This window comes from Didymosphaeria variabile (genome assembly GCF_027946475.1).
Source record: "Didymosphaeria variabile strain IMI 356815 chromosome Unknown scaffold_10, whole genome shotgun sequence".
Lineage (NCBI taxonomy): Eukaryota > Fungi > Ascomycota > Dothideomycetes > Pleosporales > Didymosphaeriaceae > Didymosphaeria > Didymosphaeria variabile.
In genome coordinates, this window is record NW_026611629.1 from 27152 (window position 1) to 98688 (window position 71537).

The 71537-nt window shown below is 47.1% G+C and overlaps 9 protein-coding genes across 9 annotated transcripts; 3 read left to right on the top strand and 6 right to left on the bottom strand.

Annotated features, from left to right (window-relative positions):
• Positions 1–6565: 6565 nt before the first annotated feature.
• N0V89_012091 (uncharacterized protein) lies at positions 6566–10027 on the top strand (the record flags this gene model as incomplete). The annotated part of the gene is made up of 1 exon (XM_056220816.1): positions 6566–10027. One exon carries the CDS (start codon positions 6566–6568, stop codon positions 10025–10027), a length of 3462 nt encoding a protein of 1153 aa, XP_056064803.1.
• Positions 10028–10431: 404 nt separating this feature from the next.
• On the bottom strand, positions 10432–11296 carry GCH1_2 (GTP cyclohydrolase 1; the record flags this gene model as incomplete). The annotated part of the gene is made up of 3 exons (XM_056220817.1): positions 10432–10734; positions 10786–11090; positions 11137–11296. 3 exons carry the CDS (start codon positions 11294–11296, stop codon positions 10432–10434), a joined length of 768 nt encoding a protein of 255 aa, XP_056064804.1.
• Positions 11297–14797: 3501 nt separating this feature from the next.
• N0V89_012093 (uncharacterized protein) lies at positions 14798–16828 on the top strand (the record flags this gene model as incomplete). Its single annotated transcript, XM_056220818.1, has 4 exons — positions 14798–14996; positions 15183–15572; positions 15629–16535; positions 16585–16828. 4 exons carry the CDS (start codon positions 14798–14800, stop codon positions 16826–16828), a joined length of 1740 nt encoding a protein of 579 aa, XP_056064805.1.
• A 3918-nt stretch (positions 16829–20746) lies between these two features.
• N0V89_012094 (uncharacterized protein) lies at positions 20747–21394 on the bottom strand (the record flags this gene model as incomplete). Its single annotated transcript, XM_056220819.1, has 1 exon — positions 20747–21394. One exon carries the CDS (start codon positions 21392–21394, stop codon positions 20747–20749), a length of 648 nt encoding a protein of 215 aa, XP_056064806.1.
• Positions 21395–22364: 970 nt separating this feature from the next.
• Positions 22365–23404, bottom strand: N0V89_012095 (uncharacterized protein; the record flags this gene model as incomplete). The annotated part of the gene is made up of 3 exons (XM_056220820.1): positions 22365–22763; positions 22926–23095; positions 23146–23404. 3 exons carry the CDS (start codon positions 23402–23404, stop codon positions 22365–22367), a joined length of 828 nt encoding a protein of 275 aa, XP_056064807.1.
• Positions 23405–27623: 4219 nt separating this feature from the next.
• Positions 27624–29681, bottom strand: N0V89_012096 (uncharacterized protein; the record flags this gene model as incomplete). Its single annotated transcript, XM_056220821.1, has 2 exons — positions 27624–29393; positions 29676–29681. The coding sequence occupies 2 exons, from the start codon at positions 29679–29681 to the stop codon at positions 27624–27626; spliced, it is 1776 nt and encodes a 591-aa protein (XP_056064808.1).
• Positions 29682–30210: 529 nt separating this feature from the next.
• N0V89_012097 (uncharacterized protein) lies at positions 30211–30655 on the bottom strand (the record flags this gene model as incomplete). Its single annotated transcript, XM_056220822.1, has 3 exons — positions 30211–30321; positions 30394–30480; positions 30542–30655. 3 exons carry the CDS (start codon positions 30653–30655, stop codon positions 30211–30213), a joined length of 312 nt encoding a protein of 103 aa, XP_056064809.1.
• A 1150-nt stretch (positions 30656–31805) lies between these two features.
• On the bottom strand, positions 31806–32185 carry N0V89_012098 (uncharacterized protein; the record flags this gene model as incomplete). The annotated part of the gene is made up of 2 exons (XM_056220823.1): positions 31806–31981; positions 32095–32185. The coding sequence occupies 2 exons, from the start codon at positions 32183–32185 to the stop codon at positions 31806–31808; spliced, it is 267 nt and encodes an 88-aa protein (XP_056064810.1).
• A 1186-nt stretch (positions 32186–33371) lies between these two features.
• On the top strand, positions 33372–34872 carry N0V89_012099 (uncharacterized protein; the record flags this gene model as incomplete). The annotated part of the gene is made up of 2 exons (XM_056220824.1): positions 33372–34011; positions 34058–34872. 2 exons carry the CDS (start codon positions 33372–33374, stop codon positions 34870–34872), a joined length of 1455 nt encoding a protein of 484 aa, XP_056064811.1.
• Positions 34873–71537: the final 36665 nt, after the last annotated feature.

A 71537-nucleotide genomic window follows, 5' to 3' on the forward strand; every position in this document is an offset into this window, starting at 1 on the left:
AAATATATCTAAATATTTATAGAGTACGTTATTAATAAGTGCCTAAAAGGTTACTAGTGTATTAGTAAGTTTAAAAGGTATTACTAGGTACTTAAAGAGTCTATAGCATAATTAAAATACTATCTTCTATTCTTTACCTTTCTTTATTCTAATTAGGTGGTATCTATCTCTTAAGTCTATTATTATAAAGACTTTTACTCTTAAGAGTCTATCTCTAAGTTCTAAGATATTAGGTAATAGGTATCTATTCTTAATTATTATATTATTAATTACTTAGTAGTTAATATATAGTCTATTTAATCTATTCTTCTTCTTAATAAACATAAAGGGACTTACTACTAGTAACTTTAATAGTCTAATATATCCTTTTACTAAGTTTATCTTAATAAATTTATATTTCTTCTAGAGTTCTTCTCCTATCTTACTATATAGTAGTCTAAAGGGTGGCGTCTTCCCTTCTTCTAGGTTAATTATATAATTCTAGAGTTAATATTCTAGTAGGTTTACTTTTCCTTCCTTCTCTATAAATATATATATCTATGCTTTATACTCTCTTAGTACTTCTAAGGGTATACTTTCTTTCTTCTTCTTATACTTTATAACCTAGTAGTTCCTACTAGCGTCTACTAAGGGTAATTTCTATTTTTTAACTTTCTATTATAAGTCTATATTATTAATAACACTCTTATCTACTATTAATCTCTATTATTACGTAGGCTTAGCTTATAATACACATTTACAGCGTTCTAAGGATAGCATTCTTAAACCCTAATTAATATATAGGTTATGCTTCCTTAACTAGGGTAATCCTAATATAATATTATATCTAGATCTATCTAGTACATTAAGTGTAATTATCTCCCTATATCTATAGATCTAAAGTATAGTAGTAACTTTATAAGTAATATATAGCGTGTTTAGTATTTAACTTCTATTTATAACATAGATAGGATAAGCTTTATCTTTAAGTATTAGCTAGAGTCCTACTTATAGTGCTACTTCTTAGGATATAAAGTTTTCTAATACACCTAAATCTAATAGTACCTTAATCTATATTTTATTAAGCTAAACTAGTAGCTTAATTAATACCTTACTATTAATAGTATTTAACTCTCTAATAGTATCTCCTTACCTATCTATAGGTCTTTAAGAGTTTCTTAGGCCTTAGGGGCTAGGGTCTAGTCTAAAAAAGAACTATTTTTAGGAGCTAGGTAGTCTATATTTCCCTTTTATTATTTCTTTTACTCCTACCCTTCTCTTCTTCTACTATAGTTATTCTTCTACTATAGTTTCTTTTTAGAAGCTTTACCTTTCTATACTATACTTATTTCTATATAAATATTAATAACTATCCTTAGTTAGTTAGGGTTCTTACTAAATTCATAGATACGCTTATTATCCTAGTATCTACTATAATTAATATTTAGGTAAGTTTACCATCCATCTTAGGTGCATATTCCATTATAGAGTGTACTAGTTACTATATTTTATATATTATTTATGCTTAGAAAGTATAACCTTTCTTACTTATTCTATAAATATTTATCACATTTATTAATTAGGTAATTATACTATTCCTAGCAGTATTATTACTTATTTAGTAGTTATTTACCTTTATATAGCTCCTTAGCTCTATAGTAGGTTAGGCACTAGTTATATCTATATTTAATCTATTAGATATTCGAGTGCCACGGGTTTTAGTAGTCTAGGTAGTACTTTTATAAATAATCTAGGTTTTTATTATAGAAGTTTTTACTAGGGTCTTATTATATATATCTATAATCTACCCATTATCTATCCTCCTTTATAATAATTTCTAGTTGGCGTTTATTATAAGCTTCTAGTGGTATAGAGAATAATAGTAAGATTATTATAGGTAATAATAATATATCTCTATTTTATAGTTAGATTAGTAGTTTATCTAAGTATTCCTATATATTTACTCTATTAGTAAAGATTACTTCTTTACCTTTAAACTATAGGTAAGGCGTTAGTATCTACTTAACTTTCTTATCTACTATTTTAGATTATTCTTCTTCTATATTCTTATAGAGTTATAAATCGGTTAATAGCTCTAATCCTAATTTATTATTAAGTGTAAGGTTATTAATAGCGTCTATAATAGTCTATTCTTCGTCCTTAGTTTCCTTTATTAGGATAGTAAGTATATTTAACTACCTAATAACCTTATTCTTAGATCTATAGTTCCTAGTAATATAGCCTAGTTTACTATATATAAAACATATATAAGTCTTAGTCCCCTAGTGTTAGGTTCTATCTAAGATACGCATATTAGGCTTATAAAAGCCTAGTCCTTTTCCTTTTCCTTTACCTAAGTAGTTAAACTAGACATCTTCTATTAGCTATTATCTATAGGAGTCTTATAATGCGCATTAAGGTTCTTTTAGTATTACTCTATAGACTATAGGTACTAGTTATTTAAAACTAATATTCCTTAGGTTATATTAAAATTCCTATTATAGTGTAAACTATTCTCTATTAATCCTAATTAATTTATTATATAATTTATTAAGGGTTCTAATAATTCCCCTACTACGTAGAAGTTCTTCTTGTAGAGGTTTCTTAAGACCTTATTTATATATTATTATTAGTAACTTATTATCCTAGTTAAGTTATATAGTGTTCTTATAGAATTCCGCTATATACTTAGCTACTAATTATTATTATATTATAGTTTAAATATTTTATACTATAATAGATACCTTATTAGCGATTCTAAATATCTACTTAAAATATTTCTTAAAGTTAGTATAGTCTTTAATAATATTAACCACGTCTATATAGTTATCTATATATTTCTTATCTTTATTATTATAGTCTATTTCTAGATACTTAGTTATATAGGGTTAAATCCATTCTCTAGTATTACCTTATATATAAGTAGCTATAAAGATAACCTTTTATTTATCTTTAGATTATTTATTAAGTTTAAAGAAATAGAGGTCTAACTAAAGAAGCTAGATATTAGTATACTTTCTATTACTATAATATAAATTAGGTTTATATGCTTTACTCTTAGAGTTACCTATTAGAGTAATAGTATTATTATTTAAAGCTATAGAAGAAGTAGGAGTCCTTATAGTTATATTAAGGGTATTTAAGATATTAAATCTAGAAAGAGTAGCTAGTCCTAAATAGGTTAAGGTTAGTTCTTAGGCAAGACTTACTAAGAGAAGGAGGAAGGGGTTCTTATTAATATAGAAGTATCTTATAAAGTGTAATAAGTTAATAAGGGAGGCCTAAGTAAATCTAAATAATAGATTAAAACTTAGGTTAAATATAAGTATAAAGATTTATCCTTATATTCCTATATAGAAATCTTACTTAGTTGCTTAGGAGCCCTAAATAACTAAGTAGGTTACGTAATAGCTCTTAGCTACTTAGTTATTTAGGAACCCTAAGTAGCTAAGTAAGTTACGTAACTACTATCTAAGCAACTTAGCGTATCTTTATCTTATTATAACCCTAGTTATTACACCTTTTACCTTTATAAGCGCCTAAACTTCCCACCGTTATCTAGTTTGTAACAGTATTAATAGATACTAACTAGTAAATAGTTAGAACTACTATAAGGTTAAATAGCTAGGACGTAATAAAAAGGGAAACCTATAGAATAATACCTAGGAACTAGAAAGTAATCTTAACTACCCTAAAAAGTTAGAAGAATTTTAGTTAAACTAATCTCTTAAAGAAAGCCTAGAGATATTAGACTAAGAGTTAGACTACCTTATAGTAAATTATAAAGAATACTACTATTAGAGAAGGTATAAGTAGTATCTTAAGAAACTACTTTACCCTTCTTAGAACTATTCTATAAACTAGTAGCTTTTAGTTCTACTTTTTCTTAATCTAATTTAGCCTCTAGAAATACTAACTAATAATCCTCCTACTTATTAAGAAGCTCCTTCTATTTCTATAACTATAATATTCTTAAGTAAGTATTAGCTAAGTGTTAGGTAGTAGTAGTAGTAGTATCTAGAGTATTTTTCTAGGCCTTTTTAGCCTTAATAAGTTTAGCTTAAATTTTAGCTTAGGAATAACTAGTGTTACGCACTATAAGTAATTAATATAGATAGAATAATAGTAGTAGATAATATACTCTTAGCTACTAAAATATTATTAATATTATAAGAACCCTAAATATTTAAATAGATATAAGCTTTATAAGTAGGACGCCTAGGCATATTACATAGAGAAAGCTTATATAAAATATTTAACTAGTTATAGTAAGAGTAAGGTATAGTAAGAAATCTATAATAACTAATTTTATTAGTAAGTATAAGTTATTTATTAGTTTTATAGAAAGGCATAGAGGGTAATAATAATCTAACTTATAATAGGGCTTACCCTACTAATATAGTACTACCCCTATAATAGATTAATCTTTAGGCTAAAGACTTAAAAGGGGAAGATAGTGTTATAGCTACTATACTATAATAGAATTATAGAAATTACGTTAATAATAGTAGTAACTAATTAGATTATATAGGGGAGGAATATAATTATAGGTTAGATACTAAGTATAATATAAATATATAAGAAGTTACGTAATTAGATCTATAGATCTATAAATACTAAGAATATAGAACTATAGAACTAGGATTTATAGATCTATAAGAATCTATAGATAGAGCCTATAGAGCCATTATTAGATAGTAGTATATAGAGATAATAGATTACTACTAGATAAGCCTTTATTATTAATCTATAATATAGTTCTCTATATCTAGTTTTTTTTATAGAAGATTACTATTAAGTCTTTAGTAATACCTACTTATAGTAGTAATTAATTAATATTTATACTATATATAATCTATACTACCTACACACTACTTATCTCTCACTAGAACCCTAATAGGGCCATGGCTAGTAATAGAGTCCTAGAGGCCCTATTATATTAAGCCCCTCTTTTAAGCTTTATATTTTATAAATCTAGAATTCGAGATTGGCTCTATTAACGTTATAATAGACTAGAATAATATTTAAAAGCTACTTAGGTTTATTAAGCCTAATCTAGCCTAGAATAGTCTCGAGCTATTTACTATTAAAGTAGAAATATTAAAGAATACTACCCTATTCTATTACTAGGAGCCTTTTACCTATAAGTTTATAATAGTATAAGAGTTTTAAGGGTATAGTTATAAGTTTAAGAAAGTATATACTAAAGTAGAAATTTATAATAGTTCTAGCTATTATAAAATTATTTTCTACTACTTTAGTAGTCTAAGTCTTATTATTTAATATAAAATAGACGGTTATATTAATAAGAAAATATTATTTAATAAAAAAAGGCTAGATAAGAATAATTTTACTACTTTCTTAGACTTATTATCTCTCTTATTACTACTTATACCTATCTAAGTAATAGTATATAGTAGTTCTAAATTAGTTATTAAATAGAAGGGTAGTATTATACCTCTTAGCTTAATACTTAAAATTAAAACTTATATTTTATATAAGCTAATTCCTTTCTATAAGGTTATACTATAGCTATAGGTTTTATAAACCCTAAACCTAGTATAAGCCTACTATATAAGGGGTAAATTCTAAGAAGTATAGGTAGAGGACGTATTAGTAGAGCTTATAAAATAGAAAAAAAACTATTAGAAGTATCTTTAAATACTATCTATATTAATTACTAAGATTATTAAGCGTATTTAAGGTTATGGTAGGAGGGCCGTGCTTAGATATAATATAATAAAAGATAAAATAATACTTTTATAACTAAGTAATAGAGAAAAGATATTACCTAAAGACCTATATTTAAAATAGATAGGGATAGGGCTAGTAACTCTAGAGAATAGCTTTAAAGCAGCCCATCTATAGTAATAAGTAGGTAAGGGCGTAATAGTTACTAAGCTAAGTATAAGTAATAATAGTGTTTATGTTTAGTCTGGCTTTTATAGCACTTTGGCGTATTAAAATAATCGTGTGTAGAGAGAGGTAGAACACGTAACCTAAGAGTACTAATATAGTATTAACGCGTGTGTACGGAAGTTAAATTGCTTAAAGATGGGTATCTCGCTTATTTTTCGACAAAGAGTGCTTTTCTACCAATGGTGAGGGGCGTTAGCGTTAGTATAGAACTGAGCTTCTTAGTGCATCTATTAAATTAATCGTGTTAACTTACTTAAGTGAATTAATGTTAATCGGATAATACTCCGAGCAACTTCACTAGGAATAGGTGGGCTTCTTCTTGAAGCTTGTGGCGTTACGTAAACTAATGTTACGTCTGCAGCGTGACTGAGAGACATGCCTGTTAGGTGAGACGGAACCTCCAGGCCAGGTGCTTGCCCGGTTCCATGCACATGCGTGAGTACAGAGTACGCGCCCACGGCTGACAGTCGCAGCTGCATATATGGGTTCCACAACATGAAGCATCCCAGTTGGGGCTAGCGCTGCTGCGCAGAGGTTCCAGCTCTCTCGATCAATAAACAGCCCCTCTTTAGCTGCTACGCCACCGGCTGTGGACCTCAATGAGATTCATATCAACCATCGTCGCCATCACAATTACGAGACACTTGTACATCCATACCGGACTGGAATGGCTACCATCGATTCTCTCAAACAGGCACTTAGGCAGGAAGCCAAGGCAACGGCATCACCCTCGAGGCAGCCGTTGTCCGACACACAATACAGCGCCGGTTTCGATGTCTTGATACAGGGCTTAGGATGGATGACGTACCAAGACTTCATTATTCCTCAACTGTCTCAGCTAGTAGCCCCTCTCTTCAACTCGCAAATACATATCTCAGTACTAGAAATCGGACCTGGGCCAAAGAGCGTACTTGGCTATCTGCCAGACCATCTGAGACGAAAGATTGGGAGATACACTGCATTCGAGCCTAACAGCTTGTTTGCTAAGATGTTGGAAGAATGGCTTACTTCCGAAACGAAGTCTCCACTGCCCTATTTGGAAAAACCGCCCGACATCCGCCAAACACCTTTCATTCCAGATGGCGACGCAGGGAACGGTACTAGTGTCGGTACGAGTCATGACGATGAAAAGTACGACGTCGTTCTATTCTGCCACAGCATGTACGGCATGAGGCCCAAACGCAAATTCATCGAACGGGCGCTTGCGATGCTCGTTGAGCGGCCCGAAGGTGGCATAGTCGTGGTATTCCATCGCGATGGCTCCTTACACTTCAACGGCTTGGTATGCCATCAAACTGCTTCTTACCCTAATGGAGTCGTTTGCGTGGCAGATGACGATGAGGTGCTGGATCAGTTTGCTCCTTTCGTCGCGGGGTTTCTCACTAAGGCTATGGATGTGGACCATGACATTCGAGTCGATTGGCGCAAGGTGTGCCGCGCCTTGGGCCGTTGCGAGGAAGCCCACCCAGGCCAGCTCTTGTTTAGCTCACCCAACGTTATGGCGGCCTTTACCCAACATGCAACCACGTTGCCGGAGCTGACAGCGCAGATACTGTTAGCGAACCATGACAGGACAGTCAAAAACCAGGAGGCTCGCTTCCACTCACCCGCTTCGATTGTCAGGCCGACAAAAGTCGAGGACGTCCAGCAGTGCGTTCGATGGGCTTTGAAGCACGGAGTGGGCCTAACCATCATCGGCGGGGGTCACAGTGGCCAATGTCTCTGGCGCAACGTTGTCTCGGTCGATATGAGCGCTTTTGACCAGATACACATTCTCAAGGCCGAGGATGGAGGGGAACTTGGTTCCTTGGTCGTCGCCGAGGCCGGCTGCAAGACGGGGGACATCATCCGCAAGGCCATGGCGGCAGGCGTGACAATACCCTTGGGGGCTCGCCCAAGCGTAGGTGCGGGCCTATGGTTACAGGGCGGCATTGGACACCTGGCTAGGTTGCACGGGCTTGCGTGCGACGCCATTGTCGGTGCCGTAGTGGTCGGCGTCGACTTCAACCAAGTCCTATGCGTCGGCCATGTACCAAGCCAACACCAACCAGCCGGTGCTGTTCGCCCGGAGAACAATTCCGATATATTATGGGCAATAAAAGGCGCCGGGACGAACTTTGGCATTGTCGTCAGCGTGACTTTCAAAGCTTGCGCGGCTCCAATCTACTTGACACGAAACTGGGTTATGCCGCTGAGTGACAAGCTCGAGGCTTATCTCAGACTCAGGGACTTTGATGAACTCGTCTCCACAAAGCTCCCCCGGAACTCTTCTGCCGACGCGTATCTGTACTGGGACGCCGGCCAGCTGCATCTTGGCGTGACCATGTTCGAGTCCTCCACTACTGCGATCGCTTCTGCGACATCTACACCCACACCAGTATATGCAATCTTGGGGCCGGAGAAGGACTCTGAGGTGGTGGACGGCGTCGGTCTGTTCGAGACGGAGATGTATGTGTCCGGGATGCACGGCGGGCATGGCGGCGGCAAGACGTCCTCGTTCAAGCGATGTTTGTTCTTGAAAGGTATCGGAGAAGAGAAGGTCGCTGACCGGTTGGTGGCCGCCATTGCGACTCGTCCCTCGCTGCTCTGCTATCTCCATCTGCTACAAGGTGGCGGGGCGGTTGGCGACGTTGCGGCCGATGCCACTGCTTTCGGGTGTCGAGACTGGGATTTTGCGTGCGTCATAACTGGTGTCTGGTCGCGCGACCAAGACGGCACCGGAGCCGCACGCGCTGCTGTACAGTGGGTTTACGATGTCGCTAGGGGCTTGTTGCCCTTGAGTAGCGGAGCTTACGGTGCCGACCTTGGGCCCGACCCTAGAGACACCGCGTTAGCGGTCAAGGCTTTTGGACCGAACTGGGCTCGCCTTGGCCATCTGAAACACAGCTTGGACCCGCATCATGTGCTGGCGTACGCCTGCCCGCTCCCGAAAACGCCGGTGGAACCGAAGCTTGTCGTTCTCGTCACAGGCGAAAGCTGCGCCGGCAAGGACTATTGCGCCGATGTTTGGGCCTCCGTGTTCGTTAGGTACACCCACACAGCGCGTGCAGTGAGCATCAGCGATGCGACCAAGCGAGAATACGCGGCGGCTACCCGCGCCGATCTGAACCGCCTGCTTTCGGACCGTACCTACAAGGAGCAACACCGGCCAGCGTTGACGGCATTTTTCGAAGAGCAGGTGCGGCAACGACCTCAGCTGCCAGAAGACCATTTTTTAAATGTGGTGTACCGCAATCTAGATGTGGATGTGCTGCTCATCACTGGAATGAGAGACAAGGCGCCGGTTGCGACCTTTTCGCATTTAGTACCAAACAGCAGGCTAATCGAGATTCACATCCAAGCTAGTAGACAGACACAACGAAATCGCCGAGGATGCCATGGCAGCGACGACCATGGTGACGACAACAAAGGCAGCGACGATAGCCGGTCGAGTTTGGCGGCCTTGGACTACCACCCCAGTCTCATCTTCGACAATGAAGCTGAAGGAAACGAAGCGGCGAACAGATTTGCCGAACACTATCTGCTTCCCTTCTTCGATGAGGGCCTACAGCGATTGGCCAACATAGTGCGCTCGGTACCCAATTTCCCACGCCAGGGCATGGAGTTCCGCCACGTGCTAAACATCCCTCAGCACGTGGGTGGGTTGGCCCTGTGTACGTCTCTGCTGAAAACTCACTTTCTCGGTGACTGGGCCACAGTCGATGCGGTGGTGTGCTGCGAGGCGGGCGGCTTTGTCTATGCGTCGGCGTTGGCTTCGCGAGTCGATGTCGACGTGCCCTTGGTCTTGATTCGCGAAGCAGGCAAGCTCCCCCCACCCACCATTTCTGTTGACAAGCCCGTGTCATATATCTCGTCTTTGGTTCCAAACGAAACGAAGGTGAAGCGGATGGAGATGGAACGGGATGTTCTCCCTAGGAACGCGTCGGTGGTGGTGATGGACGATGTGCTTTCCACGGGGAAGACGCTTTATGCGGTGCTACAGCTACTCCGTGAAGCTGGCATTGGCCCCGAAAGGATCAGCATTATGGTCGTGGCAGAATTCCCGATCCACCGTGGCCGGGAACTGTTATGCCATCGTGGATTCAGCAGAGTCAATATTCAAAGCCTTTTAGTCTTTGGCGGTACGTAGGTGAGGAAGGAAAGCATCTTGAATTTGTGATAGGGATACCTTGGGATATATGATTTGGACAATTTGAAAACTGCTTCTTATTGTTAAGCAAGTTTCGTATGCAGATTACAAACGTCTATCGTTTAGGTGTCTTTATGCTCCCGTTCCGATCAATATCACTGTATGGAGTTGCATTTCAGGCGAACCGGAAGCTCACACAAGGTAAGGTAGGATCTGTACGTGCTAAGATAGAGGTAGCGATGCTCAACAAGTGACTGTTGATACACTGGATGCATGTTGAAGGCTAACACATCTAACAGAACGACCCTGAGTGACTTGCCTGAGTAAATGAGTACTGCTGCCAACGCTATTTATAACAATAACCAGGCCCATAGACCATCGCATGATATCGTAAAAGACACGCTTTATTTCTGGTTGATGCGATTCAAGAACTGTTCTCGAATTTTGGCTGTCGACCGCATGCAACCGAGCATCGACATGGTTGTAGTGGTTGCGCCTATCTTCTGAACTCCACGCATGGTCATACAAAGATGGCTAGACTCCACTACGACAGCAACACCTTGCGGCTGGAGAACCTCGGAAAGGGCGAGGGCTACTTGCTTTGTGAGCCGTTCCTGCACCTGGAGTCGGCGGGAGAACATCTCGGCGATTCTAGCGAGCTTGGAGAGGCCGATCACCCGGCCATTGGGGATGTAACCAACGTGTATCTACTTAAGGGTTAGGATGATGGTGTAAATCTAGGGTGACGTTTTACGTACTTTTCCAGTGAATGGCACGAGGTGATGCTCGCAAAGGGAGAAAACATCAATATCCGTTACCATCACGAGCTCATGGTGGTCTTCGTCGAATACAGCGCCATTCAAAATTCCGCGCAGGTTCTCTTCATAGCCTTGTGTAAAGAAGAGAAACGCTTTTGCGTAGCGATCTGGAGTATCCAGTAGCCCTTCACGGTCGGGGTCTTCGCCGATGCATTCCAGTATTGTCCTCACTGCACCAGATAGCTTTGCCAATTGCTCTTCCTTTTCCTGGTTGGTCGCTTCCTTTCTCTTGCGTGTGCCTTTGCCTGGTAATCGTTAGCCATTCTTCCTCCATGTAGCCATGTCACTTACCAGGCCAGCTCAAACCGTCGAGATCGATAGGGTCGTGCTGGGTATTTGCGCTTTCAGCATGGATCGTACCCGGGAAAGCTTTTGAGAAATCATTCTCGTTGAGCGTATCGACATCGCTATAGAATATGTGGCATTCATTGTGCCCATCTCGGCTGTCCATGTTCGCGCTGAACAAAAGTAAGGGCCCTTGACATGGCTAATGACTCCCAAATTGTACACTCACTTATGTATTCCTTTACAACGAGACTCGATGCAGTCCTTGGAGGTTAGGATAGAGTGGCTTGAAATAAAGAACATTGACGCATTACACAGTATGGCAATGGTAGCATGCACAAAGAAGCATGTGGAATCATAAAAGAAGACCGAAGAGCTTCAGATGCAAACGATAGAGGTGAGCTCAAGGGTGCTCAGGGATGGGCTTCCATTCTCGCTGCCTAGGATTCTTGCCTCTACATATAAGGAACAAGGTCACGAAGTGGAAGCAAGGTTGTAGATCAAGGTGCTGAAACGCCCAATCGGGCAGAGAACATCGTCGACAAGGGTGTGCTCAACACAGTCTGGCCAACATGTTCCTCAACGTTGAACCTGACTGGTCATATGCGTTATCACTGCAGCTCATTATCTGCCACCCTCTTCCTTCAACCTCTTCTGGTGCGGGGTATCTCATGAAAAAGAGACTTAAGATATCTTAGGTTAGGTTGCATCATGTACTAGGCTACTGCAGCGACCAGGCTTGGGTGCGCTTGTATGGGGGATTGCAGGCGGGATAGTAACTGCCTGTCTCCACCATCAGTAACTACAACAGTTAATGCATCCGGCATTATGGCTTCACCGGAAAACCTCTAATTGGCACAGCCTCAATAGACCAATGAAACTTAGAACGGTCAACGGAACCAACATTGTGGTCTCACCGGAAAGTCTATGTGTGGCACAGCCTTGACATGCTCGACCAATGAAATGTCTTCTACAAACACCATCGCGATATGAACGGTACCTACCCTGTGGAAGAGTCACAGCAGGAATCAATTACAGGATGTAGTAAACAAAGAACCTGGTATGTTGATGCATCTAAACGTCATGAAGCGTCGAAACGCACGCTGTACACCTCGATACGGATATCGTTCACCATAAACTGTTATCAATGCATATGAATGACATTAGCTCTACTAAGACTTTATCGTTGGGCGTGGGCAGCCCAACCCGCCGAGGTGGTGAACCATTCCGAATTTCTATTCCATTTTCAAGCTTCTGGAAGCCATTCCACACTGCAAATATGGCGAAACGAAAAAAAGATTTCTATGCTGTGATTAGGGGGCACTACTCACCTGCGATCTGCACATCATGGTATAAAATTTAGTCTGCTGTTTATAACGACCAAAGCGTGATCATCTCTAATGTACACAGGGCAATCGCTTGCGTGCTTGTCGACGGTTATAAAGGCAATAAACATCATGGCTTCGAGAGTCTAGAAGAAGCTAAAGCCTATATGCATCGATCAGCGAAGAGTCTCCGAGGGTGATGGTCTGGAGGGTATGGTGTCGCGGCTCCGCCTAGATTAAAGGAAAACATATGGATGATACATGAAACTGCATTTGTTGCCGACAAGCTCCTAAGAAACTCTACCAACCGACATTGACAATGAACATGAACGCGGTCCAAATGCTGTAGAATTGCCACCTGCCCCCGCTTCCAGACTATGTGCCATTGGAGTATCGAGCTTACCCGCTAGACCAGCCCCCAGTCTAGCTAGGGAGAGCTGCTGCAGCAGATTTGTCGTGTTAAAAAGACGGTTGCCCGTGCCGGTGGTCCCACTACCGGTGAATTAGGTGTCCAAAGACGAAGTGCAACCACAAGGCAGATTTTGCCGTCGAGGCCGCGGATAGTTTGCAGAAACTCCATCACAGTTTTCCCACTATTCATGACAGAGTCCACCAGCACAATGTGCTTCCGGTTTTGTAAATAATAAGGCTTGATGTCGCTAGGACGAGTCGCATAAATATACATCGCTGATAGGAATGCATTACTAACACTAGACGCCATTAGCTCTCTAGCACGCATAAGCGCTATAAAAGTTATCTGCAGCCCATACAAGAGCCTAAAGCCGGTTGTCCTATACCCCAGCACGTGCGAGATTAGGTATTCTTTCATGCTGATAAGGCGAGTTAGGAACTCGTGTGCTAGATACCCTCTAAGCTAGTAATATGCTTTCCTCAAAGCTAGACTAGCAGCGGGCGCATTGCGCATTAGGGTTATAAGCAGTTTCGCGGCATTCCTATCTGTCGCGTAATAAAATGGAAACCTAAGAGATTAATTACGACGATGAATAAAGGCGCTAATAAACTCTATCCTAGTTAAGTCAACTACTAGGAGATTGGAAATGCTTAATCGTGGTAAAGCATTACAGGGTAATAAAGTTTATTAAGCATGAAATCCGTCCTGTTTAATGGCATCCAACAGAGCTAAGTCTATTGTCTTACTCCTAGTGCGCTCGTCACCCACCACAACAACCGCTTGGCCTGCTGCTTTTAACATGTCCCGGTCTAGCGGGCTATCGCCAAATGCCCAGACGTATGCTCAGTAAGTATTTTGCAGGTGCGTGATAACAGCAGCCTCGACTACCCCTGTGACTACGAGGCTGTCCGTGAGGCGCCTTCCAGCGATAAGTCACACTGTCTTAGAGAGACCTTCTCTTTCCAACACCTTCTCCCAGACACGACGAAGACCGCAGCTTAGGACCACGGCTCCAATGTGTTTCTGCTGTGCCACTAGCCGCAGTACGGATACAAACTCGGGGTACATGGTTACCGCTGAAGCCACGGCTACCATATACAAGTACACGGGAAGATTGCGTCATTTATGAAGTGTTGGCAGTCTTCCAACTGGCCGGCCATCGTGCAGGGCACGGCTAATAGAGAAGAAGACATCTGATGTTTCGCTAGGTTCGTGCCAACCTATGGTTGCAGCACGGCGTTCACTGAGCTCTTCCCGAAGTCGATTGCGATACCACGATGGAGGTGATTGGTTAGGAAGACCCGACATCCTGTGCCATCGACGCAGAAGCGCGGATGTGGTAGGACGCCTCTCGGGCAGGTTGTGGGCGGCAAAAAGCTGATCAATACATCGAAACAGATTGTTGCATGCGGGGAAACCGCGGAGGAGGAGAGGGGTGGTGAAAGACAGACGGAGGTGAGCGCTTAGAACAAGGTTGTGGTGGGTGCCAAGAGTGACCCATTTCAGCACTATTCCAATTCAGGCAACTTCCGTCCTTCAGAAGCCGCAATGAGCCGGATTGAGTTAGCGCATACTGTGTATGCTCACTCCTACACAGTGTTCAGTGCGTCTCTCATTCATGGTTCATCCTACAATTGGTCTGCGAGAGGTCTTTCTTAGCTCTTATTTGCGAGCCTGATATGCATGATATGCCTGTACTTGAGCTTGATATCAAGATTTCTGACCGGATTTATGCGCTGACTGGCAACGGTCATGGCGTTCCAGGGAGCTGGTGCTAAGTTGCCTTTTCACCGGACGCTGATGCTGACAAGGCCGTAGCTAGTGGCGAATTTATCAGCTGGATTCGCTCATGGAATGAAACGTAGAAAAGCTGAGACAACATTGATTACAAGTCATCACATCTTTCACCCTGCGAAGAATCACGAACACGATGGTTGATTACGTGCAAGAGGCGATCGGATACCGCTTTTCCGACTGTGAGCCGCTCCGCGTAGCTCTTAAAGCAGCCCACAGGAGCGAAGAAGCCGAAAAATCGGACGACGGCAACAGGGGCTTAGCCAAAATAGGTACATCCGTAATCGACATGGTGGAGACACATGACATTGTCATGACGAAGGGGAAAACTAAGAGTAAGTTGATCATTACTTTACTATTCTTCTTACGGTCGCCAACGAGGCTAGGTGATGCGGAATCCCGTCAGCACTGGTCTAAGACCAAACAAGGACGGGCGAATGCGTGTAGGAAATTAGGTATAGAATCTTGTATCGTCCAAAGCATTCGACAACAACAAGAACCGCCTTCCACCACTGTCTTAGCGAACGCATTGAGCGCTATCGTTGGCGCTGTCTGGCTCGACCTTGAGGAACAAGGCGAGAGGACAGTAACTGCCCGTACGAAAGTCTTTAATATCCTGCGCCACATAGATTCAGTCATGGCAGATAGGGTACAAGGTACATTAGCTACGGCCGACGAAGGAACCGCATTAATTCCAGAAGAGAATCACGGTCATCAACTGTACGAAGGGGTTTCGCACTTCGCTGCATCAGACGTAACGGTTAGTCGAGACGCTATCACTATGGATGCATTCATGCCGCAGCACTTCAGTGAGAGCCAACAAGATATGTTTGGCGGTATGTTCGAGGGTCTGCTTCCATTGCACGACATTACATTAGATTCTAATTCGCTGTCGTTGGACGCCATACATGGTGCGTTCTCCGCTCCTAATGTAACTTGTTTTCAATTACTAAAAATAACTTCCAAGTCTACATGCACATCCAAGATAACTTGAATGCCTTGCCTTCCGAAGGCGAGGTTGACTTCGACAATACTGCGCTGCCGCAACTGGACGAAGCGTTCCAACACTCAGAGGGTCGATTCTGGATCGAAAACGAAGGCCTATCTGACGCTGTCCAGGCCTCTTCCGGCGGAGTTGAACATGCACAACCAAAATTTCTTCGGAAAAGGAAGCAAGCGCATAGCAATGATGAGACATATGAAGACAACCCTGCATACTGCAGCCTTCTTCGTACCGAACGCCAAAAATTGGCCACGCTTTCCGTCTCAGATCGAGTCAGCGCGGAAAGATACTTAGACTATCCTCACAACGATGAAGCTAGCCAAAATCATACGCAAGTGATGCAGCTGCGCTCCTTATACCTGGGTATCGGCACCTGTGGAACTTTGGCTGACTTCAAAGAACTTCTTCGTGTTGCGAGGCAGAGAAAAGTCAGCTATCCACATCACATTGGGCCGACTCTGAACATTACAGAATGCTTCAACGAGATATGTCGCCTTGACAATGAAGAAGCACTGTGCGTTCTCACAAGACGTTATCACATCATCAAGTTCTGCGCCATCGAACAGGAAGTCTTTCGTCAGAGCAACTTCATAGCTATAGAGACTTCCAGTACTTTTGAAATAGCACGCAAAGCTCGGAGGGGGAACCCTATCGTGTTGCAGGAAGCCGCCACGACTGCGGCGTTAACATCCATAATCCAGCCGGGTTTGGGGCAAGAAACCAAAGAATTCAAAAGACTCTGTGATAAAGTCAAGCGCCTACGGAAATTGGCCCGAAACTTGCAGATGTTGACCAGTGTCTATGGGTTCGGAATCCTCGCACTGATTCCATCAGGGCCATCTTACCAAGACCTGTCCCTTACCGATACAGCGTTAGTGACCTGCACAGGATTATTTGTAGGGCTGAGCTGACGCACACAGGCTACGGTCTGTAGCTGAGCCGAGCTTTAAACGCTTTACAGAGTTGCTATACCAACAGCAAGGATTGTTTTTGAAGCCACTAAGTCAAGCTGTCCAGCCAGCTCTTATAGCTCTGGTTACAGGGTGCCTTTCTTCTCAGAACCTATTTCCTATCGAACAGATGGATATGAGAACGGTAGAAAGATTACCGAAAGGCTCTTTAGACTTGTTCGAGCATCTAAGGTCGACGAATTCTGGCAATTAAAATGGAAGGCATGTTTGTAGTTAACGAAAATGTTAAATTCTTATCGCGTGTTAATGTCCTGGTGAAGAAACGGCTTAAAATAGAGTAACGTTAAATACGTATATACCATTTTACGTTTGTTTCTAATTACATTAGTTAGTTCACTATTTAGAACAAATTATTAGAGATTTTAACTTTTATTTAACTAAGCACTAAAAGTATAGTCTTTACGGATTAAGATAGCCCCTCTATCTTAAATATAGAGTAGAATTCCACTAATATTATCTATAATAATTATACTAAAATCTAATATTATTCGATAGCTATTATAATCTCGCGGAATAATAGTAGAAAGATAAAGACACCTAGTAGGGTAGAACTAATAAGGCTAGGGGCTAATATATTATTAGATACTAAGGAACTAAAGAAGTTAGGTTAGTAAGTATATAATTATAATCCTACTAAGATAATAGGATCCTAGGAATAGAGGGGCTTAGCTAGAGTAGAAAAGCTACTCCTAGATTAGGGCTATACTCCCTAGGAATAGAGGTTAGTAAGGGATTATAAGGACTAGAAAGAGTAGTATATAGTCTAGAATAATTCTTAAGTATTTCCTATTCTTTATAGTTAAAACTCTATAGTTAAAATTAAAGTATATTTTTTATACTAAGATCTATTAGTCTTCTTATATAATTATTACCTTACCTTCTATAGTAAGGTTAGGTTATTCTCTTACTCCCCCTCTATTATTTATTTACTCTTATCTACTAAATACCCATAAGGCTAGTCTAGGTTAGGTAGGTAGAAACCCCTTATAATAATAGCTTTCTAACTCTTAATTTACTAGTTATAGAGAAGGGACCCTCCCTAGAAATTACTTATTAACTTATTAACCTCTAGTATTAGCTTTTTATTACTTTTATTATCTACCTCGAATAAGAGCTATATCGGCCCTTAGTCTAGAGTTAGATAGACATTAATAGTAGTAATTAGTGCTATATACTATATCTTAATTACTTAACTACTAATACTAATAATCTCTCTATTAAATCTAGAAAGGGTAGCTAGTCCTAAATAGGTTAGGGTTAGTTCTTAGGTAAGACTTACTAAGGGAAGGAAGAAGAGATTCTTATTAATATAGAAGTATCTTATAAAGTATAATAAATTAATAAGGGGCCTAAGTAAATCTAAATAATAGATTAAAACTTAGGTTAAATATAAGTATAAAGGTTTATTCTTATATTCCTATATAGGGATCTTACTTAGTTACTTAGGAGCCCTAAATAACTAAGTAGGTTATATAATAGCTCTTAGCTACTTAGTTATTTAGGAACCCTAAGTAGCTAAGTAAGTTATATAACTACTATTTAAGTAACTTAGTATATCTTTATCTTATTATAACCCTAGTTATTATATCTTCTACCTTTATAAGCGCCTAAACTTCCCTACGTTATTTAGTTCGTAATAATCTCACAGTTCTATTAGATATATACCTCGTGTAGAGTCTTCCTAAAAGTAGTATTTAGTAGTAATCCCTTTCTACTCTTTATACTTTAGAAATAGTTTAGTATAATTCTTAATCTCTTTAATATTATAAATTAGACTATAGATCTTAACTTTAAGACCTCTAAATAGATACTCTCCTCTATCTATTCTATTAGATTACTATAGAGCTATTATTCCCTCTAAAATACTTTCTATTCGCCGTTTTATCTAAAAAGCCTTAAATTAATTCTAAGTAAGTTACTCTACTCTTAATATAAGAAAATAGGTAGTAAAAAGGTTAAGAAAATATATATATATATATATCTATACTTAGGTGCTTTCCCTTTATAACTATTTATTTATAAATAGATATAATAGTAACACCTTACTCTATATATATAAGGATAGTAAAACTCTTTATAAAATAAGCCAGTCTCTTAGTTATATTATTTTACGTATCTACGTACTAGTATTAAGTAAATTACTAATTTCTAAAAGTAATCTAATAGCACCCCTTAAACTAATACTCTAAGTATATCTAAATATATATATATCTAAATATGTGTATATCTAAATATATAAATATATAAATATATAAATATATAAATATATAAATATATAAATGTGTAAATATGTAAATGCCTATAGTCGCTAATCTATATAGGGTAGTAAATAACTATAATAGAGTAAATTTCCTAGTAGTTAATAAGAAGCTAACTAGAAGGGGTAGATTTTACTAAAGCTATCTACTACTACTACTACTAGTAGGGAGGATAGTAAAGCCACTCCTACTATAAGATTATTAAAAATAGATAAAGAATATTACTATTAACTATTATAAATAGGACCTATAGTATTAACTAAAACGAATTTCTAGTTAAGATATACTAGTAGATTCTAGGGAATAGAGCTAACCCCTCCCTAATAATAGGTTATTATAGAAGCTAAGTTATATAAACTAAAGAAGTTGGCTATTATTAACTTAGAGTACTAATTTATAAAGTATAGCTAATAAAAATCGCCACTAAGGTATTATATTAACTAATAGCCTAAAGAATATACTTTATAGTATAATTATAACTAGGCCTATAATTAGTTATATATAGTTTAAGATAAGACCTATCTAGTATATAAAAAGACTAATTTATAATATATTATTAAGATTTTATAATATCTTAGAAAGTATATTCTAAATTCTAAAAGTTAATAGGAATAATATAGTATACTACCCTAGACTTAGTATAATGGTCGCTTTAGTATTTACTTAGTATATTCTAGTGTACCTTATATAATAAGTATTAGATTATTATAAAATAGTACTATAGGTAGAAATACTTTAGCTAGATATAATATAAGGTATAAACACATACTTACTTAGAGTATAAATAAGGATAAGGCCCTAGATACTTAGATAATAAGGATAACTAGATTAATATATATATAAATTTTACCTTCTCCTACTTCTAAAAAGCTATTCTATATTAATAGGCTCTAGCTTTATAGTAGATACTATATGTGAGAAACTAGTTATTATATTTAAAGAGTATATTTTATATTATAAGTATAGTATTATACTCTTACTAATATTTACTAAGCCTACTTAATTCTAGTTAATATTCTTCTCGCTATCTAGTGTCTATAACGCCTATATAGCACTCGGCTACGCCTATATTATAGATTTACTAGCTACTAGGGCTTAACACTCCCTATATTATTCGGCATTAAATAGATAGATATATTAATAAGGAAATATTACCTAAGAGGAAAGAGCTAGATAAAGTTAATCTTACTATTCTTCTAGATTTACTATCTCTCTTATTCCCCCTAGTACCTACCCTAGTAATAATATATAATAATTTTATATTAGTTATTAAATAAGAATATAGCGTTATACCTATTAGCTTAACACTAAGAATAAAGACTTATATTTTATAGAAACTAATTCCTTTTTATAAGGTTACGCTATAGCTATAAGCTTTATAAACCCTAGATTTAGTATAAAACTACCATGTAAGGGCCATATTTTAAGAAGTAAGGGTGGAGGACGTATTAGCTAAGCTTATTAAATAGGGAAAGGACCATTAAAAACATCTTTAGACGCTAGTTACACCGATTGCTAAGATTATCTTAGATCCATCCGTTGGCGCCCTATTGCAAGTTCATCTTACCAGCACTACTCAGAGCAAAAACTTTTGAGATTAACACGGACTTCGCACAAGATGTCATTGAGCAGCATATTGAAATGTTAAGCCACAGCTTCAATAGAAATTGACTGCACGCTGGCCTGGTGATACATCAGGAAGGGATGTGCACTACTCAAACTGGCGGCTACATAGCTTAAGAGGACAGCAGGGCGTTTCGTTACACACAACAAAATACTCCTACATCCTGTCCCCTGTACTTCTCTTCACTGCTTAGCTAGGCACAGTCCATGTACCTTTACGACCATTACATTCAATAAGTCAAGCCCCACTGCCCTTGTTCTCGGTCGATGTCTACCTCAGCATTGCGATAAACTTCCATGGTCGCAACAGCATCTTCTACGCTCGACGTTCGACCCTGCTTGATCGGGCGACCCAGCACCTTCAGCGCCAGATTCTTAAGACTGGGGCCCTGGTGGGCGCCGTGATTGGCATATTGGCGGTACCCACTATACTTCTGTGTGTCGCGGACTGTCATGTCAAACTTGAGAGGCGTGGCCAGCCAAAAAGCACTCTGAAGCCGTAGAATGTGAGCAGGCAAATCCATTGAGATGACCTTCAAATCTTTTTGAATATCGTGGCCGATCACAATCCGATCGCGGAGAAGCTCGATCAGTTGAGTCTGAACTTCAGAAAAAGGTTGGGCGCCGTTCTGCGGATCAATATCGTTCCAGCCGATTCCGGAAAACTCTTCATCGGTGTTTGTAATGTTGATGGGCTCTGGGTAGTACACGAAACTATCGAAGATGGTTTCGCTCTCGTAATTGACGACAGAGATGCGGCCGAGGACCTGACCGATGTTGGACCGCATCATCTCGCAGTCGATAGCGATCTTTTCGGTGAGAATGTTACGGTACGGGCCTACCGTCTTCGTGGATTCATATGTCGATGTTGTATGCATATTGTACGTTCGTTGATTCAGTAGTTAAAACCAGATCGATGTTTTGATATGGTATCGGAAAGCATGGAGATGAGGCTATTTCTAGCAACTGCAGTTTTGATGAATCAGGAGTGTGGAGCCGATCATTTCACGATAATAGTCACGCTCAGACCACATGCACGATGTGCAACACCGCGACAACGGGCGCGGTCGCACTGGTTGTGTCATGGTCCAATAGGCGCTTACGGCCTTTCAACATCGTCCACATCCGAGTAGAGGTGCAGATTCATGCATAATTGACACGCAGGGCTCGGGCTATCCTGATTGCTGGGTCGAACGAGAAGATCTGATTGTTAGACCTTCAGCATTCGGAAATGACGTGGCGGGTAGTACTTCGCTGGCTTCGTAGAAAGTCGACATAGAAGCGCTTAAGATACGGAATGGCAGAGACGGGCGTGAGGGACGCGATGGTCGAGATGGACGTGGTGGGAGAGATGCGGTAAAAGAATGGACAGGAAGAGGCGAAGAGCAGCGAGAAACTGACCCTGAGCCTTCACGTGCAATGCAACCTGGAACAACAAGGAAGTGATAGGTAGTTCAGCGTCAGCCGAGCTCAGACGCTTTGGGTGCTCATGATCGTAGTGTACATATCACGGGAGCTTGCGATGCAGGACAACTGTTTAAAGAGGCCTTGATGTTGGTAGTTTAATGCTCAATTACTTGAAATAGTAAATGAGTAAACAGGTCTTACTCAATCCGATTTGGTAGTCCTCCACCCTCTGCGGGCAGTCTTTTTAGGCTTATCATCGTCTAAAAAATTATCCGCATCTCTATCCTCTTCCTAACACAGTTCCTAGTAACTAAGTCTTACCGGATTTAGCTTGGTAGGATTAGCCTCGTAGAACGCACGGAGCTTACATAGGTAATTTTTAAAATTAGATATATTATACTATTCTAGATTAGCCTCGTAGTTAACCTATTAGACACAATACTACAGATTCTCGTAATATAGATGGACTACTAGAATCTGCTCTACCTCGTATTTGTCATCATTACTCGCACTTTTGTGGTTAGTCTCTGTTCCATCTAGACCTCGTAGTTTTTTAGTGCTGAGGTAAAAGATAGGGGCATCGTTTCCTACACTGTTACTGCTGTTGATGCTAGTGCCTTCGCCGTCCTGTACCTCCGCAACATCGGCGCGCGACCGTACTTCTGGGCAGTGTTGCGGAGAGCCGGAGGAGAGATATCGTTCCTGTTGTTTTGGCGCATGTGCGGCGTTTGTGGATTGCTGTTTCGATACTCCGTTGGATGAGCGAAGGTACCGCTTGCAATCAACAGCATTAACCGAAGCACCGCGTTTCCGTTTCGGTGTCGGCTCGCTCATCGTATTCTGTGGGCTCGTGTGCATCTAACAGGTGCGATCGCGCATATGCAGACCTGAACCTTTTTCGTGCGGGCCGCCCGAGTAGGCCGCAGAGTCCGACTGACTGTCATTGATAACGACCAGAGTTTCTAAGCATCGTCAGAAAATGTATACGCGCGCTATTATTACAATCTGGTACAGGCACTTACCTTGACTGCTGCCCTTCGAAGGGGCCGGCTGGCTTCCTTCTAGAGTTGTTGGCATTAAGACGCCCTCCCGTTCGTTCGTGGGATCGTCACTGCTGACATCACCACTTTCTCCTTTACTGCCGCTGATCTTATAGTTGGCTTCGTTGTCGGCTGCATCTCTATCAGCTGTCATACAACGCCAGAGCAAACACCGACATTACGTCGGCGTAGGGGATGCCGACCTGAGGACGTTGTTGAATCGACGATTTCAACATCATCCACCGTGTGTGCGAGTTCCTTTCCATTCCCCCTTTCGGTGTTCGAATCACGCTCCATACTCAGAATCTCATCAATGTCGGGGTATTCGTTGTCGTCGTCGTTAGGTGGGACCTTTTTCGAATGGGAACGTCGAGGTGTTTGCTTTGGTTCTGGAGGCCCCGTATAAGCTATAAAGTGGAGGGAGCGTTGCGACTGCGGCATAGGTATAGCGCCGAAAAGTGATGTCATCGCTGGCATTAGTCCTCAGAGGGTCCTGGGGGTTCGAAAGAAGCGGGAAGCGCAGACGTTTAAGTAGGCCATAACTGCACACTTGAGGAAATTTCTACGCACGAGCTCGCACAGCCCCTAAATGTACGTGAATGGTGGTGCGGCCTTCGCATAAAGCCCCTTCGCTGTTGGAAGAAGCCGTGAGCAGATACTCCACCAATACTTGACCTGGGACCGAGTAACGGTGGCTCCAGCTTCCAGAAGGATAGCCGTGCCGTAGGGAGCGCCTCCTCCTTCTCGTCAGAGCCTGCATGAAAATCGTACGAGCCTGTAGATGCCCGTTCCGTCTGATCCACTGTGCGCACGCTGATTAGGGTGCTCCCAGCAAAGGCTGCCCATTCATCGGCGACTCCGAGACCCAAACTAGGGCTTATATCTTGATCTAGGCCTCCACCTTCACGCTCCTGGTGGGGTGGACCAATTCGTAGAGGTAGATTGGCGCCTAAGTGGTCTCCTACTAGATTAAGATACTGCTCTAGCCGTTCCTTCCACTAAATCTATAACGCCGAAACGCAACCTGCCGTGATGTAAGTAGTTATGTAGAACTAGGCTCTATTAATTAGTATTAAATGTAGACTAGGTAAGTGTATGCTAATGCTATTCTATATAGCTAAATAGTAGATTATAGTCTAGCTAGGTCTACCACGTTTAACTCTATTATAAAACTAACTTTATAGTAATAGTATTCTAGGCTAATTAACCTTCTAAGGCTTATAGTCCTGTAAAACTATTAAGGGCCTAGCTAAGATTATATAGGCCTAACCCCTTCTACTTAGATACTATTAAGGTGTATAAGGCGCTTCTATTATTATTCTACGTAACTAATAACGTAGTAGGTTAATAATCTCTAAGATAAGTAGGTATACGACTTCTTCTAAAAGAAGGAACTAAAGAAATAGCTAGAATTAGTTTATAGGTAGTACTAGAGTAAAGGATAGATACTATAAATATTACTTAGTTATAGAGAAGGTAATAAATCTAAAGTAGCTAAAATCTAGAGTAAAATAGAGCTACTTATAGAAAATTAAGGAGAATATAAAAACTATTTTAAATATGGCCCCTATTACCCTTATTATTAGTCTATTAAAGGGGTAAAATTAGAGCTATCTAGGTAGTGCACGATTATATAAGTACTAAGGGGTAGAAAAAAGCCTTATAGGTAAGTCTAAGTAACTAATTAGGTAAGAGAGGGGTATTAGGAGTAAAGAGATAATAGAGTAAAAAGGGTAGGCTAGTAAGAATAGTATATTTTTATATAATAGGGTTAGCGTATAGGCTATATAAAAGTAGTAAGCTACTAAGTAAGCCTCTATTTCCTACTTAAAAAACCTTTATTTCTAAATACGGCTCTACTAACACTAAGATAACTATAATAGGGCCTCTAGGACTCTATTACTAGCCGTGGCCCTATTAGGGTTCTAGTAAGAGATAAGTAGCGTATAGAGTAGTATAGATTATATATAGTATAAATATTAATTAATTACTACTATAAGAATCTATTACTAAGAGCTTAATAGTAATCTTCTATAAGGAAACTAGATATAGAGAACTATATTATAGATTAATAATAAAGGCTTACCTAGTAGTAATCTATTATCTCTATATACTACTATTTAATAATAGCTCTATAGGCTCTATCTATAGATTCTATAGATCTAGACTCTATAGCTCTATTCTATAGATCTATAGATCTAATTATATAACTTCCTTATATACCTATATTATACTTAGTATCTAACCTATAATTATATTCTTCTCCTATATAATTTAATTAGTTATTACTATTATTAACGTAAGTCCTATAATTTTATTATAGTATAGTAGCTATAATACTATTTTTCTCTTCTAAGTCTTTAGCCTAAAGATTAATCTATTATAGGGGTAGTACTATATTAGTAGGGTAAGCCCTATTATAAGTTAGGTTATTATTACCCTCTATACCTTTTTATAAAACTAATAAATAACTTACACTTACTAATAAAATTAGTTATTATAGATTTCTTACTATACCTTACTCTTACTATAATTAGTTAAAAATTCTATATAAGCTTTCTCTATATAATACGCCTAGGTGTCCTACTTATAAAGCTTATATTTATTTAAATATCTATAGTTTTTATAATATTAATAGTATTTTAGTAGCTAAGAGTATATTATTTACTACTATTATTCTATCTATACTAATTATTTATAATGTGTAATACTAATTATTCCTAAGCTAAAATTTAAGCTAAACTTATTAAGGCTAAGAAAGCTTAGAAGGAGATTCTAGATACCCTTACTACTACCTAAGTAAAGATATTATAATTATAGAAATAGAAGGAGCTTCTTAATAAGTAGGAGAATTATTAGTTAGTATTTCTAGAGGCTAAATTAGATTAGAAAGAAATAGAGCTAAAGGCCACTAGTCTATAGAATAGTTCTAAGAAAGGTAAAATAGTTTCTTAAAATACTACTTATACCTTCTTTAATAGTAGTATTCTTTATAATTTACTATAAGGTAGTCTAACTCTTAGTTTAATATCTCTAGGTTTTCTTTAAGAAATTAGTTTAACTAAAATTCTTCTAACTTCTTAGGGTAGTTAAGATTACTTTCTAGTTTCTATATATTATTCTATAGGTTCCCTTTCTTATTACGTCCTAGCTATTTAACCTTATAGTAGTTCTAATTATTTACTAGTTAGTGTCTATTAATACTTACTACTTCCTATTCTTCTTACTATTCCCTATATATATCTATTTTATAAATTATAGGTTTTATATTCTATAGTGCCTTTTCTAGTAAGGCTATATAGAATACTATATAATAGGGCCTCTAGGACTCTATTACTAGCCGTGGCCCTATTAGGGTTCTAGTAAGAGATAAGTAGCGTATAGGGTAGTATAGATTATATATAGTATAAATATTAATTAATTATTACTATAAGAATCTATTACTAAGAGCTTAATAGTAATCTTCTATAAGAAAACTAGATATAGAGAACTATATTATAGATTAATAATAAAGGCTTACCTAGTAGTAATCTATTATCTCTATATACTACTATCTAATAATAGCTTTATAGGCTCTACCTATAAATTCTATAGATCTAGGCTCTATAGCTCTATTCTATAGATCTATAGATCTAATTACGTAACTTCCTTATATACCTATATTATATTTAGTATCTAACCTATAATTATATTCTTCTCCTATATAATCTAATTAGTTACTACTATTATTAACGTAAGTCCTATAATTCTATTACGGCGTAGTAGCCGTAATAATAACTAATATTATAAAAAAAAAGTTTTTAAATAAAGAATTTTAAAAATATTATATTATTAGGTAAGTATAGTATTAACCTAATTATACTAAAAGTATATATAAGTTTATAGTAAAAGTATAATTTACTTATTTAATATTTTATTAATTAAAAAATATTATAGCTTCTACTATATCTAGTTTAAAAGTAATAAAAGTAGTTTTAATTTATAATACTAAGCCTAAAAGAGGCGGTCCCTTAATAGAATAGCTATTACTTTTTAGTAAATATATTCTAGAAATAGAGAGGTACTTTTCCCTATTTAAAATAATAAGTATAGTTTTATAGAACTTTTAGATCTCTAGCTATAAGATTATATATAGAATAATTAGTTCTAAAGTAAAGATTTAATTTTATATATTAAGGGTAAGGTTAAGATAGATTAGTAAGCTTACTACTTATTTACCCCCTATCTAGAGTTTACGTGAACGTCTATAGAGACTCCTTATAGAATATTTAAGTAAGAGTGTTTAGATATTATAAACTCTGTGTACGTTTTTGGCTCATTATAAGTATCTCTTATAGTGGGCGTTCTAGTGCACGCGTTGCACTTACCCATAGTTATTACGCTAGCACGTTCTTTGTCCAAAATAAACACACGATGGGTGATGCTGTATATTTGGAGTGAGAGCACCCAGTAGGGATACATGTTCACAGGAGCGATATTGACGTGAAGGACCAGGTTTCTGTAGACATGTGTCCTGTATTGCATGGAGTGCTCTGACCAATCCACAAGATAGCAGGCTTTTCTACAGTTGTGGGAGACATTGAAGTTGGTCACCAATGGCAACCTCACTTGATGTGCTGCTCTGCGCTTGTCGGATTGTTTTGGCCCAAGGGCTTCTAACTCAATCATCGCCACTGCTTCCGAAGGGATTCGAGAAGCTTGGCCCAAAATGCACGTTACTCTGGACCTTCTTCATCTCGGCACGACTCTTACTCTGCTCCCGTCTGAGCTCAGCGTCCATATCCTCCTCATCCCTTGCCTCAGCGCTGTCAATGGCCTCTTCTTCTTCTCTTTCCCGGTCTTCGGTGGTTACTGCGCCAACAGCCGCTTCCTTCCGGCGCGCACGCTCCTTTGACCGCTCTGCGTCGCGCTTCTTTTCGAATACCAACGCATCTTGCAGCTTCTCCCGAAACTGATGCTCCTGCGCTTCCTGCGCGATGACAGCGTAGTGGCATCGTCGATGGACGCCCAAGTAGGAGAGGACCAGACCCGAGAGTTCCCATGCGAACAATACAGGCAAGTTGACGTGTAGTTCATTGTTGCAGCCTCCAGACCAGATATCCAACTGCGTGCTGTACACACAGTGCGCAGGCAGCGCATAACCCCAGTGGTAGAATCCAGGGACCAGGTCGAAAGGGAGGAGAATGGATGCAACATTCAGTACGATCCATGTAATGAGCCCGAGTGGCACGAAGCTTAACGGTACCCATACTGTGATGACGTCTAACACGAGAAAGTTGACGTGCGCGAATAGCCAGACAGCCATCCACGTGACCATGAACTGCCCTCCGCCCACCTCCCATCCATCCTTGAAGATCCAGATTGCGGCAGTCACGCAAAGGCTGCCGACGAAGCAGTACCCTGCTGAAATGGCGAAGCGGAAGGCGACGATTCGGTGTGGATAGAGGCGCTCATAGAACTTGAAAGCGGCGTACATGCCATTGAGTGCAGCCAGGTAGAAGAATTCTTGAATGAGGATCAGGATGATGCACAGCGTGTTGTAAATCGCCCGGCTACCCTGATTCGTTTGTTTGATGTTGATCTGCCCCAGAGTCCAGGGATTGCTGTACGCCCCCACAGCATTTGGGTCTGCGCGATCCATGGTGTTGATAGCGCCTGATCCGTTGATCGACGTGTATGCGACTCGTGCGGCAGCGGACAAGGCGGTAAGCGTTGACAGGACGCTCGAGTCTGCGGCGGTGGGGTATCGCGCTTCGTCCCAGGCGAAGGTCAGTACGTCGGTAGGATCGTAGTTGGCAGCTGCTGAGCCACCAGCCAGCGCCGCGGAAAGACGATCAGAAGCGCCGGGATGCGTCCAGATGGAGCCCCAGTAGCGGCGTCGGCACACGTCGCTCCGCAGAGCTCCAACATCTGGGGTTTGACCGACTGCGGAAACCTCGATCAACGTCGGGTACGAGTCAGCCTTCAGCCTCTCGTACGCCGCACGGACGCTCGCGCCTATCACTCCACCATCGTAGTCGGTGTAGATAATCTTGATGTTGTATACGTGGGCATTTTGCGAGTACAGCGTGCCGAAGATGTAGCAGAACAGCGTGAAGAAGAGCAGTTGCAGGATGGCGAAGTTACCGAGCACGGCTTTGAAGAACTTGGCCCGTATTGCCTTGACGGACGGGTGTCGCACGCCGACACGGTTCTCGAAGGCGCGGTGGTAGGGGTTGTACTTGTTCGGCACCTTGAAGAAACGGTTGGGAACTTTTGAGGACAAGTGTTGAGCGTCTCGATTCTCCATTCTGGCGGGAATTCCACCGCGTTCCTCGTGGATGAAAGGCCTACAGCTAGGGATGTCCGACAGGGCCTTTCGGCGTTCCAGTTGATGGGGGGTTTCGCGGCGGTAGAAGACCACCGAGAAAGAAAGCTCACTGCTGGAAACCTCGATGGAAGTTAGCCCATTATTAGCATCGACGTCCAGACTATGCTACCACGAAAGAGCATCAAGCGCAGCATGTGTCATCGCCTTAGTCTTGCTGACTTGCAGGCGACACGCTTATGCATACTTGTAGCGCGGACAAAACGAGCGTGGGCCGGTCTCAGCCTTGGGTCCAGGCGATCGCACATCGCTTATCTCGTCACGGATATTCGGGATCCTGCGCCTCAGTTTCTATAGCCAATCATGCACAATACCGTGCTTTTGACCGCTGTCTCGTATACCCACTAACATAGCCCTTCGTGTCGTCGTTTGCATTGTCATCGAACAGATGATAAGCAGGCCATTCCAAACAGAGGTTCCTGCCCTGTACGCTGTTGCCACCCCCGCAAACCCTGCTCCAAAGCGTCGAATCACTGTGTCTGTTTGCCGCAACCAGCTCAACCTTCTGGTTTTGGTGCATCACGCCTGTCGAGTTTAGTAGGCAAGACCAGGAGACGATTGTCGTGTGGGGCGTTCAGTGCTCAACAACGATTGAGAATGACATACATGTTGCGGAGCGGTTCATTGCTGAGATAGCAGGCAAAGTCACACATATATGGCGGCTGGCCAAATCACACAGCACGACATTCAAGGCAGACCTGGTTGATGAAACTCGCAGATGAGTAAACCGGGGACCACAGAGTGTCCTAGTCATATTCCCCCCTGACTATTGTGGCAATGCCACCACAGATGCTAAGAGATGCCTTGAGTTCCCTTCCCGCTGTTGGCCATGTCCACAACCATGTGCACAAGCCACCGGCGATCCGTCTCCCACTCCTCTTCACTTGCGCTTGGCCTTCTCCTTGGCGGCGTCCATCTTGGCCCACTCGGCGCGAGAGATGTACTCCGGTGAGTAGCGCTTCTTCGGCTCCCAACGAGGCTGGTTGTACGGCTTAGGAGCACCCACGAGGCTAGAAAATCATCAGCTCAAGGTAAGACAGTAGGTTCGATGCACGTACTAGACCGTGTGTTTGGCGCCCGGGTCGCCGGTCTCCTTGACATCCTCCTTGTCGCCGCCGTCCTTGTAGCCGCCGTGCTTGTCGCCGCCGTCCTGGAAGACCCGACATGTGATCAGCCGCGTATCTCACAAGAGGATGCTGGGTGGTAATTACCTGTTCGTGGGCAGCCTGATCGCTGTTGCCAGCGAGCGGGGCATCTGGGTGGGAAGGGTTGAGGTCAGCCGAGACTTGGGCGTCGTCGGTCATGTTGATGGTTTGATCAGGCATGCTGAGTGATGCGAAGGTGTCGTAGATGGTGCGAGAAAGTTTGGGATACCTAAGCTGAGTGATGCGAAGGTAGAGTAGATGATGGGAGAAAGGTTGGGAGACCTAAGCTGATCGTGGTGAGGGAATGTAAAGGTGTGAGACGATCCAAGGTGAAGGTGATTGCGACTGCCGAAAAGGCCACAAAGCCACCACTTACCTACGTCAGCGTACTAGGGTGCCGCACAATCGCAAAAATCACTGCACGCAAAGCTTGGTGAACGAGAGGCTGTGGGGCGTTGTTTGGTTGCTCGAAATTGTGTTTGCTCCTGGTCGCGCTTCCCCTTCCTGTCTCTCACAACAAAGAGCCAAAAGCCATCCCTTCTGCGAAAAGCCACTTCTCTTCTATATTGAACAAATCTCACTCGTCGAGATAACGGGTAAGTCGTCCACTACTTGCGAGAATCGCAGGTACATTCTGACCTGATTTGTCAGGACGTGTAGCGAAATGAAGAACAGTCGCGGAGCAAACGACAGAACGCCAATCGGCAACTGGATCGCAACACTGACTGCGGCGATGTCAACGGTCGGCCTACGCCCATCAGCATCCCCAAGCCAGGATGCGAACGACGAGTCACGCAGTGGCATCATGCCACCACCCAATTCCCCAGTACTCAGTACGATCCGTGACACAATCTTGCCTCTGTCGAAGTGCTTACATGCGCGCAGGAGCCACACAGACTCACGAGGAAGATCTTCGCGGCTTTCTCTAGACGGACACTGATCCTGAAACCCAAAGGTCAGCACATTTCATGTATATCTGAATGCTTCTGACAGACAAATGCTTCAGACGTTCCGATGCAAAGGATGAACATAAGCAACTTACATTCGCGGCGTTAGAGCCATCGATCTGAGTCGTCGTCGATACAAGCCGAGCATCCAGCAATATGTCGACTGTTTCCGCACCATACGTCACCGAAGCATATCTCGGTTTCACCTGCACGGATCAGATAGTTTGCGTACATGCCTGCTTAACGGGGTACATGATCTCGTAGGGAAAATGAAGCATTTGTCCACTCTGCGCATGATTGTCTTCTCTTCGGTAGCCCCCGACGCACCTCGACGATCGCTTGAGCGTGGTCATCCCTGTTGAGCAGTTACTTTGCTTCCACTATTAATCCGCAGGACTGATCTTCTCTAGGTTATCCGTGACAGGCATGTCGTGAGCGAGCGACTCGCCGGTCTTGGGAGGCGTGGCCACGATTGGCTCTTTGGACGCTCCATCAGACGGTCGTTTGGGATCGAGGTCGGGACTTGGCGACCTTTCGGCGTCTGGCTCTGGGGCTTGACCTGCATCAATCGGGGTCCGGATCAGGGTCAGGTTGTCGGTATTTCGCCTCATATTGTCGCGCCGCGGGTCAAGGCGATACGGGGGAAGACTGCATCGCTTGGAAGAGACGCACGGTCAATCAAGGCCTCCGCAATGATCACGCCTATCAGGGGAAGGACGAGGGGGATATTGAGCGCAAGCATCACGAGGCGCTTGATTTGCATTAGAAGGTGGTTTCGCGCAGTGGAGCACGTCAACTGGCATCGAGGTCTCAAGTTTGACGCAGTAGTTCTCCTGACAGAAGATGATCTTCTCCGCCAGCAGTGGCAGAAGCTACAGCAAAGCTCTTTCCATGATGTACAGTACTCTGTGACGATGTGCCGCCGGTGACCGTACGGAAGCTGGGCAAATTTGCTGCGATTGGAGGAACGGGAGCGCTGTGGGCGAGGGCGCGAGGGTGTGGGGATGGGGCAGGCGGGCGCTACCGTCTTGGGGACATGGTCAGGCGAAGAGGGCCCGGAGGAGCGAGGTTCAAGGTGCTGTCGCCTGGAAGCTTCGAAAATGTGTCAGAACTAAAGCTCAACCGCAGGCAGCACGAGAGGACGAGCTAGCCTGACTACGAGGATATCGCAGCTTCACTTGCATGGTCCATACACGGTGCGCTTCATCAGAGACTCGCGGACAAAAGACGAGGTACCGCCAAATACAGAAGAACAGCATGCCACAAAGCTTACTCACTACATCTGCCACCTTCTTAATTCCCAGGCAAACACATCCTTGTTATTGGACATGAGGGAGAGGTCGCGGGAGTCCCTGTACAGGGCCGCGCATGTCAGAGAGCGGGCGGGCCGACCCGAGGGTGAGTTGGCGTTCGCATATCCTTCGGATCAACGATTATCCGAACGCGGGGAAGACGCACATGTGACGCGCTAGCGTTGCCAAGCTTTCTGCCTGCGACGTGCGCAACGCCCAACCACCGCCTTCTTCGCCTCATCCACCACCATCCTCATATCCGCCAAACACCAACGCTCGCTATTTTTTCGTTTGGATATATGCGCATTCACCTCACGACACGGCCGAACTCTTCCACACGCGAAGGCGACTAGTTTAGTCTTTGCCTCGCTCGATGTCCTAGATCTGAACCGCCATCTTTGCGCGTCGCACAAAGCCTTCTCACTGCGCACTTCCGCGCAAGACTGTTAGGGGGCGGTTCACATTTAGGCCGGGCGTTGCGAACACGACGAGGCTGGAACGCGTGGTCGAGGTCGCGACAGGGTCAGGGCTGCCCTCTGCCAACACACAAAGCCCGGGTGGGTGGGCAATCCTCTTGTGCCGGTGTCGGTACCAAGGGGGGCAATTTCTGGTGAGTTGTTCGGGAGTTGGGTAGATAGGGCGCTGATATAGGAATCAATGTCTCGCTACGACTTTCTGTTCCGTAAAGGCGGTATCCCCGCTCTTGCTTCATGTGTTTCCAATACGACCCAAGCTTCGTGTGCAGGCAGTCTTATTGTTCGCGTTAATGAATGCTCCAAGCAAGCCACTATCGAGCTTGAGTTCGGACTCCCAGTGCATGGCTTCGAGACGGACCAGCGAATCACTTTCGTCTACGACGGCAACAACTTCGCATCCGGCGCGATTCCTGTGAAGGGGATACATGTATCGCCTGAAAATGTCGAGCAGATTACGCAGATCTCGCGCAGTCCCACCGAACACAAGCCTAGGTCAATGCAACTGACCCTGACAGAGCCATGCGTCGTCCTCAGCCCCTCGGGCAGCATATCTCCCAAGCAAGGCCATGAATTGCGCTTTCAACAGGTTGCCACGCTAGCAAGGGCGACCAAACTTGACATAGTCTTTGATTTTCTCTGGTTGCACCGCGACAAGGATGCGCAATTTCGATACCTTATCGCCAACGCAAGCTTGACGGGGTTCGCCCATAAAAACGCGGACACCGTTGAGCACGACTGGACCATTTTTGGTGTTGATGAAGCGGTTCTTCCTGAAGTACCCCCGCCGTATGACTTCACCTCGCAGAAACGTTCTCGCCATAGTAAGTCGCTCCGTGTTCCCTTCTTCGCCGTGTTGACGTCCAGCAGGTTCGCCCGGATCCCCCCAGACGAGTCCGAAACGACCTCTACTCGATTTCCCACCGGGCTCGCCCACAGAAAAAGCCACCACAGCGGCCGCATCCCTGAGTCCACGTTTCCCTCCGTCTTCGCCGTCTGCTCCCGCGTTCGATGCCTTCCAGAGCGCAATCGAGAATGCTGTCGAGAACGCTGTCGCGAAGATAGTCCCCGATGCCATCCAGCGTATGCTCCCCGACGCACTCGCCAAGATGATCCCCAATGCCATCGAACAAATGCTTCCCGACGCGCTCGAAAACACCCTCACCCGCATGGTGAACAAGTCAGTGGCGGCTGCGTCGGCTGCACCAGGTCGGACAACGCAAGGCTTATCAGATCCCACGTCGCCGCTGTACGCCATGATTCGGCAGCACCTCGACGCCCGATTAGATGAACTTGCGAACGACATCACAATCGAGACCCAAGAGCATGCGCAGGACCTGCGAGACACTGCCAAGGTGGAGCTGGAAGAACGACTCGACGACCACCGTCTCGAGATCACCGAGCTTCAGGCGGAGGGCATAGCGGACTTCCAGCTGGCGTGCGCTACCGAGCTAGAGGCGTTCAAAGAGCAGACGCTTGAGATGAAGGAGGACTTTGAGCAGGGCACCGCTGAAGCGTATACCACGGCCAAGGAAAGGCTGGACGAGCTTGTGAGCGATCGGAGAGTGGACTTGAAAGAGAGGTTGATGGTAGAGGCTGGGCGGCGTTTGTATACAGAAAAGCCTGCCGTAGAGTCTGAGCCCACCCGCCGCGCAAGCTCGGTGCCGTTGGGTGTTGGCTGGTGAGGAGGTTGCCGGCAACAGGGTGGGGTGGCTGTTGCCAATGGAATGGCAGTGTACAAGTCGGTGACTCTCGCGGCGAAGTGCGACCTCGCGACGACGCACGCGCTTCAGAAGCCGTGCCGATGGAAGAGCTGGACGACACGTTTACGATTGTGTATAGTGAGGTTACGAAGTCATGTCAGCATATGGTACTGAAAGTCACGGCTTCTTTGCGTTAGATATAGATACCCTCCAAATATCGCATACCACAACCACACTTTGCTTTCTTTCTATCCATGGTACGTGTCCCACCAGCCGACCACTCGATAGTATCTTATGGGATGGTGTGTGGGTGAGGCGGAGGAGAGGGGGTAGGTGGATGGATGGGTGGTTACCGTAGCTTGTGCTGTCTTTCTTTCTTTCTTGGTTAATTGGTTGGTTGGTTGGTTGGTTGGTTGGTTGGTTGGTTGGTTGGTTGGATGATGACATCTGTGGTAGAGTGGTAAGGTCAGGCGGTTCCGATCTTTGGGTTTGGGTGCATGTTCCTGGTGCAAGCCATACGTTTGAAGGGTCGACCTTGCGGCAGAGCAGCGATGCGATGCGGTCGGCCGCGCAGTTCTTGATGGCGATCCAGCCGATGACGACGACCGTCTTTTCCTTTGAGCCAGGATGACAGCGCCGGGCTTTTCGAGACTGTTGACTATTGTGTCTGCGAGGAGGGTAATCCACGGAAGTTGAAGTCCCGGAATGGCACGCTTAGAGAAGGCATGTCGAGCTCTGTTAGTGCAGCTTCCCCAAAGAGTGGCGCCTGGGGTGTGACAGTGAACCTTCCGCTGATAAACCACATCAAGTTCCTTCTTATCTTTCATCTTCAGATTGATGTCCAGCTGAGCTTATTGGTCGTCGCATACTTAAAGAGTAATTTAACCAGATCCTTGCACTCCCGATCTGTCTTTTTTGGAGCCTTTGCAGAGCGCTTCCTGAATCTTTATGGCTTCTTCGATACCTAGTGCCGCAAACGTGAACTTCCCGTTCTCATACGTCACCTGCAGGGAAGGATGAGGCACTGTGACCGCGCCTTCGAATGAAAGCTTGGTACCAGTGCAACTAGCCTCTCCGGCATATCTCCTCGGTCCTATAAGTAGGACATTTCGAAGTAGAAGCCCGCATGGCCCATAAGCGTCACTCCGGCTAACACCTTATACTTCTGGGTCGCAGCGCGCGTGGAACTTTTGGCCAACGAACGTGTCGAGACTCCTGGTCTGTTAGTGGCAGGTGAAGCGGTCTCATTCGGGCGGACGGGCGGTGTAGTAAGCTGGCAGAAGCCCAGCTTGACTATACCTACGTGCGAAACCGGGAGGACCATGCCGACCTTGTCGTTCGGTAGATGGAGGGGGATTGAGAATAGCTCGTCGAACACGTCGAGTGTTGTAGTGATGTTGAACACTGAGTGACATGGGTTTCCAGCATGCGTGGCGGCCTTGTACTCTCCCCAAATCTAGAACGCATGGTCCGAGCGATACTCGATGCTTATCGACGGTAAGGAGAGTGCGTTCGGAACTCCCACGTCTGGAGGGATGGAGAGTCTCTGCTCACCGCTATCACTAAGGAACCTCCCTGCCAGCTTTCGAAACTCGGGAGTATGAGTGCTGTCATTTGAGCCGACAATGATGAGCTTCCCGGAATAGAGCTATTGTGCAGGCTTCGCTTTCTCGGATGAAGGGGTAACTGTATACTTCAAGGCCACCACCAGATCAGGCGAAAGCCGTAGGCACCTCCACACCTGGGCGTCCAACGTAGGCTTGGAGTAGTGCAATTCAACTAAGACGTTCTAGAGTATCCTTGTTGAGAGGGCTGTCGAGTATCGTGTGTGGCGCTATCGACTTGACAACAGTAAGCTCAATCTTTGTCTGCTTGCACTTGTCTGCTTGCCTCTTTTTCAATCGTTCCCTCCATCCGTAGCATTAACATCGATAATGCTGACCGCTGCACCAGTCCGCAGGATATCAAGATCGAACAATTCATCCTTAAGGGAGGTAAACTTGGAAGACGCCGGCAATCGGGCACAGGGGAAGAAAATGGGATTGGCATCAAACAGATTCGGTAATCCCTCAAAGCGATAGCGATTTCTCAGTTCCGGTTCGATCGAGGTTCAAATGGTAGTACCACTATTGGCTCCCCACGCGCAAGCGAGCCAAAGTTGTGCTTTCGTCACATCTTGCACAACCATACCAGCGAATTTAACGAGCTGGTACCGCGGGCGCAGTCGCCGTCGCCGTTATTGGCTCTGCAAAGTAGAATTTTACAACTTAACGCACAAACTTTGGCACTTCAACACCAACTTCAGCGCCTGGGGCGTCAGAGTGTCCATGTCCAGGCTCGCATACATCTTCTTAACGCCTATGTCCCCCACCACTCCCAGCAAGCTGTTTGCCTAGTTTTTGTCAACAAGACTCCCGGCGCGTCGACGACGGAACCGGGATGTGCGGCAAGGAAGGTGGCGGTGAAGGAGTTGGCATAAATGTCGTAGCTCGCTTTTTTAAGCAAGGGAAATTGAGAAATTTTCGACGTGCTGCGAGGTATTTTGCGCCACCCCGTTCGTATTTCCTGCAAGCTCCACTCCTCGGAACCAACAGTTCTAGATCGGGCCACTCCTTTCTACAGTAAGTCTTGCGTTTTCCAGTTTCAGCTTATTACGCACCGACTCAACCTCATGAGCCATAACATCTCCCTCCCAAGCTCTGAGTTACTATTTATTATTTTCCTGTAGTACTTCATCCTTGAGGAGATTCACTCTCAACTTCGACGTTACACTATCTACCAGCGGTACCGATCGCTCCGCCAACTCCACTAGTGTAACACCTCGAGCGGGTTCGCTCTTTCGCCATACAAAAGCTATACTCACTACCTGCCAGCAATGTCTCTGTAGTGAGTTGAGCCTTGAAGACCATCTTTAGTTACCCCATCCTTCTGGTTGACTGAACCGGGAATCTCAAAATCAACAACGTGAAAAATTTCCCTAGCATCCTTGGTCAACGATCATGTCTCAAACCTCCCGTACATTCGTCAGCCTGTACCAGAATCTTCTCAGCAGCTATCGTATTTCTTCCAGGTCGTCTCCAGTATTAAAGCAGGAACGATACTCTTGTTAATTCGTGTCCGCGACGGGTTGCAAGACGATAAATCCAGCCCTGTTGCGGGTGAGCTGCTGCAGCGACGTACCTGTGAAAGGAACTTGTGTACGTGTTCAGCTGCGCCGTCTCCCCCTTTCACAGTAAAAAATGGTAAGAGGTGATAGGATAGAGGAGTTTCGGTGCTTGCGATGAATCCTACCACACGTCTGCAATAGCAGCGCTGCCGAACGACTTGATGTTGACAGGGCGATCTTACAGTGTAACATCAGACTGTTTGCGAGTGACTGAGCCAGAAGGTGATGCTTTTACTGGAGTCTTTGCCTTCTCAACTACGACTCCCAGCTTGTTCATATGCACGTCTGAATCTATGGACTAGAGCACTGGATTTGCCAGCCCTGTTATTTTGGGGTGAGTAATGAGGTCGGCATGGCGTACGGCCAGTCCGGCGTCTTGAACGCTTGTGCAGTCGAGCCGTTCATGTCGACTCGGTACTGATAGATGGCGCTTCAGGGACGTGACTGTGTCGATTTCCACTCTATCTAGCAGCAATTCCTGCAGCTTTGGCAGCGCGGTCGTGACAGACGCTAGTTATATTTGTGCGTAAGGGCGTGCGTCTGGCTTCGCGGTTGGTGCTGACTTCCCGCGAGAAGACAAGCAGTATGGCACTGTTTGTTGAGAATAAGGTCGCGGTCTATTTGAGAGATTTTCAGGCGATGGTACCTGCAGTACGTGTAATACCCGCTCCTCCTAGCAGAGTCGACACGATAGAACCGGCGAAGTCCAGATGCATCTCAACGGCCTGGGCTGAAGAAGGGCTGAAGGCGGTGTTACCAGAAGATGTGACTGTAACGTCTGGAAGTTTCAACGGGCGATGCGATAATCTTCCTCTCTTTATGTTGGGGGGAAGTCAGACGAGAGAAGACTGGGGGACTGGATACTGTTTCTACGATAAGCTGTGAAGACATCCTTGAAAATCTTTTGTAGTGACTTTGTCATAGTAATAGGGCTGGGTAAACGAGCTGGGCCCACATCCTGATGGGGGGTCACTATAATCGTATGATAAGGCGTTCCTGTCGCTGGCTGAGGATTACCTATCGAAACTGCCATCGGTGTCACTGAAGACTAGAGTTGGACACAGCTGCAAGTCCACCCTTTCTAAGCCGCTCTACAGCTCTGCCTCCAGCGCAGCGACCAACCCATCATCATCCCCAATACTGCAGCTCGCAGACAGAAAGCTATTTCCCACGGATTTGAGGTCTTGTGACATGGAGGATTTCCACGCGACTGGTGCCACTACTGACCACATGAACGGTGAGCTTGCCTTTTGTCGACATGTGGCTTGATTGTAACATACCAGCATCGCAAGACAGATTAATATGATGAGTAAATCGGTAGGCTTCGCGGTCATAACGAGATAGTGTTCTGCTGATTCTTCAGAGGCCATGTTCCGTACCGGTTCTAGGCGTGCCTAACATCTCGCTACACGGATCTGTCTCGTTGGTAATTAATCTACTGGCACGTTAGAGGTATCGGACTTCATATCAGCATCAACACCAACCACCATGTTCACGATGGCAATCTCGAAACCCACAGCCTATCGCGTTGCAGTCTAAATGGAATATCTTACGAAGCTACTCCCGATCTGCCTGCATCAGTGTCGCATGTGAAAGTAAATGTTATATACTTCGAGCTTTCTTACATTTTTAGACTTCTACGTATATGTGCTTCTGGTGTCATGGTATTGTTGGCAGATGGTTGTGCCAGGAAGCGTTATGAGATTTCGTCCAATTCTTTATGGTTCTTCGAGTATAAATCGCTGTTAGAATTCTCAATTCCGTGACATCAAAAGTAAGCGGACCACATGCGCAGTATTAGTGGGTGTTGGGGCATGACGACAGTCTCGAATGCCCGAATAGGACCTGGAAGGATCCGAAAGATCTGCATAACAGGAAGAGGATTTGTAAGGACTTTGGAGCGATTGTGGACAAGCTTGGCCCCTAGGTTCATCGCTGTCAGGCATGGCACAATCCAACAGCTTTCGACCGCCAACGAATCTCAGTCAGCATTCAGAGAATGGCCCCCCGGACAGGCTGACAAGCATGAGCACCGTAATAGACTCATGCTCCAATGATTATCCCGTTTCCATCTTGCCATAGGGAGGCACAACATCGGCACAGGCTCTCGGTCCATTGCCAAGGCTACGACGGCCGAGGAAAGAGCTCTGAGTAACAGGCTGCCTCATGGGGAAGTTTGCGAGGCATTCGAGTTGATCCATCTGTCAGCTGCCGCCGCTGACTAACGATTCAAGTCACTAAGTAGTGCACTGTCGCATGCTCAAGGTTGAATTGACAAAGAGCGACTGGGACCCGCCTTCAAGTCGGTGCTGATGCGTCGATAACTGCGCCACACCCAAGTTCACCGGATGAACACACGTATGCGGTGCTTGAAGCTGAACGGGCCATGTGTACGCAACCTCGTGCGCTGGTCGAGGGGGCGTTAACTAATTGGCAATTTGCTCTATAGCGCTCCTCGATCAAGTGGTCCAATACAGTATGGGCGAGCCTTGATAGTGTATGCCGCGACGATCCCATTAAACCGCCGCGGCTTTTCCCTACGTTGGTGAAGGTGTCGGCGTACTTACGGCTTAAACAAATAGTTTCCACATCCACGGTCCAGCTGATGAAACATTCTTCCTTATGCCCTTTTACATGTCAACTGCGGAATTGCCCTCGGACACACCAAATTGAACCTTTATCTCCGTACGTGATGCTCAACAGCTTCCACTCGAGCTTTGGAAAGGTCGATAACCGCGCTCTAAGAACTATATTCTCTTAGTCTAGCTTATTATTCTGCCGCATTAGCTTCACCACTTTTGCTGGAGGACTTGGTGCCAGTCTGAGTCAGAGGAACAAATCGGTAGTTGAGGTGTCGTAGGGTATTAGATATGCCTTATAGTCTGTCTCATAGAACAGACAAGGCGGAGCGGCGTGGATCTGGTAGTAGCTCTAGTCTCACTGGGGGAGCCAGACCTTCCATGATGTGCATTGAATCATAGCGTGCTGACTCATTGTTTGACCGAAAAACCAATAAAGAAGCTGGTCTGAAAAGTCGAAGCTCAATGGCGGAGTGCGAACAGGTCGCGGTTGTGATTCTATAGTTAGGTTGACTTCAGTACAAATGTATTCTATCTCTTCTTGGCCTCTTTCAGCTGCTGCGTGCCTACCTTAGGGGTTGCTGCGGCGTAGAGGTTGGGGGAGCGTATCGCTGCTAGAATTGCGACGGCGGCCACGAACTATGAGTGTCCTCAAACTTTAACATATCGCCAGAAATTGGGATCGGAGTGGGTGAACTGTGTACCCTGCGCATCATTCGAAAGCGCGACAGCTGCAGCGCCTCTCTTCGTGCCGGCACCGCTACCTCTCGGCCCCGGCTTCTTCCTACATCATGGGCGAGCCATCGTCAGCCCCGCTGCGCTCGCAGTCAGAGGCTCTCGGCAGCCTTGCGAGCGCTGACTCCCGGCACCACCGATTGTTCCGCATGTTCCTTACGAGCAGCTATCATATTCTAGCCTTCACTTGAGGGTCTTCTTATTACCCTTTTTGGATAATTTGATACCATTCTGGAGTACTTCCATGAGATGCATTCGGCTGGCGGCGATAGATTATAGTAGTAGACGTTCAAAGGACCACTGTTGGCCATTGTTGGATTGATGATGTGCGCTGCAAATACTTATCTGGCTTCGACTTGACTACGAAGGGCACGTTTGTCACTTTCAGGTGTGGCTCGGTATTATTCACAGCCGGTGCGCTGGTGTTAACGTTTCCGCTGTAGTCGCAGCTATTGGTTCTCCTATCTTGGGTTTTGCTGCCTCGGCCGTGGACTTCATACAGTGGAAGGACTTCTTCTCTTGGGTTGGACAAAAATTGACGTGGCTTTGGGAGATGGTCAAGCAGCTTTGGTAAATTATTCGCGAATGGTTCGACAGCCTTGTTGCTGGGATTGTGGCTCCGAGAAGTATGGCGGGTCTCTGCTCGAATCCTGCGTCAGCGCACAATACTGCGTTATCATGGAGGCAGGAGAACAAGCGAAAAAGCAGTATGGCTTACTGTCTCAGCGCCACCAAGCGCTTGGTACTTCTGAGACAACGCCACGAAGTGCTTGGTGCTTCTAAGACACTTGGCGCCGCTGTTCTTGCTTAGTGGTCAGCGAGATATATGCGAGAGTACAACAGCTTGCGTCCGGCTTAGGACAAAAGCGGGCATCTAAATTCCACGAAGAACCATATGCACGACAGAGACTGGAACTATGCAGGGAGGGCAGACAGTGAGCATGATACGCAGGATCCGGCGGCCATCGAATAGCTACTGGGCGATGGCCTCAATCCTAATAGCGCCCGAAAGACAGCGCGCTGTACAACAAACATTGGGAACCGCCTTAGCACCGAGCCAACCCAGGACCCATGTTATGATCTAAGCGACAGCAAGGGCTGGACTGCAGCGACTCGTGTAGCGCAAACCGCTTACTGTAGGCTCGCACCAGGGATCTAGCCTTGTCTGATAGTATATCCTCAGCCAATCGACGATTTCCCGATGCGGAGGAGCGAAAATTAACAGAACGCCGTCGCCTATTGCATCATGGCGGCTTCCGCGCCGTCGCGCCCTCCTAGGACGGCTCTTGCAACTGATGTGTCAAACCGCAGATCGCCATAGCTGAGTCGGGATAGTAGCGATGCTGTTCTGGGTATGTAATGCGTGTCTCGAGGCTGCGCCCGGGCAGTTGTGGAGTTTCGGAGCGTGTTCGGCGTGGATGGTCGCGTGGCTGAGCGGGTTGGACGGATGATGCGGGAGACTCGAAAGTCGCGACAAAGCTTTCGGCGGGCGGGCTAAGAGAGAGGCGCCGAGTGTCGGCGTTATGCTGTGTGTATGGTGCGGGAGCTGTAGCATCGTAATCTTGAGTTACAGGGTTTGATGTACGTACGAAGTGAGGAAATCGACATGTAACAAAGTGTAACCCCAAGCACCTGTCCCTTGTTGGGCCCCGGGCGTAAAGTGGAGCACGTGTCGCGCTAGGCTCGAAAATGGCTTAGCCGGCGTCCTTGGACACCTTGAGATGTTATCCATCCACGCAGTAACACCCCACTACTGACCACCGTCGACACCTTTTCTAATTATACCGTCGCGCTTTTCTGATTGCTGGCATTGCTAGGCCTATCTGGAATACCTACTCGGAGAGCTTCTGTTGTGCGATGATACGTGAAAACCAGTACTTCACGTCTCAGCCGCGCATCCTGCCCTGCGCTTGCAAAGAAGCCCGTTCCTCGCAAGTAGAAGGCTCCGACGCCTAGAAGATTGACCCTATTGACAATCCACCAGCCGAGAGATGCACCTGCCACGAACACGAATCACTTTCTCGAATTTCTTTCTCGTTGACACCACCTGGCTGACGGTATCGTGGTAAGATGACCGCCTACATTCTAACTCTAACTCCTCTTAATCGATCTCGCATTGCTTGAACTTTTCCCACACCTCTCTCGCATCGCATTGCTTGAACTTTTTCCACACTTATCTCGCATCGCATTGCTTGAACTTTTCCTACACTTCTCTCGCATCGCATTGCTTGAACTTTTCCCACACTTCTCTCGCACCGCATGCGCGAGCGTCTCCATAGCTTTCATATGATATTCTGATGCAGGTCATGCCCCAAGAAGAACAAAAAAAGGCCATATAAGGATGATCCAGAGGCTGAAAAACGATTAATAAAGAGCACGTGTGTAGGAGGGGATGGAAAACTTACCTAGATATACAGTATTGTTATCGTCCACGGAGCCTGGTCGGTCTGCTCATACATGAGGAAGATGAGTCGAACGCAGGTCATGGCCCAAGAAGAAGAATAAAAGGCCATGAATGGATAGTCCAGAAGCTAGAATACGATTAATAAAGAGCACGTGTATCGGAGGGGATGGAAAACTTACTCAGATATATATAGTATTGTTATCGTCCACGGAGCCTGGTCGGTCTGCTCACCCATAAGGAAGATGAGTCGGAAAGAAGCGCAGTCGTTCTTCGATGCATCTTCGTAGGCGTGGACGTTCATCTTCGCAAGCGCCTTCTCCGAATGCATCTTATCCTCGATCGACTTCAGCTCCCGAAGAGGTCTTATTCTCGACCAGCTCCCCCTCCCGAAGAGGTCTTTTCTCGACCAGCTCCCCAAGAGGGTAGTGAGGATTTGGATGAGGGGCCAAGGGAGATGTGGTTTGGTATGACGTCCATGATGGTGACGTCTTTAGGGTTGAAAAGTATATATATAGACTAAGTAGAAAGGTTAGTTTAAGGCTCCAAGCAAGGCTATCGCATCCACTTACATGTTCGCTACCGCATTGGAATCCTGCAATCCATTATTAAACGCCCTTAGTAGGGAAGGCCACAATCCCTGTATCCTCGCATATTCTTCTCGTTCTGACGCCAGGCAGATGAAGCTGAACGGAAGGTTCTAGGGACAACACAGCTGCGGCTCGCATTGTAATCATGGGTTGGGTGCCTTTCGACCAGATGCAATAGTGACGCAGTCCTCAGTCGTATGGCGCGAAGATAACGGGGTCCTTCAACCTAATGCAAAAGAGAAGCAGTCCTCAGTCATATGGCGCGAAGATAATGGAGTCCTTCAACTATTAGTCAGGCTAGACTTCGCATACACTGCTCAACAAGACACATACCAGCGGCATTCTCACAGGCTGTTCAACTCTTCTAGCCATTTTGTCCCGTGTACGTTCGCCACGACCTGGGAGTCCAGGCCCCCAATGAATCCGAAGATGGGTGATGGGAGAATGAAGAGCGGGTGTTGATTGAGTTATATAGTAACCCTAACCGATTCTCATCGCGAGCGGTGGCGGAGCTGGTGTTTCTATCCAGGTGCGACTTGACCGCGAAGGCAATAAGGATTGGCGAACATATCGTAGGCGATGTAGCTCGACAGGTTGTGGCTCGTATGTCGAGCGCCGCAGGGATCCGTTCAGGCGCATTTGGATCCGGTCGCAGAGGGATACTGCCCCTTCCGCATACGAAAAGGGTGGCGGCGTGAGACCAGGCAGGGGCCGAGCGCAAACTAACAAGATGCTCTCTGGCTTCTCATAGTTGTGTCTCTGCACCGGGAATTCTCGGCTGGATCTGGGAAGACCGCCAGATCGAAATCGAATCCTTCCGCAAGGGCCAGGACTTCTCCGACACTTCCAGGCATGGCTTTGCTGGAATTGGCCGAATAAGGTACAGTTGTCGTGCGCAACTGTTGTTGTAAAAAAAGATATATAGGGGAGAAGGAGGGTCCAGCACCCCAGAACCATCAGACAGACTCCTTCTCCCTTTGCTGAATGGTCTCCTTCGTATGCCCATCTTCGTATGCCTCAGATTCTCACGAATGCGGTCGTCCAACGCAGCGAGACGCTCATGGCGTGGGTCTCATTGTTACGACTGCGGGTTTCTAACTCGGAAATTCGTTGATCGCAGCGCGTAATCCGAGTGCCGAAAGAGAACCGACTAAGTGTGTCGAAGAAATCCAGGGCCGTAGGAGCATCCGCCTTTTGAACCGCAGATGAAGCGCGGATGAAGCGCGGATGAGGAGCGCAAAAGGCCCGATGTGGTCCGCTTCCTGCTCATTCCTCACGCAATCACGCAGAGAGAAGAAGAAAAGGAATGAGGGGGGGTAGGAAGATCTTCTTCCTCCTGCTCATCTGAGTCCACCAGGCCCAGATCATACCACAGCATCGTTGATCATGGTGAGGCTGATCATGTTGAGGCCCTAGGGTGATATATACGGCGAAATCCTCGATATCCTTGCGGAGGGATGAGATCAGGTGGAAAAGGATGCTCATCCGCTGGTTGTTGCCTTTGCCGAAGGCGCAGAACGTGAATCTGGTTGCCGGTCTCAACGTAGTTGTTGCCCTTGCCGAAGGCGCAGAACGTGAATCTGGTTGACAAGTCCTCAACGTAGTTGTTGATAGCCTGGAAAGCGCCCGTCACGTGCCGACTTAAATGCACCGAGCAGCAGAAAAGAGGGCCAACAACTAAGTCGATCTGCGAGAGAATGGATTGACTTGTGATGTCGTAGAAATCCAAGCACTGAGGAAGAGATCCAACAACTCAAAAACAGAAAACCACTCAGGAAGAGATCCAACAACTCAAGAAGAGATCCAACAGCTCAAAAATAGAGAGCCAACCTTGAGCGGAAAGCCAACAACTTAGAAGGCCAACCACTCCAGAAGAAAGACAAGAATGCAAGAAGAGAAAGCCAACAGCTCAACTCGACTACACATTTGGCCCCGACCCGAAGAGTAAATCTTTGGCACCATCTTCGCCACCTTCTGGTTCATGATCTGGTAGATCCAAAAAGTTATCATCGAGGCCGACACGATGCTGACTGCTTGTGGCCGGTCAGGTCATGTATCCGAAGGGGCTGGGGCCGGGGCGGATGGATGAATGACTCGTACCCTCACGAGCTGGCACGAGCAGCATTATGTGAAGGCCTGGATCTAGGTCGAGGCGCCATGCGGCGCGGATTTGCACAGCGTCGGGGGTGTCCGGTGGGAAAAGGCCGCATGCATTCATCATCGTCATGCGGGTAGCGGCGTTGGCGGTCTCGCCCATCATATCAGCCATCACCGCGTCGAAGTCTTTCAACTGGAGTGTCTTGAGCATGGCCTCTTCGATGTTGATCGGCTTCTTGACATCCGAGGCTGGGTGGTTCGGGTCGCCGCATACATGCGGATTGGAGGCGGATTGGCCTGCCGGAGGCCATGCTGTGCTAGTCGAGTCCCAGGATCGAAGCTGAGAGGACATCTGGTTTTTTGGTATGGTGTTATATACCCCTTATCGTGTGGGGTGGAGCCGAGGCGGATGTTGTGGCGTGGTGGTGTTATATACGGTGTCGACCGTATGTTCTGGAGTCGAGGCAGATGTTAAGCGTATATTTGCTTGGGCTATCAACTGCGTGTCGTCCTCTTCGTCTTCGGTAAATGCAACCAAGGGCTTAGGATAATAATGCACTTGTAATATATTGTGCGTCTAAACATGCGCGGAAGACAGAATCCTCCAGCTGATAAGCCATTCAAGGACGAATGTGATGAAGAAGGGATCGCCGGACGGGACGAACACTTGATAGGCTATCAACCAGAGGATATCGGCGGCACATGCAAGTAATAGCCAGAGGAAGAAGAGGAAACAGAACCAATACATAAGACTCTTTAGCGAAGCTGCTGTGGAAGGTGCTGTGGAAGCTGGTAGTGGTCGTTGCAAGGACAACCTTTCACCTTATTAGTAAGATAGGTGATATTTGCTTACGAGGTCATGTGTGTTGTTGGAAGTGTTCTCCAAACCAAAACTGCTAAAGCAGACTACGAAATCGAACTGTTTTGTTTATGCTTGCGACCGTGCACCAGACCATCGAAATAGTCAGTTCGTGCTTGCGAACGTGCACCAGACTACCAAATCGGACTGGTTTGTTCATGCTTGCAGCCGTGCACCAGACCATCGAAGTAGATTGTCCATGCTTGCAACCGTGCACCAGACCATTAAAGTAGTTAGTTCATGCTCGCGACCGTGCACCAGACCACCAACCGAGTTATCTAAGTTGTCTTTTAAACAGGTCTAACGCCAGATTAAGAAGATTGTCAAGTTTGTTCATGCTTGCGACCATGCACCAGACCCTCGAAGTGTTTGTCCATGCTTGCGACCGTGCACCAGACCACCAACCAAGTTGTCAAGTCGTGTCTCAGACAGGTCTAACGCAGATTACCAAGATTGTCAAAGTCAGCCTGCGCGACTAAACCACATCGGGCTTACAACCTTACAACCTTACAAACCACAACACATACCGTAGCTTGCGGCAACCCCTCACAGGTGCCATCGAGTGATAGAGGTAGTTGCCGAAGTGAGATAAGCGAAGCGTCGAGAGCGGGTTGAGTACTGGTACCTTCATCGCGTAGACAATTTATCCATGCACGCGGTCTAGAAGCGGCATGAGAGCCGGTGGCAAGCTTTTAGAAAAGTGATCAATTTGTATGATGAGTGAAATCGCGAAAGAGTGAATAGTACGAAGTCTCCACCTTAAGATATGAAGAAGTCATAACCCTAGCCAGTAACGATCAATATAGGAATCATGCCGCGATAACGAGTGACAGTACGGGGCGGCAAGCATCTGCTCTCGACTACATACGTAAGAAAGGTGTGTGGCTAATCGTCAGCGTGTGTTTTCTCAACAACGCACCACCGCCGCCATGCTTCCCACCGGACTTCCATCCACCCCAGCAGGCTCTCATTCGATCTCAACCCGATATCAATCATCGTTGAGAGGAATGCATCCCAAGCCCAGGCACGTACACATATTCTTTTCTTACTTCCTCTCCCAAGCACTTCTCTTCCTCTATGTCGCATAGAACCGTTGGAAAGATGACTTCTCGTTTATCATCACTCAGCGGCTTGGTCGGAATTGAATACGTGGATTCAGGCCATTCAAGTATATTCGAGAGCGAGGTTCGGCCAGTTGGCATGGAATTTGTGAACTTAGCGAAGGTAGGTGTCCGTGGGGAGACGGTGGCTTGCGTAACGAGTGCCGTAGCTGCGGTGCATATCTCGTAATATCCGTCGTAGTCGTACTCGTGGGCTTGCGTGGGCTGCACGAAGCTTTGCGAAGAGACAGTGGGTGGGCCGCCTGGCATTGAGCCCACGGTCGGGAGGAAACGCGGGGTTGTTGCATCGTTGATGTTGTTTCCTTGCTCTTCGTATTGTGCTTGCGCAGGAGCCTCGGTGGAAGATTTGGAAGAGGAAGAGGAGGAAGACGGAACACGCTCCAATGGGCCCGCTGCGAGTAATCAGCACCACGCCTCGTTCAATCGCTTTGATACCAACAAGTATGCACCATTTGCGTCCCAACGCCGAAGTCGCAGCTTGATCTGGGTCGACCGGGTGCGATCATAGCCTCATCAACGTGTCTATCGCGCGAGCTCCTGGTCTCAACCCCCAGCCGCCGTCTTTTGTGGGTGCCTCGCTCCGGTGTCGGATCACACTCGCTGGCTGGTCTCATTCGCGGGCGAGAAGGCATGATCGAAATATGGCAATTGGACCTGTGCGTTTTGGTTGGCTTGCGTTGTTCGCCTGCGAGAAGGCAGTTTTCAGATCGTGTTTATGGCTTCGAGAAAAGAACCAGAGTTGAGGTAAAACGAGTTCTTGCGTATCGTCCAGACGTGGCAAGGCAGGGCGGCCGATGACGAGGCGGCCGACTTAGCGGCGAGAGCCTGTGGTCCGGGACACGAGGAATGCGCACAACCCAACTCCATTTGTTGATGTGTGACGAAGGACGAAGGACGATTGGTGATGGTGGAGGCATGCATTCTGCAGGACAGTATCTCTCACTTGGCGATAAGTGCCGCTGATCGATGGCGGTAAGGCTTCATTCGCGAGGATGCGCCTCTACGCATTGCAGTAACAAGGTAAGCCCCTTGCTGACCCTCTCTTCTGCGATCGTTTCGCAGCGGGCCGAGCGATCCCTTCGCAGCGGACCGAGCGACCCCGAACGTGCAGTGGTATCCGACTTATGACTGGGCAAGCGATATGCGGTCCTACGTTCCGATGATACGGCAGACTGGACATCTTGTGAAAGGGACGGTTGCGAGTGGTTGGAATCTCGTGTGGCGGCTGCAAAGAAAGTGGGTGCGTCCGCGGGCGGCGACTGCCGGTCCTGTACAGGAAATGCGTGGGATGGAGGACGTTGAGAAAAGTGCGGGGGCGGGCGTGTTATTGTGGGCTTCGTCGGATTGGGAACGGGCAAATGGCATGGGAGAAGGACGCAAGGGGCGCCACAGATCTCAGGTGCAGACGATGGCCAGCTGCAATCCCTTGCCGCAGGACTCGCCAGCTTGTTGTTGATCCCGTTCTTGAGGACGTCGCCAGGCAGGCGCCGTTGGCCGTGTATGATCGCTTCCACAATTGCCTTGACATCTGAGTCTCCACTCAACGACTTCTTGGCTTCTTCTATCACGTCTGCGGGAGTGGTCTTCTCAGGGCTGACGGCTGGCGTTCGATCGCTGGTCTCGGGTTCGGGAGGCGCGGCCACGGGAGGCTCTTCGGACGCTCCATCGGTGGGTCGGTCGGTGGGTCGGTCGGTCCGGTTGCGAGTCAGGTTCTGAGCCGGGCGTGGCTTCGGTTGAAGCAGGATCAGGGTTATAAACTCATCTTGAGCCATCACGTCCCCGAGTGCCTCTCAAGCCTAAGCGAGGCGCTAGGCGAGTATCTGACGCGCCTCCAGAGCGTTGACTCTCCAACTTCGATACCTCATTTCTAGCCATCAGACCTCTCCACACTACACTACCAGGTCCATGCCAGCCTATTATCGGTCCTCCAAATTCACCCATGCGCCGCTTCATCAAAGTTTACGCCCATCTATAGGTCATCACCATACTGTGCTGCATCGCCAGCCGTGTCGGTTCCACCACCAAAGCCCGATGCTCTGCTGTGTTCACATGTTTCGGTCTGCTGTATAACAAGCCAGGCCTATCTGTCAATATCGGTATCCCTTCTGGCTGCAGGTCCGAGCACACTGCCCATCAAAAGCATCGCTGTGGCTGTACTGCGGCTCGTTGGAGACTAAGCTCTAATAAGCTGAGACTTTGAAAACCCCGTGGGACGTCATCAACCATCCTCGCTGCTCGGCAACCTCATTGCACCGCAACGAAACACTTTGCGGTATATGTAGTCATGCTTCATTTGCTATATCCTCACGGCTCTCACTGCACCGCTCTTGGATGTGGTCTCGCGTCCAATACTTAGTCTACCAGTGTTCTATTGCTCACATTGCATGGTTATACAGACCTACACTCCTCTATCAGCTCTGCGGCCGCGACTTCATCACCTTTAGTCCAGCCATCCCTGTTTGAGCCGCACCATTCCTCGTAGCCCCTCTAGCATGCGATGGCGTCCGCGTCGCGCCGCAACAGCACCTCAATGTATTGATGCACTTTGGAACCCTGTTTTCGAACCCGCGCATCTGGGCCTTCATCAATAGTCACTGCCCATGAAGCCGCACTCTCAATGGTTCCAGCTCGATCGTCACTGGTCAAAGCACGCTGCTCGCCAAGTATCCTGCCGCAGTAGAATTGGTGATCCAGGTCGCGTCCGTCTCTGAAGTAGAATAGTAGTGCTGGGGCGGCATCCGCGCTGCAGATTGATGCGGCAGAGATCAAATTAGTGCCGCACCGCCCACAGATTCAAGTCCATAGTTAGTTAAAGATTACCATCGACTATATATAGACGGACTTGACGGTGTTCCAGCCCTGACCCTGACCCCGACTTTACGTCCGGCCAAACCTCAGAACAGTAGCACGAAATCCCAGACAAAAGAAACTGTCGCGACGTCATTAGGTCCAAGACCTTGACCAGAATCGCCCACCGATGATAATCCATCAACCAAAACAAAAGAACTATCGACCGACCGTGCAATGGAGTGTCCGAAGAGCCAGCCTCCCGTGGTCACGCCTCCCGAAACCCGTAATCCAGAGAAGATCAACCCGGCAGCTTTGATGGTGGAAGTCTCGATCCAAGCTACACGGGACAATGCTTGGGCACTCTGCACAGTCGGTATTCCATCACAAAAAGTAAACATGTGACGCTGCCCAACCATCAAATGAACGAAAGATCACGCGATGCGACGGTGAAGCTGCGTGATAGAACTCAACTCTGGGGTCGTTATAACATTCGATGTGGACCCGATACACTTTACTTTAGCTCAGGGGCCAAGTGAAGCAATCCCGAATTATCGTGGCGCAGAATCGAGGCGTGTTCCTTTTTTTAGGGGCGAGAAGCCGACGAAGTCTCGCGTGCAGACCTTCTGCTAGTGTGTGTCCTCGAATTGGTCAACAACGCAGACTTTATCGTTCCTAGACCTTACGATATACTTGCTTGGCTTGGACTCATGGGCACTAAACACGAGACGTGGCACACCCAGCTCGATGGTAATTGCGCCTATAACCAGGGTTGGGTACATTTTCCCACGCGTTCTCCGGTATTCGTGGGAAAACCTAGTCTGCTATCCAGGATCATGTTCTCAGTGCCCAGCTCGATGATAATTGCCAACACATCCCAGCGACCCGCTTCCTTAGCGTTCGGGCTTCAATAGATTGGTTGCCAACGCAGGCTTCCCTTAGAATATCATGAGTGTACTAGAGTATATACTCAGCGCTTCCCTTCAGAACCTTGGAACCACTTTTCTGGCTGGCTTCTGCGTCGTGTGACTTCGAGAAACCTAGGGAGACGAATTTACTTCTTTTCAGAAGCAGATCAACCTATCATTACAGGTTATGAACCCCAAGCTACCCGTGGACGCCTGCGGATCACGTGACCCCCCAAACCTCGCTAGTTCGTATATATAAAGTGCGACGTCCCATCTTGCGCTGATATCATGGCGTAACCGTCCTGAATGACGGCGTTGCCGGTGACACCACACTCTAGATGCAAGCCGGGTGTATCTTTGTCGTCTTTAGGTCGCTGGGGCCGCTGCACAAGCTCGACGCCACGCACCTCGATTGCTAGTTCCCAATGTGGTGGTATGATCGAAAGACACGTCAAAGATGGAGCCAGAGGTATTGCGATTGTCGTAAGGGTGAATGTACGTAGCGCAGGGAGCGTGCACGGCTACTATAATCAAAGTAACAGACGGTTAGATAGGAAATTACACTTTCAACCTATGTAACTTTCAACCTGAGCAATTTTCAACTTTGTGCTAAGCTGCAATGGTAGTTTCAGGGAGATGTGGTGCGACCAGGAACTCGGGCTCTCGTTCGGACAGTCCTGGAGACATGTCTCATGCGAGGTTTCGAAAGTTTCTATATATTGTCGTCTTTTCTTGGAACGGTATCGAAATTCCTTTCGCATTCTGGAAAGACGACTGCCGCTTCGGGTTAGCGCACTACAAGTCTTACCATCAATGTTCTTTTCACAAATCAAGTGCCAAACAGCTGATGCTTGGAGAGAGGCTGCACTGGGTTTCCGACCACATAGCGCAAGAGGTTTCGATTTTACAAGCCTTCCGCAATGGTCTTGGCCGTTTTGATTGATGCGATGCGTCCGTTTCCACACGCAGCCTCTGCGCAGCGACTTGGCTTTAGCGACAGATGCGACAAGAGATAGAGGCTGCACAATATCCCCGAACTAAGCATCGCCATCTGATCTTCAGACGTTTTCCGGCGAGATTATGCGGTGCGTTTGCATTCGGAGTTCCACGCCGACCTGCCCGAGATTCTCCTGGTTTCCAGTTGGGTCTGATACTAGGTATCACCATTAACTGCGGGTGGTGCTTTTCTGACGGGAAGACGGAACAAAAACGATCTATCAAAGTGAAAGCATTGCCATCGGGCTTGAAGTCTTTCTCTGGCGAGACTATGCTGCGCGTCTGCATTCACCCCGTCGACGCGGTGGGGACAAGCGTCAACCCAATTGGCTGGTGAAGTTTCGTATAGCCGAAGTGTCTCAGACGCCAATCTTGTTTTCAGGGCGCTGTGTCTGAGGCTCCGAGCGCTCCGGCATTTGGTATCGTCGGTGACTGCGGGCGGTATTGCTGGCAGTGCGTGTGAAGCGTCAGATGATGCAAAGTTGGACATGCCGTCGTCTACATCAAGTCCAGCGCTTGAGCATCAGGGGATCGACCATCACAACGTCCCCTGGCTTCCTTGAGCCAGCACTGCTGCAACCCCTGAACCACTACCGTCGCCCAGCAGCATTATTACTACACGACCAAGCGCTCCGACGGCCACCGCAGCACCTCCGCGATGGCTGCTAACGGCGCTGCCCGCAGAGGTGAGTGCGGCTACCATCATTCAGATGAGCGGTGTCACAGTCAATATCTTGCTACAGAACGCAGAGCTCTTCTCTCTCTTACGCCCTGCCAATATCCCAACATCACCTCACTCTGCTATCGAGGGGTCAGCTTACATGCGGGCCAAACCATTGTCGCGTGGTGTTGTTGTGAGAAATAACATCGTTGAGCGCCGCAGCTCTGGCAGCCCCGCAAGTTGGCCAGAATGCACGCTCATCAAACACTACAAAAGGTGTTAGTTCATCTAGACAGCAGGACGATGGCCCTGGAAGCAATCTGACATACCCGTCCAGCACAACAATTTGCGCCGCCCTCTTCGACATGGACGGCTTCCTCAGTTGCCGGAGGCTGTTTGTTATGATGAGAGGTTAGTATATCTATGCGCTATCAGGACCTGCCTGCCTGGCCCCCGCCTTCGGCGCACAGACTTACATGAGAAGCTGTTGCTGTTTTCTACGGCATGTCCATTAAAGATGGAAGTAGCTCAACTGGAGCGCGAGCTTGCTAAGGAGACGTTCAGGAACATCTGGCCCTTTGTACACACCGCCCGTCGCTACTACCGATTGAATGGCTCAGTGACGTCTTCGGACTGCTCGCTATTCTACGACAGCGCATCTCTTATTAGGCATCACAATCGCTATTATTACTTTTAGCGCCAACGCCGTCCTTCTCTACTTCGCGGTTGCACCCAGTGCCGAAATGATGCTAGGATATCATTTCACTTGTACAGTAAATGTCCAGTGAGTGGCCTCTTGAGCGAAGCTTAGCTCAGGTCGGTACCACTTCCACGCGTTTGGTGGGGTAGTGGTAGGGATGCTTTAAATGCACGCCGTGCATACAGGATATCCATCGCTGCTAAGGAAGAAAGACATTTGATTTGGTACCTAAATAGCGTCTGAATTGAGCCTGCTGGGCTGTTCATTCGATACCCGAGGAGCGTCTCATCCGGTTTTCGTAGAGCTCTACTTGCCCCAAAACAGCGGATTGAGACAGCGCTACTGAGGGTTTGGTGGCGTTGTCTCAGACGCATGAGCTTGCCTTTATTCCTTGATTGCTAGACATAACATGTCCACAGAACGCATGCAATCGACGAGCCTACAAGTCCACAGCGTGCGACTACCGAGGGCCAAGACTCGGGCTCCATTTTCCGCCGTCAAGACTATACGATGCTTAAAAATTCAGTCACTAACACGGCAGTCGGACTGTAAGAAGCCGTACTTGTCGAAAAAGAATAATACATAAGTGTGGTTCGTCCATGAGTTACTGCCAGTTAAGCTCTGGCAGCAAAGGGCTTGTTAGGATGCCATCATCCTGCCGTTGCCCGCAATTGGACTTCCTGCTAGGCCTTCCATCCAAGAATGCTCTCTTATCGCGGTGTATCTGTGGTCATGAAGAACCGGCTTCAATCGCATTTGGGACTCAAGACACAAGCTAAGGGCGTATTAGTACGCTATTATGGTACTTTTGCCTACCGTTTGCTTCCTGCCAAGTCATATATCCAGTCTCTGAAGATCTCATTGTTGTGGTATGTCTGTACCGCATGGTCAAGGTGCTACATACTGGCATGGAGCAAGGTCCCTCGTACAAGCCGGCACAGCAAGGCGACTCGGCTGACGTGACACTCGTGATCATTGCGACCGAAAACTTCATTACACTGTTGGATGACAGAGTCAGTGCAGAGCGCAGGTACGGATTTTGCCACTAATACTCTGGAGATGAACGGGGAGTGGAAAATGGTCATTGGAGGACTTGGAACGGAGTAATCGAGTTGTGTAGGTACAATTCGCCATGATGACGTATTGGTCCTACTTTAACTATCAACTCTATCAACATGCTTCTCTATCTGTGTGACTGCAAAGCGCCCTGCTCGACTATGAAGTGACACCGGTACTACTACACTGACCGAAGCTTAGCAACGCAGAAGTGCGATCGTTTGAATAATTGTTGGGACTATGGATATCGTTCTCTTAACCGACTTGGACAAGTTCTTTGAGAGCTCTCCAAGCATAACGGACCTTTACAATGGTCGACTTCTATGGTTGAAGTGGTAAGTGTCGTCCTGCTGCTCAACTGCAGCGGAGGTGCCCTTGTTGGCTGCCTCGCTGTTGGCCTTCTGAAGCTGAGCGTATGTGCTGATCTCGAAGTGTTGCCCGTTTCAGGACGCCGGTAAGCTCAGTCCGGAAATACGATCCATCAAATAGTCGTTCTGAAGACAGTGAAGGCACTGTACCCTCAAGTAAGCTTTTAAAGTCTATTAACTATACTCGCCCTGTCCGTAGGTACCAGCGACATTGGCCAACCTGCGCAAGTATGAGCCGAAGAGAACCACGAAGAGTACTTTTCTAGCATAGTGGGCGCGCGCGAGGCTGTCGACACGCAGGAAGGCTTCATCTTCTCGTACTGGCAGTCAAGCAGGGATATGGATCGTTTTGGAAGGCAAGTAAAACGTGAAAAGCAATCTGATAGCGCTTCGTCGACAGCAACGTCGCGCGTATGATCGGGGTGCTCAAAGGACGAGTTCTCTCCCAATTCCGCGATCGCGAAAGGACTATCAGTAGGTCGTAGTGGTAGAGTAGAGAGCGAACCGGTGTTTTTCGAGCAAACAACGTTGCCACGAATTGGCTGTGGTTCCGCGTGTTTGCGAATCTGGGGCTTGCGACCAACGGCGCGAAATGGGATAAGGAGAGGCTGGAAAGGATATCAAGCAGATGATATGCCTATTGTAAAGGGTGCGTGGAAGCATCTGAGATAGCTAGCTGGGCCTTCACCTGCAAAATATTTCGGACTTCTACATGTCGCGTCATGCCTTCTTTTAAGATCACGTTGCAGAAGTTCTGCCTCGAGCGCAGTGCAGAAGCGTATGAGTTCGAATGAGCTCGCTGCAGACGTGAAAGCGGCGTACTTTATAGACTTATTCAATTAGCATATATATATGTGCAATACATGGACCGAACACTGACGATGAGTAGCTCCGCCACCACCTGCGCCTGAAGTTTACTGGGCCGCCGCAGCCCACGCTCTGAGTAAGTTGCAGCATGGCGAAGTGAAACAACACCATGGAGCGTCTTAAGCTTCTACTGTCTCTCGGGAAGCAATGCTGGCCTAATGCACAGACTAACCCGCCTTTGTTAAGACAGGAGTCGGACCCATACCACCGCACGAACGACGGCATCAATATATATCCAAGCTGCCTCTTCCAGCGGCTTCGCTGTCCGCCGAGCCAACGCAGAAAGGAATCGTTTGGACATATGTCGATCCTAATACACCTCATCCACAGAAACCACGTATCCTGGTAGCCTAAGTTTGCGCGCCGAAGTTCATACTGAACTAAATGCGGCGGTGGGCCCTGGCCGCGCGAGATGATATTACTGTCGCGCGGGTTCCCTTTAGGCTTTGCATTGCGCTGTGCACTGGATCACCTGGCAGCCAGTGTATTTCACGATCGCGTGCTTGGTCTGTGTGCGGAGCCTTGCTTACAACCCTATAGAACAGGCACGTTTCAAGAGGCCAGAGTCGTCTGCAAAAGTCTCATGCCGGTGTTGTGCTGGTGACACGATGCTGTTAGGCCAGCGATGGCGAAAAGGTCGTAAAGACTAGTTGCTATTGCCTGCTCATTGGTCTTAATTGATATGCCGCATACATAGACACCATATATGCCTAAAGGCATGTCTCTCGCCACCTCATTACTCATAACGTGTGTTCCCTGCTAACAGACTCAGAGGCGGTTGTGATAAAGATATTCACTGGAACCGACCGTCTCAATACCCGTACCAGATTCAAGGACGATGCAGAGAAGGAGATAGTCTTAATAGCGTTCGACTTCTTCTACGCCTTCTACTCTCGTTATGAAGCTCAGATAGACTTCCCAAGGACTCGCCCGAGGCTTTCTACTGCACTGAGCAGTGGAAGGCCTACCTCAAGACGAACGAGGGCGGAGAAATTAGTTAGAAGGACGAGACGGAGTGAGTGCTAGTGGAGACACCGTTGAATAGGTTCTACCCCGCTTGTGAGGAGGTGCAGGAAGCGTTTAACAAAGAGGGTAGTTTTAAGGAGTATTGTAAGGATTTTCTCAAGCCCCACCAGGTTCGCCACGTCCTCCCTCTCTTACTCTACAGATCGTTAATCGGCTGTACTCAATCTACAGTTCTTGAAGTCGTAGACTCGTCACTTCGGTACGTCGAATAGACCTTATCCTTATCCTTCGTTATCGAACTTACTTCTTGCATTGATAATCCCTACGTGCAATTGTGATGCATTGTTTTAGTTTGTTTTGCGCCCCTTTGTCTCCCCTCTCTACATATCTGACTAGCTTGCTATGCAGGTTCTACACAACGTCTCATTTGATCTATCGCGCCGATGTGATTTTTCCGATCTTGTAGCCGCGTATTTCCAACTCTAAGGCCGTCTCCTGTCTCCTCCTATACTATCGTTCGGCCCTGTGCCCAATGTTGCCCGCCTGATGGGGCCGTTACAGTTGGGTTTACAGTAGTCACTCTAGGGCGTGTTGGCCTTGATAAGACTAGGCCAGAGGACTCCGATCCCGTCCAGCTGCACGTTGAACATAACGACCTTGTCCAGCCTGCGCGGCTTACGCCCGTCCTTGCGTTGAGAACCTATACCCCATGTGGCTCCTCCATCAGGACTTATCCTGCGCTCGGGTAGCGCAAGCATTGCATCCACGGGATTGATAGCATTGAAGTCACCTGAGATAACGCCCCCGCTACATCGGCGCACGCGTAGGAGACGATTCAGTAGATGTATCTCAAACACACGCCTGAACAGCGAGTCAAGGAAGTCTAAGTGGATATTAGTAAAGCCTAAGACTTTACTAGGCGTAGCTCGGTCGTAGACATTGATACAAAGCGTGTCCCTGTTATACCCAGTAAGCAGGGTTCTATAGAATATGCCATCGAGCTCTACATTTGATCCTCCCTCGCCCTCGTCCTTCTCAGTGAGTAATGTCATCGTCGCGGATGTACACCATTGAAAGCCGTGTGGTCCTTAGTGTTGGTCATTAGGAAGCTCGAGCGTACTCTAGGGTCGTCGAGCATAGATTGAAGAACGCGAGGGTGGACTTCTCATAGAAATATGATATCAGAGGACTTACTTGCTTTAAGGATATAGTTGAGGATCATCCCAGAACGCTCAAGGAGTTGACTGATAGGCCTAGATGTTCTAGGATGTGAGAGAAAGCTGCTTTCGAACAGAGCAACGGTCTACTTAGCGAGAAGGAGAGGGAGAGGGCGTCTAAGTAGATCAAATGATAAGGGTCGCGTAGTGATATCGCTGCGCAGCTATGTCTGGTATGATTGAAAGTAGACTGAGCACAAGGGACTTTGTTAGGCTTGAACCTGATGCTCTGGGAAAGGGGAAAAGAACGGCTCGTAGCGGGAAGTGTTTGATCTCTGTTAGGATGCTGCACAGCAACGCGGGCCTAGTCAAGAAGCTCAGATGAAGCCTAAGTGAGACGACGGGATGTTGCATGGGCGGCGAACCACATCTTTACCGCTTCTGCGCTCCTCTTTCATCCAGCGCAACATACAGGTCTAGAACGGTCGCAATGCACCTGCACGATATCTCCTACTCACGCAAGAGCGATCTATACTCTTCGAGTTCGCCGGCTGCGCGCATCTTGTCATCAGATTCAAAGATGCGCATTGGCCGTCTGCTCCAGAACGTCCAGTTCCCCTGGGAATCCGTACACGTGGCGGTGGCTAACGGCAATTATGTTGGAGGGCGAGGCCTTCCCTCAGCACCTTGCCATGGGGGAAGTAACTGTTCGCTCTGATGGCCTCGTCGATGGTTAAGATTGGTAGTAGAGGCTTGTTCTCTACCTTGACCGCTTTTGCGGCGGCTTGAGCTTCGAGTGCGGTTTCCGGCGTAACCTCAAGAGAGGCCAAGAGGGTCCGATGGTGAGGAAGCGAAAAAGGGATTTGCGCAAAGGCTGCCGGACGATAGAGCGCGCGGGAGACCCTTGCTTAGTCTCGGGTGTTTGTCATATTCTTACAATTGGTCTCTGTCATGCGGACCGGCCACGAAGGCAGTGTTTGCTCGCTGAGTGACAGAAGGGCAGGGGGCAAGAAGAGGAGGATAGATTGAAGAAGGAAAGGCAGGAGAGGGAACAGAGGCATGGATTTAGGACTCTTCAGAGGCGAGTTGTGGGGACTTCCTGGGCAAGACTGGTGTCTCTGGCTCTGTGTTCATCCCCGTGGACAACACAGCGCCTAGTGATGACGGTACGAGCCGGAGATGGTGCGACCAGCACTCGCAAGGCAGGCACGATGCTCCGAAGTAAAGCATTTCTTCTTTTAATGGTCAACCTGAATCCAGACTTGAGCCAAAGCCAAGGACAGTGGTAGTGTATATGCTGCTTCGATGCATCATACCCAAAATTTGCTACACACCCGTTTAAGTCTGTTTGACGAGGTCCCTGATAAGAAGCAATTCTGCAGTCCCACAATCTTGGAAAAGGCTAGACGGAAATCCGAAATCGTGACTGCAAGTAGTAACCGCAACCTCCGTACCCTACCTTTGGATCGCGCCGCGACAGATCCCTGCATGTGAGCTGTTATTACTGCTGCACGCAGTGGTCGTCCGGTCTGCTGACAGACGTGCAGTAGACGGCGCAGTTGTAAGATTAAGGTACGGCTCGAGCATAACTTAATCAGTGATCTGAACAAGCTTGAATACTTTCAGTCCTTTGAAGCCAGTGTTCCACAATATCCACAGACACAGGCTCATCCACATCCAAATCCACCGCCTTATCCCATACCGCCAGCAAAATAGGGTCCGACATCTCTCAGGAGCACAGAAGCGCTCGTTGCCAATGACCGTCGGGCAGAATTAAGAAGCGGAGAAGCTGTGTTGGGCGTCGTTCGCGCACAGCAGGGCTGAGATGGTGCAGTAGGTGGTAAACAATGGGTAAGGTGAGGCAAGTTGGGTGTCACCTGCATCTTCCATTTCATCCTCGCCTTCTTCATCAGAGCTATATCGGGCAACAGCATGCGGTGTCAGAGTTTTGCTGGCTCTCCTCGGCCGTGCTGAGAAGCTGCTCTGACTGGGGCCGCTCACTGCCCGGACACAAGAACCATCAGTAGCTGTGCGGTGCTCGCCTGGCCCGACGATGGGCGGGCCCAACTTCTCGTCCTGGACGAATGACCAGGACGACAAGTCGAAGCCGAAGAGCAACTGGAGCAAACGGATTCATTCTTCTTTATAATGGAGCTGGCCCGGTCATTTTAAGGATCTCGAGCCTGAAGTTGGAGAAGATCGGCTATCAAGGCCAGTCTTCGCTGAGGTCCCCAGCCTGGTTCTAATGGTCTACCAGTGCAGGCGACAAGCTCGAGCTCATTTTAAAGCGGACCGCCCGCTGGGAAGCCTTTCTGGTACGCATTGTTCGAGGTGCACTTGGGGTACCGACAGCGCGTTGAGGGAAAGGCATTATGAGTGTCAAGGTGTGTTTTTCTGCATAAAACAGCAGGTATTCTCCAATTCTGACGAAATCAACCACAAATCCGCCGTTACATCGCTTGTATGTATCTTAGTGGTCAGGAAGCCTAATCTTCAGTCCGAACGGGACGATGCTACGACGCAGGCTGGTCAAGCGGCCGGTGAAGGAGAGTAAGCAGAAAGTACGGCCGCTACTCAGCCCGAATCTCAAGCCGGAAGAAGGACACGTAAATGTAATGAACCTGCTATACAAACTCTTCAAGCGGGGCGTTGATGGCTTTACGTGCGAGATAGGGTTTCCTTGCGAAGTACCAGGAAAAGCGCCGCAATGGCATCGACTACGGCACCAACTTTGCGACCATCAAAGAGCTGCGAGTAGGCGAATGTTAAGCGCTCGGTGTGTCGTACCGTAACCACAGAGCTTCCAACCTTCTTTTCGTGCCGTGGTGATTCCTACCACCTTACAAACTTCGCCAATCAAGTTGGTCGGCGACGACAGTCTTTTACATCGAAATTCTCGTCATCGGCACTGAGGTCGGCTCAAAATTTATTCTTTTGAAAGTTATAGAACTGTTCACTGTAGCACAGACTTGCTGGTAAATAATGTGCGCGCTCTCCTACACCAACGAAATATTCCTGGTCTTCCAAGACGATCTCCGTCCTCTGGATCGGCGTCGCCTTCTCCATCGCCAGCGGCTTCTTCTGGCTCATCAGCGTCTGCTGCTGCTCTGGCAAGAGCCCCCACAAGGTCGTCGTCGAAAAGACCGCGCTACGCAGTGCCTCATCCGCAAGGTCCCCCACTTGGAATGTATGCTGGCTTAACTCTTTGCATATTCGATTTCTTCTCCGTGTGCTCTATCGATCGCAACACAATGGACACGGTCCGTCTCCGGAGCTAGGTTTAGCAATCCTTTCACGGAGAAGGAAAGTCACGTTAGAAGAATCAATGCCTGATCCGGGCAACGCATTACGTGAGGTTGCAACTTCTTGCTCGTGCCGCCTGGTTACAATCGTGGCTTTTGTTGGAATTCCGAAAAGGCAGTCTGGCTTGAAGGCCCTGATCTACCACCTCCCCGCACAGAATGCGCTTCTTTGAGTCATTGAGCATGGATGTGGTCGCGAAAACGTTCAGCTCCGCGAGGGAGTATCTGATCTGGCACGGGATCGCCGGTGGCTTCGGCCTCGAGCATGCAAACTAAGTCGAAGCGTCTCTGTCAATCGCGTGAGGTTTATCGTCACCTAGCAGCCCATGTACGTGGACCCCGAGCATTCGAGTGCTGATAATCGCGTGCTTGTGGAATTCCGTGCTCTATCTCACGCGTATATGGCCAGATCAGCTGCCGTACATCTACGTAAAGAAGAGTTTTTGCCATACAGTGGGTACGACGGTTCAACGAGTTAGTCCTTAAACAACCCCACTACGGCTCATCCATGGCCTCAGCGTGGTACAAAGCGGCAGCGGAGATCGTGCGAAAAGGATCAAGGTTCGCCAATTTTACTATCAACCCAAACGAGCCGGGGCGATATGACTTGTTCCAGGCGGCCGAGGTTTCAGGAGGGCGAATAGTCACCAAAGTCATGTTAGACGGTGGAAATGCTTCTTCTGGTGCTATCAAAGACGAAGACGATCGAGTATTGGGCGGATAGAATATATCTCAGACAGGCCCACAGGAGCCATATTCAGGATGATGGAGGCTGCTTTCAAACAAATACCGAACTGCTTCCACGCCTGCCCGGTTAGTGAGTGAGCTGAACAACGCTTCGCAGACAAGTACATTGAGCATGACTTCGTCGTCATTCTCATTGAATTAGTCCTCTGAAGAACACAACGGTGCAGTGCAGCAAATACTAAAATGGTGGCATGCGGCCGAAAACAAGCGCGAATCCCATTTGATTGATGCAGTCATTTCATACGCAGATGGAGGATCCAGTGGACTCAATCTCACGTGACTGACTCCGGGACCTTTTAAGCATCGCATGCTACACGCATATGAGACGATATCCTGGAGGAATCTTATCCTGGCGTGATCCCGACGTGCTAGCCTTGTAATAATGTTGCCTCAGACAACATATTGTAGCCAGTGATCGCTCGCATTACTCTTACTTTCATGTGTACGACGTTCTGGCGCATAGAGTAAGCTTAGAAAGTAGCCGTAGAGATGTCTAAATCTAGACGGATAAAGCAGAGGTCGTCCCACCCAAGGAGCTTGCTGTGACCGATACCAGATACTTACCCAGCCATTGTTTCGACCAAGTTTGACTTCAAAGGCAACTACATGTTCTCAAAGTCGACAGCTCTAATACGTCGCAGCAAACGTCGTGCCTCTGACAGCGCCCGCAACACTCCTTTGTCCCGCAAGGTACCGGCGACACGCAATACAATGTCCGCGATGTAGTCCGGATTAGAACCGTCAGGCCTGGTATGGCAATGGGATGTGCTTCCCACCTACCTTCGAAGCTCGCTTCGCAACCGCGAGAGGGTGCGACCATTTCCATCACCTGATATCCCCGGTGAGTACAGCCCCAAAGGTACTGAGCAGCTTTGGCGACCTCTGGGATGCTACCCCACGTACAGCTCACGCGCAATGAGCTGCGGCGCCACCATCACACGTATCACCACTGAGAACATCGTGCTTCAGTACCGCAGAAGCAAAGCAGGCGCCAGTTGACAGCTATGCTTCCGGATTTTCCTTACACCAGTGACTAGCAAAGTAAACTGCCAGCCCACTTCATGGCCGCGCTCTCGAGCCTCGAGTATCGTGTCATAAGCGAGGACTTCGCGGAGGAATGAGTTTGGACTGCATAGTGCACGGCTGGCCGGGTGACAAGCACGTCGCCTCTGCCACCATGGACGGGGGACTTGTTCATAGCAAACTGATAGACATGAATGATTCTTGTGAGCAAGTACCAGCACGATTTGCAGCCCGCAGTAACGCTCGATCTTGGAGGATGTGGTTCGTGGGAGTTGATCCAAGGTGCCGCATCGGAGTCCACCCGCTTCCTACTTTCTCCCCACCCGTTTTCGCCCTACTCAGACGAGGCGACTCTATTGAATAACATAATACAACCCCGCTACGTGCTGCGAGGTAGATGCAAGTGGGGTCATGCCGTGCATATTCGAGGATTCACTTTTCAGGCCGATGTTGCCGCCGGTTACGAGGATGACTATGACAATATCTTCTCCCAGACTTGCCTGTACTCACGATGCCAACCTTTTTGTTCTGCAAGCAACCCAGCAAGCAGTGGTCCCAATGTGCATCCTGCAGCAAATGCCATGTTGGACAGAGCGTGAGCCTGTGCAAGCACAGTGAAAATCTTCGACACGCTCACTATCCGGATCTTGGTGTCGTACAGATCTCCAGTGTCCTCTCCACTAGCGCGGTGCGCACATAGGTAGAATTTCAATGATACCACATCGTACGTTCTAAGCCCACAGCTCTGCGACCGACTGGACGCATCATTCTGTTCAACGGACCGGCGCCTGCCAGCGGCCATCGAGCTTCCGATCCCGTATAGGAGCATTTGCCCAAAGCCCAGGCGCTGTCCACAACCAAGTTCAATGGGTTCTGCAGCGCACGGTGACTATTCCGAGATCGGTAGCTTGTTAAAAGAGTTCGAGCCGGTCATTAACCAGATCAGACTCCGCGGCGTTTATCGATAGCGAGGCCGATATTGCAAGGGAGGCAGCCGCAGCTTCATTTCCTTGTACATGGTGGGCGAGCTGCCCGCTATGCAGCCATTTCGCACTCACGATGCACATTGGCAGGAAGGTGTGGCTTACGGTGAACCGCTTGCAATTACATCATGCTGCTCTGCATTGTAAGCCCTTTGGAAGGAATGGGTACTGCGCCTTCCAGCCTTGATCCTGCAACCTTGCCGCTACATCGGACGATGCGTTGGAACATGGCCTACACATCAGAGGTCCCGCGCCGCAAATTAGACGCGTCGGGCGAGGCCATCGCGAAGGTATGAAAGGCCATCAACGAAGGATAGCGGCGGCATGCCACCTGAGAGGTCCATCTTTGACTGAAGGGTCATCCTCCTCTTGGTAGCGCAACTTTGCGTTTGATGCCCATGGAACTGCTTCTAAAAGTGTATGCCATCCAGATTGTAGCACTTACAGCAACGGGCTTTGACGTTCTGAGCGTACCCGCGCCAGAATGCCTCCGCCTCCTCCCCCACAATGCTTTACCTTCGAGGGTCCACGTTCTACAGTCGCAAGCGAGAATTATTGCTTCTGTAAAGACGCCAAGGTGCTGCGGACAAGGTCAAACCGTTGAGCCAGTGTTCCTTCGAGGTCCCACCGAGTGATTTGAGAACTATCACAAACGTTGTCCACCTAATTCATGAGTAGATGGCGTCGATGTAACTGAGGAGTATCGTCCTACGGTCGCGCATCGCCAATGTGCCATCCGTACGCTCCAGCCTGGCTATGCGCGGCAATATACACTTCGCCTATCCGATCGAGCAGAGCCGAATATGCTCTCGCATTCTCATCCTCTGCGACGAGTTTGTCGGCATAGATGGGTAGATGTATGCTCAACGTTTCTAAAGAAGAGAGGCATACCAACAAGAGACAAGCCGGCCTCGCCAGGGCGTATCCCGGGGGTGCAACGTGTAGACTAGTATGGCGTGTGGATGCTGCTGGTCCTGTTGACGCTCTGGATTGATTGGCGCTGGGTTTCAGGGAGCAACTCGTCCACCGAGCTCCGCTTTCCTCTGGCTTGAGAGGTTACGATGAAATGCCGTTTGAGGGATGTTTACAAAACACTCGTATTCCGAGGTCTTTCGCGACCTCATGGAATGTCTTCTCACCGGCGCTGCTGCCACAGTGGACGAGAGGAATATCTTACGTGTTGGCTTGCTGCGTGTCAGCAAGTCGCGTGTTCATTTCGGCCCCGCCTTTGCTGAGCTAGCTCCCGGACATATCCATTATCAACTACTTCATTCTACGCTTTTTCATTTTCCGAATGAGGTGAAGCTCACGGCGGTTTCCGTGATGATATCAAAAGGAGAAGGAAGAGTGGGAAGGTCCTCGAAAGCAGTGAAAGATGCCTTTAGTGATAAAGCGGCTTGTTCGCGAAGGTCGCGGATGTCGATGGGGGTGATGTAGGCCATGAGGGTGCCGTTGGGGTCGACTTACACTCGAGACAGCCGTCTCTACAATTTCAAAGCTATTCGGGCTGCTCGCGCTTTAGGACTTTGTCATCTGTGGATCGACTGTCGCTTAACTCGGCTCGTGCACTCTGTTGGCTTCTCGATCTGTGCAAGTGGTAATTAGCAACCGCTTAGCATAAGGCATAGACGTAGCTACCGCACCTGACGTAGTCGTTGTGTCGAAAGCCTTCACGGGACTCCATGACTTAAATGCGGTGGCTATCTCATCCGAACTTGCGCAGGAGATTCAAGAAAAGAGGAGGATATCAGGCGTTCCGGAGAGTCTGCAGGAGGCTGAAATCGTAAAAGAAAAGCTGGGTGGGTTTGCGAGGGGTGAGAGTGTCCCTTTGAGTCTCCGCGTCCTATTCGACCCCGCTGCGCTCCCGTCAATTTCAAACAAGCTGATGCTTGCGCTGGGTACACGCAGTACGTATCGCAGGGCGGCGACTGGGATGACCGCATACGTTGGTGTAGTATCTATTCCAATACGAGAACGGAAGATATGCTGAGGAATACTACTGGAAATCCCTACATGAACTGCAAGTGCGGTTGTTCTGCCGCCATATTCCTGACCGACTCGCATGCTCAGGTGCACAAAATACTCAGATTAAAAGTCAATGTAACACTACTTAAGGAATGAAATTCATCACTACTCCTCGCCAGTCATGATCAATTTGCCTTCGCCCATTACCCCAAGATACTCTCTTTCGGAAACCCGCGCTTCCGTATACAACAGAGCATATATGACGTGACTACCGACCTTCGATAGCGAAGCGAACTCGCCTTCTTCCCAAACACAAAGTCACCCTCCAAAGCCTTAAATAAGCGAAACTTAACTTCCCGAGAGGTTGAGACTGTATTCGAAAGCCCAAGTCTAACTCAAAGATTCATTTCGGATTGTTGGCAATAGAATGAGTGTGGTGAAATGTTGAAGTAAAAGGAGGGACACGGTATTGCCGAGAATGCAAAGAGATGCCGTCAAAGAGGGTGAAGAAACTGGCGTCCGGGAAACGGTGTTGAGTTGTTCGATGAGATGATGCTGAGTCGATGCACCCGCTGCAGCGATGCATGTTGAAAGTCTGCCTCAATGGGCGCAAAGTTCAATCATTTCGTACGTTGCCCGATTGCACTTTCCATTGCTTTGGTTTTCTTTCGGCTCTTTGTAGGCGTGTGGGTCCGGCATCGTTCGGGGCATATTGCATGTCTTAATGAGGGTTGGTTGATTGTCCCAGACGCTGTATGGGGGATTGACGCGTGACCTCGCTTAGCCACTGCAAAACGCTGTCTTGGACATCCTGGTAGGTTTTGCCAGTCCTTTTTGGCTCCGGGGAGGGTGCATTTTGTGGTGCTCCTTCTTTTGAGCTTGAGGTGTCCTCGTGATGGCCCTTGGCCTTTTTGGAGATGGGGGGCTGAGGACTATTCGCGAGGGATCTTTTGGGTGTCTCTTGGGCCATTTTATAAAGAAAGCACGAGTGATTGTTTCAAAAACTTGGTGTAGGAGAAGCTTGATAACGAGGCTGTGTTTCGAATTTATGGGAGCAAGGTACACTGCCAAGGCGTGGGAGACACTATCTGAAGGACGTTGAACTTTATGCACGCTTTGCTTAGCCTGGCAAGGTGCTCGCAACTTGAAGGACGAAGACCGTAGCACGCAACGCACGCTCCGGAATGTATGAAACAGTCTATTAATATGCGCATGCTATGCGTGCATCAATAAAGCTTATCCGATGCTTTGGATCTGGTTTGATTGCCCCACGCCGAGCAGATAGAGACGTCGTACATGCGCTAACCGCATGCGCGAATTGAGCATATCGCGCGTAACAATCCCTTGCATTGCAGATATATGACAGCTTCCTACGTTTCTCTGACGGGTAACCCCGCTTTTGTGTTTCACATGCTATTTGGCAGCGTTCTCATCGGTCAGCCTTGCAAGAATGCTGATGAGGTGAGGTCCTACAGCCTCGCCAAGGAGGTTGTAGATGGTTCTTTGGTTTTAATCCTTTCAGGTTACATAATCTGCGAAGTCTCTTGATCCATGGAGCCATCTCAGGCACTGTATCACTACGAAATCAGTGTAATTATTTTTATGAACTCTGGCCTAGATCAGCTACGAGTTACTCAATGTATTAAGATGGAGCGCAATGTCCTTTTTATCAACTCAAGCCTGGCGAGTAGTTTGGGTGCATGCTTTTCGACGAACTCACGTCTTGAGGATACTGATGGCGGCGTTGAGGACTATGCTTACGGATAAGCAGATGCATAATCATATGGTATTGTAAAGCAGCTGTTCGAGTGCACGTGCTTCTTCCGCCGCGTGAGGGACAGGGGACGCTCTCGAGGCCGTACGTCGAAACGTTCGTCGTCGAATTCAGTGTTGTTCAACCTGCACATCTCAAGTGCTCTGGCGGCGCAGCAGCTACGACCACCGCACTGCGCTACCCCCGCCCTGTGATGGGCATTTTCCCATCATGACCTTGTCGCCGACCTTGAGCCTCTTCGTACAGCACCTCCCGTCGCCAGACATATGTACGAGCAACCCTGTTCAAAAGAGGATTCCGTTGTCGACAAGAACATAGGAATGATCATGACAAATGCGCGTTACGGTTTTCAAGGTAAGATCCGCACTGGAACAATACGAGGTGTACCACTGGAAGCTCCCTAGTACGTCCGGGTTCGTAGCCGCACCGACGAGCGATTCCAGGTGTAACGCCTGGAGGGTGACGTTTGGGTCAATCGGACCGGCGGCCTCATCCTTGTCCACGATCATATGCTGGACATCGACCGGGTTGACCATCGTATATTACTGTGACCGCCCGGGCCGAAATCGGGGGACAACCTCGGGTTCGAGTCATGGCCCCTGGGCGTGGTGTCGGTCCCGTGTAACCGGGCCGAAATCGGGGGACAGCCTCGGGTCTGAGTCATGGCCCCTGGTGTCGGTCCCGCAGACGCTCCTGGACACAGCGTGGAGGTTGGGTACCATCATGCGTTGGAGGCTGAGGTCACTGTGAGACCCCGCCATAGGAAAAAGATCGCTGGTACCACGGTGCCGCTTTGTCGCAATATCCTGGGCATAATTCGAATGAAGCAATACACGGCCTAGACCGCCAACGATTAGATACTGCGTAGATAAGTAAGGGCGTTTGGCGAAATTAAGCTCGTCGCACGATTGCGTCTGAACTTGGTCCTCGTACAGAGACGATGCTTCGTTGTAGCCCATGTCAGACGACGGCTAAATCGGTTGTAAGAGGGCCATCTGAGAAATCACTGCCTTGGATAACAGGATTCGACACTTGCGAAGCGTCCTCCATGCCCTGAGACAGCTGGCTGTCTCGTGAGACCTGGCAACTAGACCAATTGAGTTGCTGCCAAGGATTGCTGCAAGTTGCGGCGAGACGATATGTAGTCTGAGGGTAGACATCCAGATAGAGGTGCGGAGACACTGATTTCAAGAAACGTGATTTGAGCTTTATCGTCCCAGTTGTGAAGATTTGTATTTGGCACACGTGTAAATCTGTTTGATACAAGTGCTGCAACTGTCATTAAAGATGCGACTTTCGAGGTAAGGCATGTAGACTATAGCCGACGGCAAGTCCGCTATTTGGGGGCGCAGTCGGCTCTTGAGCGGTAATTTGGACGTAGTGTACTTGATGCGGAAGGGGGTATGCTTGTGTCAAAACGCCGAAAGGATTTGTCCCCACAGACTACATCTTACGGGAAGGCCTGTGTACGCGTCGAATTCCAAGGGTGGAGATGTTGACGAGTGAGGAAATTGTAAGCTGGGAAGGGAAAACGTGACCTTTGAGAAGCAAGATTTCCTTGAGTTCAAGCACGCGGACTCAATCTCCGTATCAAACCCGGTCAGTCTCATTCACCAATCATACTGAACACGCCTGACTGATAACGATAGTAACGCGAATCAACTTGGCATCAAAGCTACACAATTCAGCGCGCGCGACTGCATGTTCCTCTAACCAATGTGATTTTCAGCGTGCGGATCAACGTTGCCATCCTTGTGTTTGCGTCACCGAGAAGACCCAGAATACGCGGCCTTTTTTTCGTTCCAGTTGCCTGGTGCCATACGTACGGTTTATTCGGGCCAAAAATCGAACTCTGCCCACAAGCACTTCAGCAGCGAGCGAAGTGTTTTCATGGCATGGGCGCACTGCCTGGCAAACACAGCGCAGACAATCCCACGTGGCAGTCCTTTCCAGCTGTGAAGGTCTGGGCACATCTGAACAGACATGAGACGATTGTATGTTGTTTACCTAAACGAGTGCAATACTGCTATAGATAGTAGGTGGCATAGGGCCAGGCCTTCTCGAGGTGCGGGGCCGCCAAGGTGCGCTAGTGGGGGCTAGACGCATTGGGGAACCTCGGTAAGTCGGAGCTCTCGGAGGTGCGTCTCCGATCCGTGACACCAGCCGCACACTGACCGTACTCGGACGGCATCTTCTCGCAGAGCAACTTTGGTATCGTGTGCCAGATGGGGTCCCCCCTCCAAGATTGGTCTTGTTGATACCCACGTCGCCCTTGCCTTCGCCGGACTGAACGCCGATGCTCGCATCTGTTAGCCTTCCCTTATCCCACCGTTTTGGAGATGCACTGACGTTTTAGCCACGCGCCGCCTGAACCATCGTCATAATATGGTCGATCTTATTTCTGGATCCATTGCTCGCTTGTATGTGGCAACCGCTGCATAACCGGAGTCACCACCCTCAGATCACTATGACATGATAAGACTACATCATATGCCCGCTTTCGAGAAATGGCACATAATCACGAGAAGACTGGGGAGGGCAAAGGCAAGGACTTTGAGAACGATCAAGAACGATGCCGCCTTCTTCGGGTTCGTTCCGAAGGGCGCTCTGGAAACTCTCTGGGCGTATGAGCGCTGGGACAGCGGTCTCTGCCTGGCCGATGCCAAGCACAGAGAAGACCATCGACCACATTCTGGAGTCCCAGCGCCCTCTGCCTGGCCGATGACAAGCACAGAGAAGACCATCGACCACATTCTGGAACCTCTGCTGTAGCTGGTCGAGAATAAGCTAGACATCGAACGAAAGATCAGCGCTAAATGGGAGTCGATATTTCCGAGAT